Raw genomic sequence first — 72089 nt, 5'->3', positions numbered from 1 at the left:
TAAATATTAAAAATCGAATTTTTCTGAGCATAATATATCATTATATTGTGATCTTGTATGAATAATTTGTTATTGTGTGTTAAATTTAGCTAAATTTTATAAAATAAAAAAAAAATATTGCTAAAGTCTGTTCCAGTGTGCCCCTATCTTGAGGCAGGCTGGAGCAAGGCTTGAGATACTGGTACCAATTAAATTAATTTACTTTTAAAATTATCTTATATAAACACATTGTCTTCAACTATGTCAGTCTAAAACTGTTCTATATAAACAAAGTAAACATAGTGGGTGGTATGTATAAAAATGTAGTAATTGTACTGTAGACAAAATCTTGCTAATTACTGAAATGTATGCATAAAGTTGCTTAGTAAATGCTATTACTCTTAGAAAAAGTACAATGACAACACAGAGCTTAACATTTACTAAGATGCGTAATAGCTAAGAAATGTATGCATAAACCTTAGTAATTACTTTTTCTCCATAGTGTTTACTAAGAAAAATTGTAGCATGCCTCATGTGTGGATTCTTTATGTTTGTAAAAGGTTTGCTGCAAGTAGATATGGCTGCATCTGCATTCATGCACGTTTACAAAAAAAGAAAAGACATAAAGCAAGAATGCAATGATCAGAAAGCGATTTAAAAGACTATAGGTTTCGTACAGGAAAAAATTAGCGTATTTTTAAGATAATTCTCAGATCCTGGTTTTCAGATAGGCATTGATAAAGATGTTGGTGTGCATCAGAGCGGTTTCCAAAACTGTGAAATTTGTAAAGGATAAGGTAACAGACAAAGCTCATCCCTGAATAAAATTTGCAACAAATCATGACTCGAGTGCACCCATGCCAGGATTTGAAAACTGTCAGTTGAAGATTATATGTTAATCAAAAGGGATTTCTCTCCATAAATATTAAAATGCAGTGTAGTACAAACGATGTTGTACTTGCTGATAAAGGTTATGGACTAGCCCCATGGTTAATGACTCCATACAGAAATCCTCCAACACCACAAGAACGAGCTTACAACAAACTTTTGACTTCAGAATGGTGTACCATAGAGCACTGTTTTGGACAGTTGAAGATATGGTTCATTAGCTTTAACTGTGGTGTCCTAGTGAGACTTTCGGATGTTCCTTCTGTTATATTAAGTTGCTTTATTTTATGTAATGCAAGAAAATATCTGGCTGGTGATTATCATGTTGATGAAGTGTTGTAGAGGATTATTGTGATGATGACAATGACTAGGGTGACCAGATTCACATCGATAAAATAGAGGACACAAAGCTTCAAAATGGAAGACATTGTTCGAAAAAAGAGGACAGAAAATATGTAATTAGATTTAGGCTTAGGCCTATATTATACTTTAATTTACGTCAATATCTATTTTATTACAAAATATTTACAGTAGCCTACTATAGCATTATCATTTTTATTTCAATACAACCAGATAGGAGGCATCAGACAGCATTAATGACGTTGAATGTAGGTTGGACAGGGTCTTGAAAAATGAATAAGGAATTTTAAAAGTAATTTTATAGAAATGAGCAAAAACTGTATTTTTCCAAATTGTTTACATTCTGGGACAAATATAACTCAATCCAGAACAGGGGACACACCATTAAAATCCAGAGCAATCCTGGGAAATCCAGAACGTCTGGCAACCCTGTCCACAACTAAAATTGCACTTACTACAATACTATAAGTTACTACACTATTAGAATATAATGGCAGAATGTTAAATTAAAGCCAGACACTTGTTTGATAAATTCTACTAAGCTATTGTCATTAATTATACCCTAGATCATATATGTAACATAAGTTGGCCTTATAGGCTTTGACGTTAACAACTTTTATCAGGTTTACTACGCTGTCATCTAGTTGTTACATAAGGAGTCACGTCATAATTCCCATTTGAATTGCATTAGCGACTGTACTGCCATCTCATGTTCGTTTACGGCGGACGGGTGGCGATCCTGGCAGTTGTTCTCTTCAAAGTGCTGCCGATTTTAACATAGCAATGAGTTATCTGTTACATATATGATCTAGGATTATACGCAGTATCAAAGCAGAAACATGAATACCGGTACATTGAATAATTAATAAATACATGACTTAGAAACTAATAAATAATAGGCTACTGTTAGTACTTTCTGCAAGATTTATTAAATTTGAAATGTATTAATTATTCTATTCGGGTGGACGAAAGAGTGGGCAGGAAAACTTTTTGTTGGGCAGGCACTCTCCCTCACCCCCCCCCCCCCCAGCACCGTCACTGCACATGCTATTAGAATGTTGTAAATGTTCAAATTGCAAAAACATTTGGAAAATGGGACAAAAAGGGAAACTGACGTGATGGGCGGGACAATGTATAAAAAAGAGACTGTCCCAGTGAAAACGATATGTATGGTCACTCTGCTACTAAACGATGAACAGTTGAATGAATTTGAACATCAACAACAAGGAATTGTGGCTCAAATTGCCTTTGTACTTCTGGAGAAGATAGCAAAAAGAAAAGGCACAAAACTGCATAGACAAAACAAAGTTTTGAGTACACACACATTAGGCATCAAAATTAAAACCAAATCAGAAGCAGAAATACTCCATAAAATTGATCAACAATCACAAGGGAAAAAATGGGCAGATATCAACAAACTTTAGAAAACATATAGCTTAAAACCAAGACAAGAAGCTATTGCCACCTTCAGATTAAACACCGGTCATGAGTGCCTTGCAGCACATCTCTGCAAAATTGGAATCCTTAATACTGAAGAATCCTCCTCATGCAACTTACCAGGTTCATCTATGGGAAGAGAACACCTATTCACATGCACTGCACTGAGCAAGGAAACACAGCAAAATAAAGACTTTTCTGAACTTTACTGGGAAGCAAGAAGCAAAATGGGTTAAATCAGCGTTTCTCAAACACAGAAGAAAAAATAAAATGTAAACGAATTGCGTATCACATTATATCTGACAATCTCAGACTTTGGAAATTACATATGGCAATCGCCTTTCACTTTTTCTCCCAGTACTAATATTTTATAAATTTCTTACCCTACCTATCTACCCACTTCCCACTCTACTCTCAACAACAAAAGAGGGATTTACAGCACTATGAACGTGGCGTTTCCCTGCATATCTGATGCCGCGCCTGTAACCCAGTCAGGGACCACCCGAATTCATAACAGAGGATCAACGTACCGAACCTTTTCGTGTATTGATGACTTTCTTAATAGTTTTGCCGACACCCAGGCTGCACATTGAAATGGGCACGTACTGTACATCGTACACCAATAATAGAACTTACTAAATTGCTTCTTTACTTGAAAATCGGGCATGTTTCTGCATTTACGTATGTTTTTATTTGTTTTTCCAGATGACAATATGAGAAATTTTAGACTTCGTCTATTTTAAAAATGACAGGTTTACTTTTTACACTTGCATGTTTCGTCTCTAAGTGCCGTTTCCATTTTGCGGGTTTCATACACTAGTTTGAAAGCTCTTTGTAACAAACAACGCACCGAGGTTTTGGTTCATTCTCATTGCCACACCAAGTAAATCCAAGTTCCAAATAACTCTTGTCATATTTACAAAAGTATTTTTTCTTTGAATAGCTACTAGTAGGACTAGGTTTTTCTTTAATGGCACTATATTTAATATATTTCTTCACACACACAGCTTCTGAACTATTAGCACTGCCTAAATGAAGCGTATCATCATGTTCCTTTCTTTTCAAAGATCGGATCGAAGCCAGTTTTCCATTATTTATAATGGGCACTATTTAACAGAGACATGGACAACTACTAGCTTGTACCACATAAGAAGGATTTCAAACAACTAACTGCTAGCAGTCAAGCGATAAATCAACAATGCACAGTATTTGTTATAAGTTGCTTGTGATTGGCTACAAAAAATATAATTACAAAAGTATTATAATCAATTAATTCCATTTTAAAATATCAGTATACTGGTATTAAAATAAACTACAAAAATGATAAATTTACTTTCGAAAGGTACAAGAGTAAGGTGGTCAGGGGAACTGTTCTGACTTAAAAGAGTGGTCCTCACTTCACAAAAGTTTGAGAAACACTGGGTTAAATGATTCCAAATTGCGGCCATTAGAGAATAACAACTTCTGGAGTATATTCTGTCAGCACGTAAGACAATATAAACACTTTTTTTAAAAGAAAGAGCAATTCAGCCTTCTTAACTTGCATCAAAGGAAGAGAAACGCACACTTCGTTGAAATGATCTTACTCGACATGCTGATTATTATTATAAGGTGATTGGCGCTGGTGAAACGAAGACTATTTGCCGCATACAACTATTGCTTAGAATCTCAATATTCTATCTGATGTCTTTCAGTGCTTGAAAAAGATAGCATGCATGCCGAGAGTAAAAATGCTGTACTGCAGACCCTGCCTTGTCCGATTGCCCTGTACAAAAGGAATATGATGTTTCAAAGTGTCTCTTTGCTTTTGTTCCAAGAAGCCAGATTGTTTCTCACGAAACTAGGAAATTAAGCATTTAAACATGATCTTTTTAGAAATAAAAGTTCATTCTTTAAAGTAAATCGAAACAAAATTACGTATTCGTGCTGTACAAATTTCACGAAAGAATCCCTGCGCGGGGAGTATGGTCCTTGCAGAATAAGTGGAGAGAGTAAGCTAGTAATTCAGCACCTCTAAAGGAGCACGTAGATGGGGATGGATGGTGTCATTGCCGACTGGGACAAATGAGGTGCCAGTTCTGTGTTGAGCATTGGTTATAAGAGTAGAGGAAAAACTCGCATTCCTTCCTCAGATCTTCTCCTGAAATGCGAGCAGTATTTAGTTCTCAATTTGGTATTGAGTCTTACAAATTTTACCATTTAAAACTTCTTTTTGAGTAACAAAAAAAAGGCCACCGGCTTGGCTCAGTTGGCAGTCTGTTAAGGCGCTTGCCTGCCGGTCTGAAGTTGCGCTCGGGCGCGGGTTCAATCCCCGCTTGGCTGATTACCTGGTTGGGTTTTTACCTAGGTTTTCCCCAACCTTAAGGTGAATGCCAGGTAGTCTATGGCGAATTCTCGGCCTCAGCTCAACAAATACAATCTCGTTATCACCAATCTCATCGATGCTAAATAACCTCGTAGTTTATACAGCATCTTTAAATAATGAACTAAAAAAAATGAAAAAAAAAAAAAAAACAAACAAACTTACCTTAATAATCAAGCACTTCACGCACAAATGGAGGGAAATCTCTGTCAATTCTTGAACGTGATAAAAGAAACAAGTTACGGGTTGCTGGAAATCACATGATCACAGTGGAAGAAAATATGAATTGTTTCAAGGTGTCCCTTGCTTCAATGGTCTCCCATCTTATTACATTATTTATCAGCTGAACTGACAAGGAATCACTTCATGTTGTTAATTTAAAATTGCTGTGGTATCTTTTCTAGGAATTTATCATAAGAGAGTGTTGGTGAAAGTTGTAGACCAGAATTTGACTATGTTTCTCATTTTTATGTTTAAATTCTCTTATTTAACTTTACTTTCGGTCAATGGAAATCCTTGCAGTGCAAAGGTTTTTGTGTGTGTTTTTATGGTTTGTAGTGGCTAACATTGGACACACATCGCTGTCTTGCTTCTCAATATAAACTGGTAATATGCCTATTTTTTCTTGTATCTTGCTTTAGTCACTTGCATTGGACATATTTCGCTATGTTGCTTCTCAATGTAAACTGATAATATTTTTTTTACTGTATCTTGATTTAGATTGGTTTTATCCATTTTATAATTAAACTCATTGCATATGGTACAATGGACATTATCTCGGAGTCCTATTTTCCTTAGATGAGGTGGAAGGAATTATATCCTATAAATAATCTTGAGTGCTGCTACTCTTTCTTTTCTATGTATGTGCAGAGTAGTTTTTGTAGATCTTCAATATCTTTCCACTATTTTCCGTTTTCTCTTTGACTTGTTTCTTCCAGGAATTGTGCATTTTTTCGGTGTATTTTTACTATGTGACACAGTATGTTTGTGGTAGACTTTTACAGTATGGTTGTGCCATTTTTTTTGCTAGTTGATCAGCAGTTTCACTTCCCATCTCGTCTAATATGACGGGGATCAACTGGAATACTATTTCTTTTGTTTTGAAATTTAACAAATGTTTTTTCTGCATTCTGTTACTGTATTACTTTTGAAGCTTGTTTGGGATGCGATAGCTTCAATGCATGCTTTAAAGCAGCGGTCATCAGCCCAGTGCACCCTCGGGCTAGCATCTCTTACCTGTGGATAAGAGGACTGTGCTATAGTGCATCCATGGCTGCTAGCGGGTATGCTCTCTCCTTCTTCATGCTGCACGATGGGGCATATTACGATGCACCGCTTAGCTGTTACCCATTTCAGCGAGTGCTGATGACCACTGCTTTAGAGTCTACAATGAATACTATTTTTTTTTTATATTGTAGCGTTCTGCTAATAAGATTTAGCAATTGCTTTTACTTCTGCATCAAAAGCCTTGCTGTTTCTCTCCACTGGTTTGCAATGGGAAATTTGTTTGAATATCTAGTCGTCTCCACAAGGTACTCCCATGAATTACTCAAAATTACAAGATAAATAAGGCAATAGTTTTTTCTTTTTTATTAATTTTTTACTCGTCTGTACAAATTATTCTATGATTAATACTGGAATTGCTCCAAGATGGCTATGAATAGCTAAATTTATGACACTGATATAACTCGAAGTAAATCACCAAGTTTGTTCTAATATACTACCTGTTACGTTGCATCCTGATTGTAACGGTATATTTGCATACTTATGTTGGCGATATCATTTTGGTAGGCCCAATGTTGCATAAGCGTGTATTAATTATGAAGCCAGCTGTGTGGAGTTCGTATCATACACAGAGCTAGTTGAAGAATAGATCTGCACTCGCAAGGTAGCCTTGCCCAGGCTAGTTGCTCAGTTATGGGAAATCAGGTGACATTATGTTTCCTGTATCCTGATTTAGTTTGGTTCTATGGGGTATAATAATACGGAAGATTTGCTTGTAACTGATCATTTAAATTGTCAAAGAGTCTAAATTGTATCAAGCTTGTTTCACTTCATTCTTTGTTTTGGCATGCATTTGATACAGTGAAGTTAAATTGGTCCGATCAGATTGAATTCATTGAGGATCTTGGCTTTCCTCAATGTTGTCCGATTTACTATTAGGTTTCATTATATGTATTGAACTTACGTAAATACTGTTTCATGTACTATCAGATTGGATCATATGTTATTAAGTACTATCATACTAGAAAGAGTGAAACTGACTAAGCATTACCGTGATATTCTCCGCGACCTAATACATTCAGTTCTTGCCATGGAATCAATCTTTCTTCTTGTTAATAAACTTTATCTTAGAGGAAGCTGACTCTGTTTTATCGGACCTCTTGGGGGGGGGGGGGTTATTCCAGCAGCTTCTACATTGCATCTGATCCCTTTGACATTACTTTTAAAGTCGTGTGTGACGGCTTGGGGGAGGGGGACTGATGAAGGGTAAACTGGTGCATGGTTTTCTCTCACCCATTTCTGCTAGCCCCTCTGTAAAGGCTAGTGGCTGGGCTGTTAGGCTCTTTCCTGAAAATATTTGCTGTTCGGAATTGAAAATCTACGTAATATTATATAACTGTTTAAAATAATTTAAAGAAAAGAGCACCACTAAATAAGCTGATTTCCTCCATTTCGACGACTCTGCGACATAACCACTCGGACTTACAGTATCAGCAATGAATGATTTCAACTCACCAGATTCTGAAGGCATGATAACATAAAAAAAAATTTCCATTATTATAGTATTGTAACTGCTTCATGCTGTGATTAATATTGGTGGAACAATGAGAAATGCAACAACAGTTACAGAAATCAAACGTTACATTTATTTTTCATAATGTTATACCATATAATATAGAATTACATAACAAACTTTAAAAAAGGGAAGGTGACTTTTTTGAAAATACACTAAATATTGTATTATTGAAACACTGGAATAAATTTCAATGTAATTATTATCGATCAGCGAAGTGCACAAGCGGACATAATGTAATAAATGTATTGAAGAACAATAGAAGAATATTATGTCCGAAGAACAAAACTTTTTAACATATAAAACACACAAGGTTGCAGAAACTAAATGTAATACTTATTAGCATTCACTTGATGAGCAATGATGCACGTGATAGCACTGAAGTTACAGATGATTGTGAAGTGACTTCTTTGGTCAGCGGTTTGAGATTTGTTAGTAGCTGTTAATACAAGAATACAATGAAAACGTTTTAAACACTCATAACATATTACAATTTCGATGAAAGTGAATTTTGTATTTATCTGAAGTTGCCTTGAAAGTTTTTCGTGTTGTTTTCAGAGATATTACAACCTAAATATCAACTTCGAACTTCACTGCATGATTTGTCATTAGAGAGTTTATATGAATTCTACACATGGATACACACTATGTACATTTACAGATAGGATTTCATCAGTTTTTTATACTGTAAATTTTAAACTACAGTATACAGGCTGAACCGTAAGTAATGTTATTAATTTCAGGGGCTATTCTTTGAGATATTGCAAAAAAAACAGTTTAATACAATTTTGCTAGTCTTTGCTTCCTTTACAAGAAAAAAATTAATTTTTTGTGAAACATTTCATAGTGTATTTTGGAAAAGCTACTGAATTAATTTCCAATGTAGTCAGTCAATTTAAGAGAACAATGTATTATGATAATGATTGAAAGAATTTTAGTTTTGTCCTTTAAATGTGAAGAAATTTGATCTGAAAAAATTTAACTTTTCGCCCAGTTCACTTATTAACAGATTGATCAGCCTTATGGGCTTTGAAAGCAACAACTTTAATCAATTTCACTATGCTGCTATCTAGTGACTGCAGAAGAAATTACGTTATAATTCTCATTTGAATTGCATGGACAACCTGTACTTCCATCTAGCAGTTGTTACCAATAGACAGTGGCGATTCTAGTGATTGTTCTCTTCTACATATTAATGTTTTTAACATGGGGATGGCCAATCTGTTATATTTTGTGATCAGGGTTTTTCGTTTTGCAAAGAAAATTTAAAATGTAATTCACTCTGACAATGCTGTAAAGGTTAATGCCTGGAGAGAGACAGATATGTAAACCTTAGTACCCAGAACAGCTCGTGTGTGCATTTGTGAGATGGATGGATGGACGAGAAATGTAAACATAAGACACACTTGCTTTCAAAGATGGCTCGGGAAATTTGATTTCTTGGATAAAAGTTTATTGGTTACTACTTTAAAATTAAAGTGGAAGGGAACTATTTCTAATTGACTAAAGAAAATGCTTTTAGCATGACAAACGGAGTTTAAGTGTATTTGTATAATGTAAAATAAAGTTTTCTTATTGCCTGTGTTTACTGAACATTAAATTGAAATTAAATCGAAGTTTAAAAATAATGTTTTTAATTTTGTTCATTTAATGTAAAAGAAGCATGTCATATTTTTAATTTTTTCTTGTAGAGTTTTAAAATTTTGTTTTATAACATGAAATAAGCATAATTATTGTTTACGTTCTCTAGAATATTCAATTGAAATGGAAGTGTAGAAATATTTCTTAATCTTATAAATTTAGTTTGAAATAAGTGTATCTTATGGTCTGTGTTCTCTGAACATTTAAATTAAGTTGTATAGTTTATTTTAAATTTTCCAAGATTTTGTTTAATGTGGCATGAGCATTGTTCATTCTCCTTTCCCTAACACAGTTTAAACACAATAATTAAACGGTATATCATCTGTAATTTAAAAACAATGTACAGTAGTGGCAAGAAAAACCAGACCGACCCTTGTAGCTGATTTCAGAGCCTTGTTCACTCCAGAGCACGATAGACTGGTAACCAAGACTTTCGTGGTTCGAATCCTGCCCAGGAAGGAAACTTTTTTTTTGTTCCTTATTCAAATTTATTCCCAATACTTTTCGATTGCTGTTAAAATTCATGTTCTGGGAATAATAAGTTAATTAAGTAGTAAAATATCGCTGCAATCAAAAAGTATTGGGAATAAATTTGAATAAGAAACAAAAGTTTTCTTCCTAGGCAGGATTCGAACCACGAAAGTCTTAGTTACCAATCTATCGTGCTCTGGAGTGAACAAGGCTCTGAAATCAGCTACAAGGATCAATCCGGTTTTTTTTGCCACTACTGTACATTGCAATGACCTCCCACTCACCTATTCAAAACAAGCCATGTGAAGGAACTGTTCACAGCAACACAAACTAATGTACACACACTATTTTTTTTAGTAGGTTATTTTACGATGCTTTATCAACATCTTAGGTTATTTAGCATCTGAATGAGGTGAAGATGATAATGCCGGTGAAATGAGTCCGCGGTCCAGCACCGAAAGTTACTCAGCATTTACTCATATTGGGTTGAGGGAAAACCCCAGAAAAAACCTCAACCAGGTAACTTACCCCGACTGGGAATCGAACCCGGGCCACCTGGTTTCGCGGCCAGATGCGCTAACCGTTACTCCATAGGTGTGGACCATACACTACTGATTACAGCGTTACACAATAACACAATTAATGTATTTTAAAATGCACGTTTTTGTGGAAAACTATTCAAAATATAGCAAAATGATACTTACTTACTGGCTTTTAAGGAACCCGTAGATTCATTGCCGCCCTCACATAAGCCCGCCATTGGTCCCTATCCTGAGCAAGATCAATCCAGTCTCTACCATCATATCCCACCTCCCTCAAATCTATTTTAATATTATCTTCCAATCTTCGTCTCGGCCTCCCCAAAGGTCTTTTTCCCCTCCGGCCTCCCAACTAACACTCTATATGCATTTCTGGATTCGCCCATACGTGCTACATGTCCTGCCCATCTCAAACGTCTGGATGTTATGTTCCTAATTAACCAAAATGCGTACTCAGGTTGCGGATAGAGGAGACGGCCTCCAGATATGGAGGGTAGCTGCGAATATATTGAATAAGCAGTCGTGGACAGCCTATAAGGGGTGGTCCTCCAGCTTGGGGGTTGGGCGAAGGGCTAACAACCCATCACTGTAAAAAACAGCTTGTTACGAAACCTAACAGTAAGCCTCAGAATGGGACTGATTCTCCGGCACGACCACAAAATGGTATTTGACTTTTTTAATGCTCTTTACCAAAGGAATCATCCATCAGAATAAATTACAATACTTATGGTTCATCCTGTATAGGCTATTCAGAGTTTATTAGATAATGCAGCAATTCCAGAATGAAATCAGTAGGGAAAATACAGTAGAAATACTCACAGAAAATCTGCTGTGATAGCCTCTTTATTATAATAAAGGTGAATCTGAGTGAAAGCTGAAATTATTTTGTTGTAACCACAGTCTTGTTTGCAGTTTAAATTGACGCATTTCGCCAGCAGGGTTATAAGCATCTAATTAGATGAACAAGTGACTGTTGCAAAGGTGTGCCTAGTGCCTGTGCATATTCCTGCTAATGAGGTATTTAGCACATCATTGACAACTACGAAAAATCTATCAGAAAACGAATCTCCTGAATATAAAATCACTATGACCAGTTTAATTTTCACAGCTCTGTTCTGAATTGATATTTTTCTGCAGATTTTTTTTATTTTGTATGTCTCTCTGCACTTACCTTCGATTCCAATTAGGGGGCGGATGTTGATGACCTAAAAATCTACTTAAAATGATCTTAAACTAATGGAAAAATGACATTTACATATTATTCACGTACTTGCACCATAACTTCTAAAAAAAATAATCACCGTTTCAATGACTGCCCTGCAAATCTCGGAGGAGACGACTTCCTGGAATTTGACTAAGATAAAGGAAAAGAGCATGCAACAAAATGAAGGTTTCAAGGGAAAACTATAGATTTTAATGAGGGTTTACTATGTGTCAGTGCCCTTCATTTTCCATCTCCTCCTCCTTCCGCACTTCACTTTTGTTACCAGATATTCCAGATGAGGCAGTGTGAATGACAAAACAAATTGTGGGCACAGCGTGCATTCTTGCAATCTTTGTGTTAAAAATACTGTCTACAACAGTACACATCCCTTCCGAACCATGTTGAGAACACAACGTCCTGTCCAGGACATGGTGAAAGTTTCCCCCTCCCAAACATAAATTCTAAAGACACCCTCGTACCGACAAAAGTCCTCACTTAAACTAAGCTGCTGTCAAGCATTTTATATTATTTCCGTTGTGTGAAGTGAAGCCTTCAGTGGAATGAGGGATGGACTTTAGTCTGTTCCAAACTATAAAACTCAAATTTCACTGTTATTCACTTATTCAGTAGGTAATTATTACTGACCTATTTGCTTAGAAAATGATTTAACAGACCTATCAGCAAAGAAGAAAGTAAAATGCATTCCAAATGATCTAAAAGTTCTTCAAAGTATTAAAAAAGACCAAAAATGCCGAAAAAAATATAAAAATGACCTATTAGTTGAAAAAGTAAAAAAATGCAATATAAGAAATTAACTTTTTTACATTGATATTAACATAGGATTTCTATATTAATAGGCATCGTCCCAATGTGAAAAATAACATCCGCCTCCTAATTATAATAAATTCATTTTTTTTTACAACTTTCTTCCCTTTACATGTTAATTGTCTTTAGGTATAAATTGTGTTTGTCTTTCCAGTCACTCTGTTTAAGATCTCAGTGTCTTCCATTATACTGTATTAAAAATATGTGCCTTCCATTTAAAATCTGGTCTACTACATTTTCTTTTTTCTGTTAGAATGCAAATAATACCCTACTGTATTTGTTTAGACTATTTCCATCCATGCATTCTATTTAGCCTATCATTCAAGGGCTATATTCTCCAAATTTTTATTAATAATTGAGAACTGAACAACCATGGTTTTCCATATCTTTTCTTCTAACTCTTTGATGTTGTATCAATTTTAATTTTCTTCTCACGAAATCAAATTCCACTGTTTTTATTTTAGTTCTTACCTGCTCTGTCTAAGGTCTCTCTCTCCACCATACAATACGATAGTTTGTGTAATGCTGCTGAATATAATAATTTCAAAAATAAGTACCAATTTTTAGGGATGATTGATTAGGTCTAGGCAATCATTTTAAGTATGTGAACATAGGGTCTAATGTTAGTTAGGAATCCGGATCAGAGAAACTGGTATGGGGTGGGAGAGGACTTGCTGTTTCGGTTTCGCAGAAGGTTGTTGTTATGCTGGTGACCTGACAACAACAAATGGACCCCTTCAAATGTTCTTTGCATAACTGGTACCATTTTCAAAATTTACACCTGGTACTAGTTTTGTCAGTGTGTTGGCTATGCATAAATGGCTTAATATCACTGAGATAACTAGCAGCTATTCTCCTCTTTTCAGATCTGCCATATTACAGCTATTCTCCCATCCTCTTACGGATTTTTATTGGGTTCTTCCTTTTGACAGTCCCATTTCTCCTTTCCTCCACCTCAATAAACAATACTACCAGAACGTCTCGTTGCTGCATCCAGCTCCAGCCTCCTTTGTCCATATTCCATTTCCCCCTTTCATAATTATTTAAGAAAGAAACAAGTGAGTATACAACAATTGCTTATCCCTCTCGGAATAAGTGTCTAACTCAGGTGTACCATACTCTGGGAGGGTATTCAATTGTTTCGTAATACACTACTTTACTTACCAGTAGCACCATGATATGTACATCTACAATATTCAATATTGAAAATTACAGTTTGATACTGTGACTGTTTACTGATTTCAAGTATAACAGCAAAAGGCTTGGAATCGATGTACACCCTGCTACATACATTAGTTAAGACTTAGAATTGGAATATATCAGTCCCCTAACTGCCCATTGTGCAACTCAAACCAAGAAATGGATTCGGAACACCTCAAAATCTGTGCTTCAGTGGCTAGTCATGATAATATCTTTGAAAAATATTGGAGTGCAAGAGGTCAAATGACTTTATTGTCAAACGCCTGGCATTAGAAAACAACAACAACATTAGTTAAGACTAACTACTCTTCCAAAACTTTCATCGGTCCCAGTGTGAATTTACTGCCTGCAAGTGCTTCCATAGGTTAATTTATAGTTCAGTGGTATTTAACTTCTTTATGAAAATTAATTATCAGATTTAAAGATGTTAATTTCTTGACAAGAGTTAACTAATGTTCCAGATCACAAAATATTAAAAGATAGAGTTTTAAAATGGGATTTAAACAAATGGAATGGTTCTTAAGGTACATATTCATCATTCATATACAGATAAACAAATTGTAATTCTCTGTTCACATTTCATATTGGTATAAATTCTTGTTTCAATAGTTATGTAGTTTATTATTATTATTATTATTATTATTATTATTATTATTACTGGTGTTATTATTATTTTGTAGAAACTCCTTAGCAATCAAAATAAGGTCTTGAGAATATTGTTATTGAAGAAAACAGACTATGATTAAATTTCTTATGGGTGCAGTAGCAATGTTTATACAGTAAAATCTCTGTTAACCGAAATTCTGACAACTGAAAATTAGTTTAAGCAAAACATGTTAGTCGTGTACTGTTGTCACACCACAAGATGGCAAAGAAGTATTCCAAATGGGGTGGGAGGAAGCTGTATAGATTACTTCGATTACCAATACTATGTGCATACACCATGGCTTCCACCCCCTCCTCAACTAGAACATTTCTCTGCCATCTCCTGATGCGAAAACTGTAACTGAATTATTATAAATAAATTTAAATGTAGACCTTCTGCATTTTATGAAATACAATATTTACGTACGATGTACAATACACTAATATTAAATTTATTTTAAATTTCAAACTTTTATGGCTTTGTATAATTAATAAACATATCGACAATATTTTAAATTATTCAACAGATGTACAATATTCAAAATATGAAGTGAAATAAAATTACAGAAATCAGTTAAGGATACGTTTAAAGACTGAATCATATTACTGGTTTGAAAGGAAGAAAAATTTGATAACCAAGTAGTACAAGCACACAGTGAAAGAAGGAAAAACAAAGGACTGCAAGTCAGCATTCAGATTAACAACTTTTAATAACTGTATTAAAGACAACCTAGATAAAGAATAGGATTGAAGTATAGACATATAGACAACACTGCATATATATGACACAAAAATATCATATACATGGTAGATTAGTGTGACAAGTGGCGTCAAAATTGAATATCAATGGCTTAGATCCAGTGACATGAACACCACAGCAGCTTGTAATAGAACTGGAATATTATAGGAGAAAAATATGGAAGAGGTTTTCTTAAGACCTAACTTTCATAAAAAGGAACACAATCATATCTATGGGATAAATATGTGGGTGTACATTTTTTTATATAAATTAAAAGAAAATACACACTATATGTAACAAGTCTTATTTGTCCTCATTTATTTTCATTTATGGCTGTGTCAAATCTATTGCATTTTCACTTTATGATGCCCTTAACCATATGATTCCACAACAAATATGAAACCACTGCTTTCAATGAATCCAAAACTGTTTTCAAGGCAAGAGAAGTCAGTTAAGAGTCACAAGAACACTTCAGTGTCGTGCTTGAATATACGGTAGCACAGTTCATGTGCTTTTTTCACATTCAACTGTTCATTCATACCTGTTCTCGTATCACCACACTAAAAAAGCCTTCAAAAAGCTGAACTTCTATGGACAGATTGCAAAACGTTTTACAACAAAAAAGCCAGCTATTAAGGCATGTCCTGAGAATTGAAGTAGGCATCTCATTATTACAAACGAACTGTAATTTAAGAGTAACATGAGCTTTTTATATCAAAAAAGGCGAAAGTTTATAAAAAAAAAAAAAAAAAAACTTTTAATGTTGCAAAAAATACGGAGTTTTCTCAAATGTTCAGAATGTAAAGAATTTGACTGTTGTTCAAAAAGGGTTCATCTTATTTGCAAATACACATAAAACCATCACATAAAAATACTAAGTGATGAGAACAGAGTGGAATGCAGTTAGCATTATAGCTGCCTGCTTCTCCGATATATAAGTTTACAAATTTCAGATTTGATGGCTCAAGACGTTAGAAATATGAAATAACATTTACCAAACCGTATCAGATTTCTAAAACCGTACCATAAAAAGAAACTAAGGACGTCCAAAAATATTACTGGTAATGTAATCATATCACGAATAATGATAAAACATTTTAGGAGACTATTGAGAAATATGTAATAAGGCAGGAAATTCAGTAATGGTAAAAAGTGAAATTACTAAATGTGAACTGTTGCAGCTATCATTCGGATTTACATAAAAATATAATTTATATAAATTATTCCCAAAATGAAAATGAAACAATCATTAACTACTGAAACTCAGTAGGCAAGTAACAAGGGCATTTTTTTACAAACAGTACCAAAAAGTTTTCTGTTAATTTAAATCTATTACTCTGAAGAAAAAAAAAAAAAGGTATAAAATTGATTTTAAATTTAGTTTTGGTTATGAAGACTCTAAGTACTGTACTGTATACACGTTAGGTTATCTTCAATTCTCAGGTAGCAACCGGGCTATACTTTCGTTACCTAGCCAGAGCACCTGTGCCATTAGTACCAAGATGAAAACTGGAATTGCAAATACACTCGTAGCAATACTGAAAACATTATGCAATATCTTTGATCACCTCTTCAACCTCATCCTTTGTGAACATATGAAACAGCTGTCCTGGTGTCATAGTCATCACTTCCACATTGGTAGAACTCAATTTCTCTTCCATTACTTGTTTTAGAATTGTTAGAACTGCATTCAAAGCCTCCTTTAGTGTCATAGACTAAAACAGAAATTGAAATTATAACTTTTTACTCAGATACAATACAAAAAACTTCTGTAACATCGATACTAAGATAATTCTTTATAATCTTATGAACTCTTACTTTAGACACAATTTAACAATGACAAAGACTTATGGTTTCTAGCATCAAGTTCAATGATCCTGCAGGCCCATTATGTGATGAATCAATACTTCAACAATGAGTAACATATTAGAGAATGTATCAGAAGAGAATTACTTATAAGCTGTTGTAAGTACATGTGAGTATATACTTACGACTTTTAAGGAACCCGGAAGTTCATTGCCACCCTCACATAAGCCCGCCATCTATCCCTATCCTGAGCAAGATTAATCCAGTCTCTACCATCATATTCCACAGCCCTCAAATCCATTTTAATATTATCCTTCCATTTACATCTCGGTCTCCCCAAAGATCTTTTTCCTTCTGGCCTGCCAACTAACAATTCACATGCATTTTTGGATTCGCCCATACATGCTACATGCCCTGTCCATCTCAAACGTCTGGATTTAATGTTCCTAATTATGTCAGGTGAAAAATAAAATACATGCAGTTCTATGTTGTGTAACTTTCTCCATTCTCCTGTAACTTCATCCCTTTTAGTCCCAAACATTTTTCTAAGCACCTTATTCTCAAACATCCTTAACCTCTGTTCCTCTCTCAAAGTGAGAGTCCAAGTTTCCCAACCATAGAGAAGAACCGGTAATATAATTCTTTTATAAATTTTAACTTTCAGCTTTTCTGAGAGCAGACTGGATGATAAAAGCTTCTCAACCTAATAATATTACGTATTTCCCATATTTATTCTGTGTTTAATTTCCTCCAGAGTATCATTTATTGTACATATATAATAAATATTCAGTAGGCTATGTCTCACCTTGTGGTAAACTTCCTGCAGACTTTGTTGAGCGCCTTCACTACCAGAACCAATTGCTTTTGCTTCGAACTGAACAAATGTTCCTGATGGATCCATATGGTAGAGTTGTGGACCCTTTGCATCACATCCAGCAAATAATATAGCTACTCCAAATGGACGACTCTGAAATTACACAATAAAGTCTGTCCAGTTGCAGTGCAAAGTCAGTATACAAACTACTGACATACAATGAAGACCACCAGTAACTACCAATTGTAATATGTGGAGTTAGCTGTTTCTGGAGATACTTTCACTGTTTAGAACCACGCAGGTTACTCCAACCTCAAGAAGAGCCGAAAACTTGCGAATGGTTACAGAAAGGGTTTCACTTGCATTCAATGACACATTTATGTATATTATGTCAATCTTATTGTAACACAATATGGCTAAACTAGTGGTCCCTTTGTACTCCGCTTATGCATCTTTAACTGTCTTAAGGCACGGTCACACGTCGCTACTTTTGCAGTGCTACTTTTATACTGCAGCTGCAAAAGTTGCGTGTCGTGTTCACACGTAAGCCAAAAGTAGCGCGCTGCACGCTACTTTTCGTGCTGCGCAACCCGAGTGCTGCAAAAGTTGCAACTGGAGGTTGCGAGTCTGTTCACATGCAAGGCGCTACTTTTGCAGCCGCAGTCATGCTGCAGGTTCCCATCTCCGTGTTGACTTCTCAATATACATTTTGTGGTTATGTTCGCATTATTAAGAAACTCATGCGAAAGCTTCCTTATCTATTATTTGCTTTTCTGTCGTATCTAGTATTCAGAAATTGATATTATTTTTACTATGAAGCTTTTAAAAATGCCTATATACTTAAATGATAACCAACAGTATATTCACGTACATTTGGGTGGTAACACTGGTTGCAACCGCAGCAAAAGTTTCAACAAAACCGATATCAAAAATGCTGCGGCTGCAACCCTGAGAACCCTGTTCACACGTCGCTACTTTTAAGTTACGTGCAGCATGGAAAAGTAGCGGGCAGCAGGTTCGGCAGCCGCTACTTTTCGGGTTGCACCGTTGTTCACACGTCGCAGTACAAGAGTTGCGCATTTTTTTGTACTGCTGCGCTGCAAAAGTAGCGACGTGTGATCATACCTTTACAGCTCTTTCCTCAGTCATACCAACATAACTTAGGTGACATTACAAAAGTTTCACGTTAGTGTACACTCATGCTATGCCTTGCACATACGAATCTGTGACAGGTTACATTAATTTAGGCTTTTGTTATGTTTTGGATATATGAATCTGTGCAGGATTTTCAAGCACTAGGCAAAGCTTAGTGATGATGTCAGTAGTGGCCAGCATAATGGAAGACATACAAAAGAAATTACATTATGGGAACAATATATTTAATTATTATTTTTTTTTAGTTATTTAACGACGCTGTATCAACTACTAGGTTATTTAGCGTCGATGAGATTGGTGATGGCGAGAGATGGTATTTGGCGAGATGAGGCCAAGGATTCGCCATAGATTACCTGGCATTCACCTTACAGTTGGGGAAAACCCAACCAGGTAATCAGCCCAAGCAGGGATCGAACCCGCGCCCGAGTGCAACTTCAGACTGGCAGGCAAGCACTTTAACCGACTGAGCCATGCCAGTGGCTATATATTTCATTATTAGGCCTATTTGTTGTGCTTCACTATTTTCTAGCGGTTACTGAATTAATACAAGTTTTATGTTCTTCACATTACATCGTATCATGTGTTTTATATCCCTACATTTCTTTCCTTCACTAGAAACCACGTTTGCACTTTCATTACCACGCACCTCTCATTTCAGACGTAATTTACTACATTTTCATACATTTCCTTTTCTTCAAATAAATCCATATAAAATCCTTAAGTTTGTAAATTCATCTCCACAAAAAATCCCTTACAAATTCAATCATTTTCACTTCCAAAATCACCGGAACTAACTCAGCGCTAGTTTCACCCACAATATAGTATTCTCAGAGGAAGATTGAAGATTTTTGTTTTGAAATAAACTAGTATGCTAAAATTAATCATATTATTAATATTACCATTGCCCCTCCGTCATCATCTGAGTCTCCAAACTGAATGGCGAGATTAGAAACAGCCTGAGCCACAGACTCCACACTCATCTTTTCATCGTAAATGAACCAGTGATTCTGGCACTCTATTCTTGCTCGGTCAATCATGGTTCTTGAGTCAGCCATTAGTCCACTTACTGCACAACCTAAAGAAAAGAAAAAATATGTAATATAATACATACTTATACAGAGTTCCTATAAAGGCCAGTCCCACTCAAAACTCTACCTAAGAATATATGTTGGTGTGCAGCAAGTGGTCATATGCTGGTGTACAAACAGATCTGTGCACAGCTTCCTATGCAGACCGATCCCACTCCACCCCTTATCACTTACCTTCCTCGGGACAGGCACTCCATACTATGGTCATTAAGCTGACGGAATATTAACTTACTATGTAAAGATTATTAAGTTTTTGGTTCTACAGAATTCTCTGTTATTGTTATTCTTTTTGTTAAATGAAGGAGAAAAATTCGCTCCGACACCGGGGATCGAACCCAGGACCCCCAGTTCTATTCACTGGGTGCTCTACCACTGAGCTACACCAGGGCTCAATCCACAGCACCAGATCGAATCTCCTTTCGAAGGAGCGAATTTTTCTCTGTCAGGAACATTACTACCTGGGACCACCTGCGTAGGAACTTGCTGTATATATATATATATATATATATATATGTATAAGTTATATATAGTCGCTGTGCTTCCAAAATCTGTTATGTTTTTTTTAAAAAGATTTTGCAGAAGGAAGAAAAAGCGCTGTCACTTTTAATTCCCATGATTTTCAAAGATACTTATGGTATAATTTCAATTACAAGAAAAATTATGAAATTATACCGAAAGTAGCTTTGAAAATCAAGGGGATTAAAAGTGACAATGATTTTTTCCTTCTCCTGCAAAGAAAAAAAAAAAACATACAGATTTTGGAGGTGTAGCGGCAATATATTACAATATTACATTTATTTATGAATGTTATGAAATATACCCAGATTATTTTTATAATACTGATATGAAGCTAGATTTAACTAATTTGTTATGGTCCTGGAAATTGTTTTAGCTCTATAATACTCAACATCCATTGCTATCAAACTAAACTTTAACAGAATCGAGCTCACAAACTCACTTATCAAGAAGAACTATTGAAAATCAGTTAAGTTGTTATCCCTATCATAGTATCTGGAAAAACAAGTTTGTATTGTTACAGTTAACAAATCCAAGACATTCTTACCAATATGTTTATCTACTTCCACAATTTTTTCAATTGTTGTTGGTTCCATGAGTGGGGAAGTAATCCTCTTCTCAACAGCAAGGACGACGCCTTCAGAAGTACATATTCCAATCGCTGTCGAGCCCAGCTTGATAGCTTCAATTGCATATTCTACCTAAAATTATACTTAGGTGAAGTACTGTAAAGAAGTGCCTTTATAGTTATAATTTTTTTTTAAATTAACGTTATGAATCATGATGGTGGTGATTACAATAGTAACTACTAAGGTACACATTTATACGTAAAAACTAATCTCGGACAAGGAATAGGTAAGAGTCTTAGCTTCCAAAACAGTGCCAGAATGTTTGGTGTTATGAACTAACAATGCAAGACATGCCGGTATTAATTGTTACACAAATTGGTAAAAGTACCTATAGGCCTACGAATATTTTCTCTCACACGTTTGTCGTCATGGAATTTAGAAATATTCTCACCTTTCGTGAGCTGCCGCAAGGGACAAAGAGTACTTAAGCATGTAAATGTTTACAAGTTTATTGAACCACTAATTTTGTTTTGACAAATGGAACTCCTACAAGTACAGAGCTGCAAATACATTTGTTAGATTAGTGGAAATATACCTAGTTTTAGAGACAGAGAGAAGTATTACGAAAAAGTAAAGAGTGCTAATGAACTTAGTTTCATTCTGAATATAGGTGATGTTTTAGCTGCGCAATTGATCCTTTCAATGCAGTTAAGGTTACAATCGGAATAATAGATATAGATATTCCAAGCCTATTAAACACATCTTTCATGAAGAGAGTAGTGGTATCTCTTGCTCCAACTAGAAGTCCGATTACTTCAAGTTCTTTTAGCCGGTATTTTTGGAGGTAATAGGGAATGGTGGTTCTTTTCCTGTTTTTTTTTAAGTGTTCTAATTTTGCAAGATTAAATTAGGTTCCATTTCGCTATACTAGATTTGGTTAATTAATCCTTATCGTATGTTTATAGACCCTACACACCACATATAAACACAAAAATTCTCACAATTGCGTTTTAACGTTTCATGTTATTTATTTGCGCTTCTTAGATACATTCCATGGAATACACTATAAATATGTCATATAGGCTAATGTAGCTATTTGATTCCATGTAAAGACTGAACTGACAAGGAAGTCTATCCTGTCTCTTTTATTAGGCTACATATTTTGAGTTCCATGACATTTTCAATTATTAAGTTTATAATTTTTGAGTTGTGCCAACATCAAATCCAGTTCCTAAATTTAAAAGCAAATCGTGTCAGTTACACAGACCTATTATTCAAAGAATGGAAGGGAAATTTTGGAAAGTTACAGAGAGTGAAGTGTTAAGACTTAAAAATAAGATACCGGTACGTAGTGTGTACTTGTGCCTTCTAAATTGAATTAATTCTTTACAAAAATACATACAATGCACATCCATTTACTAACCACAAAAACTGTATGCATACCGGTCACTGTGAAACTGACATCAATTCTACTTACCTGGAATAATCTGCCTTCAGGAGAAAAGGTGTTGACGCCTCTGTCATATTCAGATCGTGTAAGAAACATCTGTGAATTGAAATATAAATTAATTTATATTTATTTTGCGTAATGTCAATTCAAATATGCACCCGCTCAATGACTGTACACTTTCTGAACTTAACCTATTTCTTTTATTCTTACAGCCTTGTAATAAGGAATGCAAATGTATGAGACGCTATTATATGCTGCGCAATTTTCTGTTCCTTCACCTGCTGTATACAAAATAGTAAATAGTAATTGTAAACATGATACCTTTAATTTTGATAAGAAAATTCTCTTCCTCAACAAGCCAGTCACTGCTTGAAGTCCTCAACAATGATTATGCAGTGTGTAGACAACACTATGTTCAAATATTTCCTAAAACTTTCTAGAATTTCCCCGTCTATGATGTTATAGTATTGTCATTGCCAGCGTTTTCATGAGGATAATGTCTATCTTCTTACAAGGTAAAGAAATATATATTAACTGTAATATCCTTAGTTTATTTATCGTAAGTAATAATATGGTAATCATTTCACATTATTATTAGTTGTGAATGGTATTGGTAGAATTTGCAAGGAACATACACAGAGACATCTTGAGAGAAGATGTAAAATTACACTACGGCGGTTGATCTATAACCATGTTCTATTCAATGTAAAAATAAGTGTGCGATGACATGCGTAGTGCGTGATGGCGGTGATGGTAATTTGAAAATGGACGTCGAGGATAATATGTCAAGTAATTCAAATGTTATGGTAGGATATGATGTCGAAACTAACAATGACGGAGAGAACGTAACAAAAGATAATGTATTCTGGAACTGTGAACATTTGACAACACTTTCAAAAAATAAGGAATGGCAAAAACTTCTCATCACATTGACAAGTGTTTCAGAAGCTTTATTGAAACCTGACAACAGGTGAAGGAAATATTTAATAGTAAATTTGCATAATAGTGAAAAGTTTTTGTACTTTGAGTCGCTGTAGGAAACACTGACTTAATTTATTAGCTTGGGTTAATGTAGAGTATCCACCGCTCACTGAACGAAAACGAGCGTTGAGCGACTTCCGCCGATTTTGGAATAGACACCGACGCACTTAGGTTAGGTTAGTTTAGTTTAGGCTTTTATTATCCCGTCAAGATGAAGGTGAAAGCGATTGAGTGTGATTTTTTGTTTTCTATGTTAGCAGTTCAAGTGCGTCGGTGTCTATTCCAAAATCGGCGGAAGTCGCTCAACGCTCGTTTCATCATTTGAGCTAAGAAACGTTCATCAGTAACAATGTAAAAGTAGCATTTGTGTAATTGTCACAATTGTATCAGATAAGCACAACTATGGCCTTTTTAAAATAAAATTATATAGGCTATCGCGGTTTCGGCTTATCGGAAATAAAAAATAGTTTTAAAATTCACTAACTCAGGAAACTTTCAAATTCACTAATTTAGCAACGCATAATTTTGCAGCTGCCCATGATATTCACCGTGCACAAGTAATTTAACTTAAATGTAGAAAGTCCACACCTGTGGAGTAATGGTTAGCACATTTGGTCGCGAAACCAGGTGGCCCGGGTTCGATTCCCGGTCGGGACAAGTTACCTGGTTGAGGTTTTTTCCGGGGTTTTCCCTCAACCCATATGACCAAATGCTGGGTAACTTTCGGTGTTGGACCCCGGACTCATTTCACCGGCATTATCACCTTCATCTCATTCAGACGCTAAATAACCTCAGATGTTGATAAAGCGTCGTAAAATAACCTAATAAAATAAATACATGTAGAAAGGACATTGGCAGTGACATGTAGTTGAAGTGTGTTGTAGCTCTATAGTATTATGTTTGACTACGTATGTATGTATGTGTGTATGTATGTATATATGTATATGTAGTATACCGTATAACTAAATTAAAATCCTGGCATACCGCTTGGTAAATTGGGGTTCTCTTGAGCGGATATTTAATAATAATACCATATTTAGTCCTGCTTATTGCTTGATTAATTTTTTTATTATAAGTTTGGATAATTAGGCCTATACAAAAGAACTAGACCAAAGGAAACACCATACATTTGTTACATTCATGCATTACAACGTACAACAGGTGAACAGCCTAGTTCTGTATTATTCTGTGGAAAGTATTGGGTGCCGGAAAGTAAAACCACGTGCTTAGTACTCTATACTATTCAAAGTACGCAAATGTTAAAGAAAAATGGTTCTTTCTTTGAAGTAGTTCGTTTGAAGAATTAGCCTACCTAAATTTTTATTTACTTTCAATGTAATTTTATTCCACTATTGCTGTCGTAATATTTTACCCATATTGTGTCTTACTAATATAGCGATTTACGTTTCTAACAACTATTAGATATATGCTACTTTGACCCACGTATCCAAAACTAAAAACACTCATGATGTAAGCCTATTATAAATAATCTCCCATTTGACTGACACTGCAGCAGTGTGCTTCTGAATGACCTATTTTGTTTTATGGTGCATTTGTTGTTAGCAATCAGCTTTGGACTGGTTACAGCCAGAACACTCATTTTGGCCTATATCGCGATTTATTATATAGCCATGCTTCACAACGACTAGTCCATTCATGAACTGGAGATTACTTTGGTCGAGAATGAAAATATTTCAAGTTCAGTTGCTATGAAATTTCAGCTTGCACTGGTCAACATTGGGTACAGGGTCTCAGCTCTATTTGTCAGCTCTACTACGTCCATCAGCACAGCATCTTGAGCTTGGGTTGAAACATGCTCTAACTTTCAGAACATCCTCAAGATTCACTCAGCCTCCTATCAAATTGAGAACTAGGTTATTCCTGAAAGTAAGGCGATTGAGCATGGTGCTGATCACACCACTTCATTCTAGTGATGGGGCCAAGAAAGCATGGAATTATATTGCTCCATATTTGAATCAATTAAGGTTTACAAAATTAATGTTAGTAAATTCGAGGTACAGCTGCAAGGAGCACAAATAACGGAACACAACAGTTTGAAAGAAACTGTAGTCATTTGACATTTGAACAATTTTCAGCAGCCTTTATATCATATGACTCGCTGGGCTGCTGATCCGGAGCTGCGTTCAGGCTTGGGTTGGATCCTGACGTGGGACTGAAGCCGGATGGTGTATGGCGAGTCCTCGGCATCAACCCCTTTGATTTGATTACCTGGTTGAGTTTTTCCGAGGTTTTCCCCAACCAAAAGGCAAATGCCGGGTAATATTTTGGCGAATCCTCGGACCTCACCTCATCTCACTACATTTCGCCAAAATATTGTAAAAAATTGCACAAAATTCTAAAAATTGTAGCAAATTACTAAATTCTAAAACTGTAAAAATTTGTAAAAATTGTAATTGTAATATTGTAAAATTTTGACTTGTTCCACATCTTAAAGCTTCATTGCTCATTTAAGATCTATGGAATAAAATGAATGAATGAATGAATGAAATGACTGTTGGCTAACTTCCGTGACCTCTCATATCTATAAGTAAAAATAATCTTACAAAATAATTCTCTTACTTTCTGATCATCAAGGATGGTGAATTCTTGAATTCTTTCTTACTAGTGTGCATACCTCAGAAAAGGAATTTAACAGCAGAATTTCAGAACTATCTTACTAGTCCATATCTTGAGGCATTAAAAACCAATAAAACATCCATATTCATAGCATACAAAATAAAAGATAATTGAAATTGAAAATATGTTATGTTCTTTTTCTGTTTCAGGAAAAGAGTGACAGTTGAAGTGTTGGGGATTTTAAGTCAAGTTCTCCAAGCATCAGCTGTTGAACTTAATTTTGATACTGCAGCTGAAACTGTTACAAACCTTGAGAATGTTTCTGTGGATGCAACTGGAAATCAGTTGCCATTCAGGCCTATTGTGTTTGGAAATTGTGAGACTGATGCTGTAGCTGCTATTACAGAAACTTTTCGAGCCTTGAGAAATAGCTGTGTAGGTGAACCTAAGAATCAGAGGGCTATAACTGAGGAAACTGTAGCCGTTGAAGAAACTTGCAATATATTGAATATATTAACATCACAGCAAAGCAATCAAAACCATGTTACTTGCTTACGAGTTGGAACACAATTCTTAGGAAATCTCGTTGTGAACAACAAAGAAACACAACCTATAATATGGAACAAGTGTTCTTCAGTCTTGTTGTAAGTAGTATTAACAGGGATGTGGCGTCCTTATAAGCACTGTAAGCAATACTTACAGTTAAAAATGGCTAAAATAACGAAACTTACTCCAAAAGAAATGCACAACATTTTTTTAAATACAATTTTTATTCTACATGTTTGCGATTTGTGGAGTTCATAGAAGCATGCTTTCCGCTTGTATTCAAATTTAATTCAACTCATTTCCATGAGTGGTGCCATCATAACACTCCTTCAGAATGGCTGCTACACTTGACTTTGTCAAAAGCAACTTGAGGTTATAGGATTCCTGTGTTGTGAGAGCAAGGCATTGGGAAATATTCATAAGAGGTTGAAAACGGTGTATGAAGATGCCACTGTTGATTGCAGTACAGTTAGTCGATGGGAAAGCAGATTATCTGGTGAAAGAGGGCATGTCACTATTCGAATTTCTCCTCGCAATGACTAACAGCACACTGCACAAACTCCTGACAATGTGCAGACCATTAACAACAATTGCACGACAATTCCTGGCCGCATATCAGTCACAAAACCATAGATAAGATAAAAAACTTGGATAAAACATCCGACTTACAGCCCTGATCTGGTACCATGCAATTACCATCTTTTTGGTAAACTGAAGGAATCCCTTCGCATAACGAGATTTGAAGATGATGACTCCCTCCTGAACACTGCTAAACAGTGCCTCAGACATGCTGGTCCAGACATTTACTGTGTGGGTATACAGGCTCTAGTTCCTCGGTGGTGTAAGGCAATTGAAAGGGACTAGGATTATACCAAAAAGTGACATTTTTTCTTTAAGACTGTATCTACATTGTGTAAAAACAGCGAAGCTGTAGGATAAAAATTGGAGTTAAAAAAAAAGATGTTATGCATTTCTTTTGGAGAGACCCTCGTAACTCTTTTATTTTTTGTCAAGTAGAGTAGTAACTGTACCTTAGTTTAATGTGCTTTAATATAGCTAAGATGTTGGAGATTTTTAAGATCGCATTAGTGTTGTAAGTAGACTTCAAGTGTGTTTACCAGGAGCCAATGTTCTTCCAATGGGCATGTGAAAGAGGGTAGTTTGCTGGGAATTGAACAAAACATGTGCTTCCTCATCACTGTGCATATAAGCATATAACGATAATGCTTAAGTGAATTATGCAAGGCTTGTCAAACTCATTGCGCCATAGGGTAAGTGGAGAACACTCTGTGGTGGGAAGAAGTGTAATCAACGATTGCTGTTGATGGGAGATTAAGAACAGTGGTGCGTCATTATGATGTGAAAAATGTGTAATAACAAGGAATGAACAAAATTAAATTACATTTTATTACAATTTCCTTTATTTGTGAAGAATTTAACATATTAGTGCATATATGGTGACCAGACGTTGGTTTAGTCTGGACATGCCCTCTTTTTTCATGGATTTGTCCGGGATCCAGGCATATTTTTAGGAAATTGACAAATGTCCTTTATAAGTACTGGTTCTGTCTTTTCAACAAAAAAAACATTCCGAAAACCCCCGATCTTTGCCCCAAAAATTAAAACACTTAGAAAAAATGAGCGGAAAGCATTGAAATGTCTAAAAAGTTCTGAAAACTCCTAATTTTTCGGATGTAAACTCAAAATACACAAATGTCACAAAAACAGAAAAGAAAAAAAACTTTAAATATAGACAACTTCAATTTATAACAACGATTAACTTAACATTCCCAAGCTAATATAAACTAATCTAACCTAAATCAATGACTAAAGAGAAAATAACTATGATCACTTTACTCTACAGCAGTAAGTCTACCTTTTCTGGGGGTCATCTTTTCATTCTTTTATGCTCGACCATGCCGAAATGTAGTAATTATACACCTGGTAGCAGTCCTTTAATGCATGTCATTAAAGTACACCTACTCATTAAAGTACAGGTGTTTTCAGCCAATGACAACTCAGCTTACAGGTGTTCAGCCAATGACAAGTCAGCTTTTTACCGTTATAAAACCGCAAGTATCGATTATTCTCGGATATGCAATCAAAAGAGAATTAGCGAAAAGTCACGGAGGCTGGAAATCCAATACTGTCGCAGAAGGTTATGTTCTGTTACTATAATAATTAGCGTTAATTGTAAATAATATTCAAATAAATTCAATTTATCATCTCGTTTTTCAATGTCGAATTCAATAATCAAGGTTATACCAAGTTTAATGGGATTACATCAAGGTCAATGACATTATTGTTCCTCGGAAAAAATCAATACTTTTGCGTCTGCGCACATCTCACAATTCACGACCTAGAACAAGGTCACTTCCGATCTTGTCAGATACAAATAAAATGTACACATCTGAATAATTTCAAGTTAGAAAAATGGTCGAGCATAAAAAGTCGTATGAAACTCGCCTATAATGGTAATTAAGAAGCTTGTATGAAAATTATGAAACTCGCTTGCGCTCGTTTCATAAACATCCATACTCGCTTCTTAATTACTATCTTTATAGGCTCGTTGCATAATGTACTATTATGAGGACAACTGTATTCATAATGTGAGCGATCAATCCCTCGTATTTACTTTTTTTTTTTTTTTTTTTTTTTTTTTTTTTTTTTTTTTTTTTTTTGTGCACTTCGCCTTTCAACCATCCCCACAGACAAAATTCGACAGGAGTAAAGTCTGGGATCTTAGTTGCCAATGCACGTGACCACCGTGGCTGATGAATCGTTTGGGAAATGTGACATTTAGATGATGTGTCACCTGACAGCTAAAATGTACAGGGGCTCCATCATGCTGAAAGAACATGCCTATCTTTGCATCAAAGGGAACCTCCTGCAAACTCCAGCATCTCAGAAGAGTGACATGTACTATTTCTTTGTATGTAGTCAACAGTACATAGTCATTTGTTATTCCTTCATACCATTATAAGGCTTGTTACAAACATTCAAACAGCTGGATCTCAACACCCATTGGAATTGAACACACATTTATATGAACTTCTTTATTCAGAATAGTCCATATTTGTACCCCCTAAAACATTTACTATTACTTGTGAATCACTTTGTATAATAGAATTTTCGTATTGATACATTTACATGATTTCTGTTTTTATTTCAGATCTTTACTAAAGCATGAAGATGAAAAAGTGGCAAATTATTCTTCAATGGTAATATATAACATTTTATTGGGATGTCCTAATATAAGTAAAGCTGTAGAAGATTATAAAGAAATGTTAGAAACCTTAATTGACCATGCCATGAAGGACTCTGAATTTGCGTAAGATTTATTTTTTGCTTTTGATATTTTGTCATGCCTGTTTACCATTATACTGTACATATATCAATTTGAGACACTGAGATAAATATTTTTAAAAGAAATTTGTTTCGGCCACTATACTTCATTATAATTATTTATCATTCATTGAGGCTTAAAGTATGTATACTGTAGTATATTCATAAAAAAGTTTAGTCTTTAAACGTATTGCTTTAATTTCGTAGTGATGATTGTAAACTATTACAATCATCACTACGAAATTAAAGAGTATTTCATCACGTAATCATCGCCATTACATAATGATCGCACCCTTATTCATAGACAAACTAATAGGATTTTAAAATTTCACTGCATAATCATTGCATGGATATTTTTGTTTGTTATGATCAATAATTATTTAAACATAACGTGCCGCCACTGCAACATAATAGTTATTTACATTACAAGGCCATTATTATTATTGAATTTCCAAGTTTATAGAACCCTATTTTACCCGAAGGTATATTAGGGCTGTAATTAAATCATACATATTATAGCTCTGTACAAATAGTTACATATAATGTATACGTAATTATGACATAAAATACACGTATTACATTAAATGTGTATGACAATAAAAATCATATTTATATTATACAAAGACAAAGATATAAGATAAAATAGATATAATATATAGAAATAGATACACAATATATGAAATGCTGACAAGGCCATTATGTAGAACTTAACATGCGAGCATGTTGAGTTCTTATAATGGTTGTATATTATACAATGTTTTATGGTATTTTGAATTGTATATCTTAAGAGAAAATAAATTAATAATTGTATTTTCCATGTTGTTGAAACAGAAATTATTGAGAATTTGTAGATAAAATAATTCAGAAACATCTTAATCAGTTACTATATGATTGAGAAAACATCATAATCGGTTACTATGGTAGGAAAATAAAACAGGTGTTTACTACAAATGGTTTTGTCTGAGATTAATTTATAGAAACGGATTGCATTGAAATTTCTAACGAAATATTGGTAGAAGCAGAACAAGCAAGCCAAAGAGCTATACCAGGAAAATCGTGAGATCGATATTATAAGGAGCTGTCACTATTTAATGAATGGTGAAAAAAGAAGGCGGTGAGTGAGATGTTAAATGAAATTGTTGTGTAGCCCGTTAAGTGTAAAATAAAAGATGCTAGCTCATTAAGTCATACTTTACTTACATAGGTGCACTTTTGTTAAACAGTCTTTACGATTCAAAATACCATAAAGTATCTTTACGCTCAAGGTTGAATGTGCGAGAAACAGTAATGGCAGCTGACGAAAGTGAATGGAGTGGGGTGCGAGATGTTAGCATCATGCCAAATAGCCAGAAATGCCTTCAGTTCAGTACAATTGTTGGTTATGAGTGGTGGCTGTTTACTAGTGTTCAAATACTATTTTTAGACCTAGACCAGTTATCTTTCTGTGGTCTGGTCCTGTGGATATCACTTCAGTGTATCAGATGTTTCAATATATGTGATTCAACAATACTGTGAATGTTTTCAGTCAATAAAAAAGCGTTTTTAAAGCCAGCTATGACAGCTGGGAAGATCATCATGCTAATCACACGACACCTCCATTCTGGTTGGATGATCGTCTACCTCTGCTTCGGCATATAGGCGTGAGGCCAGCAGCCGGCTGGTCAGTCTAGGCCCTTCACGGGTTGTAGTGCCACGGATTATTATTATAAAAAAGCGTTTTTAATTCAATAACACGTAATTTTTATTTTTTAAGGCATTATTCATGTAACAGTTCCAGCATCGCACCCTAGTACCAGTTTCTCTCTCCTTCCACTTCTGCTACAAATCTCGCAACTTGACCCTGCTTGCTCTCACACTCCCCTGTTACATGGAAGTTGGTCACTGAAAGTTGATGCAACCAATTCTTACCATTTTAAATTATTCTTCACATGATGGTCGCACCATATATTTTCACGCCAAAAAAAAAAAAAAAAGTAATAAGAATGCGACGATTATGCGATGAAATATGGTATAGACTAAGAAAAGTTGAAGTTTGTGTAAAAGTACTGAAGTGTATTGAGGCAGGCGTATAGTGCCCACGCTTTCTGCCCTTGGAAAAGACTCAGTTTTAGTAGACTCTAGTCTCATTCTAGAAGTTAATTAAAAATGAAGAGTCCTGCCTCAGCATGGAATTTAACTAATTACAAATAATACTGTATTTATTTTATTCCATTTCAGGATGTTCACTATTGAACTTTTATTGTCTAAAGAAGGATATTTACCAATGATGTATGGAAAACTTGATAATACACATCAGCTCTTTTTGCTGGAAGCTTTGCATTCCATAATTTCTACTGACTCTACTACCCAGATTCCTGTTAGCTCTGTTAAATTCCTGTCAGAACAGTTCAAAGTTCGCTCTGACTGTATTCTCAAGACTTGCAAGACTGATGTAGAGAGTCTGGAACCAGCGGAAGTATCGAAACAGCTTCAGCTCTTGGCAACTGCCTCTGCTTGCAGTGACTATCGATCTGAGCTACAGAGTGATAAATCTCTTCTGATCACCTGTGCAAGTAAGTACAATAGAACCCCTTTTTTTAAGGAATCTCTGAGGGATTACCTTTTTTTTTTTTTTCCTGAATAGGGGTTTCCCTTAAAAGAGGGTTTACATAAAATGGAAAGGAAAGGCTAAAACAACTACTTTGACATGTTTGTTATATACTAAACATTATAATTACTTAATTAGCCCACAATTATTATTTACAATAAATTTCATTATAATATTTTATAACTCTTCAAACTGTGAGGCACGAATGTTTTTCCGTATGGTTGAACCTGAACCGCCTGAAACTGGGCATTGAAGATTTGAAAATTTCTTCATTATTCCATACTTCAAAACAGGGGGGAAAATAAATAAATAAATATATATATATATATATATATATATATATATATATGTATCAGATGATCAATGCTAATAAGTTCTTGCTGTCTTCAATTAAGGAACAATTTAATAATTGTAGTCTAACCTAGAACAAGAACAGAAATTTTAATCTTATAGTGTAGGCTTTCACGGCCGGAGTCTATAGATCTAGATTCATTTTCCGGGCTGAGAGGCCATGGTCTGTTGGTTGGTTCTCTACCAGACGTTTTGTCTGCAACTGCGGCAGACATCTTCAGTGGAGTGGTATCCGAGGTCGCAAAACTCTTCTCGGCGTACCTGAGGCAACTGATTCTGTGGCTGGTTGTGCGGGAGTATTTATAGTGCAACTAGCGGGCCGAGGCCTGTCGTCGCTGCGGTCTGCACCGCTTTGTTCGCTGCTCCTGTTCTGGGTTCCGTCCTTTTGTTGTAGTGGCTTCTTATCTGTTCTGTTTAGGACCGGGTACCAACACTTGTTTAGCTTTACGCCTTTTTCCTTGCGATTAAAGTTGTTGTCATGTTTATAGATTTCGATCGCTTCTCTATGTAGACGGGGGAAGAAGTGCGTCGTCGTGCTCAAGATGTCCGTGTCCTTGAATCGTATGTTGTGATCGCCCTCTTGATAGGCATGTGCTGCCACTGCCCATTTGTCGATCTGTCCTAGGCGGCAATTCCTATTATGTTCTGTCAGTCTCGTCCTGACGCTCCGCTGTGTAGTACCAATGTAGACCTTCCCACACAAACACGGAATCCTGTAAACTCCGGCGGACAGCAGCTTATCTCGTTTGTCCTTGGATGACCTCAGCAAATCCGGAGCATGCGACCTCGGATACCACTCCACTGAAGATGTCTGCCGCAGTTGCAGACGAAACGTCTGGTAGAAAACCAACCAACAGACCATGGCTTCTCAGCCCGGAAAATGAATCTAGATCTATAGAAATTTTAATATTATAGGTATACATTTGATCGTATTTATGTTTACTTTTTACTTAAAAAAGTCATTTTAACGTCCATTTGTTCAATTTTAATGTAGCCTATGTTCTGGTTATGAAGGCTAAATATGCGAACTTTGGCAGATATTGGTCAAAGCGTGTAAATTTTATGTCAGCTTCCTTATACAGATGCAGCATCTGGTGGAGATTCAGATATTAGACTCTGTTTCGTGACATGCACACTCAGAACTCGTTCCCACGAATTGGGCTAGTTGTCCCTACTGTTTCTTTTTTTATATTGTGGCCGATGTTGTATATAACAGAAATAAACAATTCATTATAGAACTTCAATTAATTTTCCCTAGGTATAACTCTCAAATTCAACTCAAAATAGTCAAATACCAAACACAAAAATACAAATATTTAATGAAAAGTTACAGATAAAATTAATGTGGCTTAAACATAATGCAAGTAAAAATTACGAGTACTTAATAGTAGACCTTACACAGAGATACCAAAAATGTAGAAATTGAAAATATAAATAAAAGACACTATAATAATTTGCCAGCTACATGATAGTAAGTTAACCAGGTTCTGAATTTAGGAATAAGGGCTGAATCAGGATAGCTGAAAAATATTAATGCTGCATATCTACTGCTCTACCTAGGTAGTGCTGGAATAGGTCAGGGATTGGTGAAAGCTAATGGTACAGTCACACATTGCTACTTTTGCAGCACAACTTTTGTACTGCAGCTGCAAAAGCTGCGTGTCGTGTTCACACGTAAGCCAAAAACAGCGTGCTGCACACTACTTTTCGTGCTGCGCAACCTGAGTGCTGCAAAAGTTGCAACTGGAGGTTGCAAGTCTGTTCACACACAAGGCGCTACTTTTTCAGCCGCAGTCATGCTGCAGGTTTCCATCTCCGTATTGACTTCTCAATATACATTTTGTGGTTATGTTCGCATTATTAAGAAACTCATGTGAAAGCTCCCTTATCTACTATTTGCTTTTCTGTCGTATCTAGTATTCAGAAATTGACATTATTTTTACTATAAAGCTTTAAAATTTTCCTATATACTTAAGTGATAACCAACAGTATATTCACGTAATCAATGTTGGCAACCCTTCTGTTTGGAACTACGCTACGGAAAATTTAAAAAATGAAATATATCATCAGCAATTATGCTCAGACTGTGTTGTGTATTTAATACCTGTTACAAATAATTTATTTTCATCACATTTAACATCAAAATATATCCAAACAATAAAAGTATCATTGGCACATTTGGGTGGTAACACTGGTTGCAACCGCAGCAAAAGTTTCAACAAAACCGATATCAAAAATGCTGCGGCTGCAACCCTGAGAACCCTATTCACACATCGCTACTTTTAAGCTGCGCGCAACATGGAAAAGTAGTGGGCAGCAGGTTCGGCAGCCGCTACTTTTCGGGTTGCACCGTTGTTCACACATCGCAGTACAAGAGTTGCGCAGTTTTTTGTACTGCAGTGCTGCAAAAGTAGCGACATGTGACCGTACCTTAAGAAGGATGGGAAAATGATCTCTATATTTTGAAAGTATAATCGACTGATAATGCTATGGGAGATTGATTAATTATTGATGCACACTAAAGTTGCATACTCAGTATAGATGACTTAATAGAACGTTTTCTTTTAAAATAGCCCTATAAGTAAATAACTTCTGGGTTGATATCTGGTGAATATGCTGGTCAGAGATCAGGAAAATGTTGTTTATGGCCCAGTTGCTAAACATGGTAATTAATATTTCTTTACTGGAGTATAAATTAATATAGGCAGTTGCGTGACTCACTTGAAAATGTATTCAGTGTCATGTCATGAATAAAAGCTATATGAACTTGCAAAATCAAAACCATTTTTGGTACAGAAATTGACAAGTAAAATTCAATAAGCAAGGAATTAACTTCTAAATGATATCAACAATTTGTAAGGAAATGAAATGTATAACATTTAAGTAACAAGCAAATTAATTTTTTACGAATGTAAAAGTGTTTTTATTTTGAATAAATTTAAAATTTAAAAAACGAAAATTATTTTTCGAAGTGTTACATAGTATTGAATAAGTCTTTGATTTAAATTATGTTTTACTAGTGGCTTGTGCAGCGAATGCTGCAAACTAAGTTCATTACAATTCAAATTAAAATTTTTCAAATTTATTTCCAATGAACAATACCAGACATTTTGGAAGTTATTTGCTTCCATAATAAAGAAACATATGCCTCTGAATGGTTTTCTTTATGCTAAATACTTTTTATTGAACCTGTACTATTAGGCCTACTATTACATCTTCAGATCTTGAGTTTCAATGCGAAAACGCAAGTAACACTGTCAGGATGATCAGTCGGTTTTTCATGTGGGAGTGAAGCAGTAGCTATTTCAGGTCATTGTGGATTGTGATAATTAAGAAAATATCAGGTTTGCCATGCTTTCCAACAATAGACATAGGCCTAATGTCTTAGTATATTTGCTGCATGTTTCGTGAACTACCTTGAAATGTAGAGGGTAGAATCATTTTATCCTGCCAAGAGATCTTGCTAAAGTGATCGGGACACTACAACATTTTGTAGATCTCTTACTTTATCAGAATGTAGTACCTTTTGGTCTTTCCTTAGGTATTATAATTTTTGCACTTCCTCTAGACAATACAAAAGAGAATCGCGCATATAAATATCTATATCACTTACTTACAAATGGCTTTTAAGGCACCCGGCAGTTCATTGCCGCCCTCACATAAGCCCACTATCGGTCCCTATCCTAAGCAAGATTAATCTAGTCTCTACCTTCATATCCCACCTCTCTCAAATCGATTTTAATATTATCCTCCCATCTACGTCTGTCTCCCTCAAGGTCTTTTCCCTTCAGGTCTTCCAACTAACACTCTATACCATTTCTAGATTAACCTATACGTGCTACATGTGCTGCCATCTCAAATGTCTGGATTTAATGTTCCTAGTTATGTTAGGTGAAGAATACAATGCGTGTAGTTCTGCGTTATGTAACTTTCTCCATTCTCCTATAACTTCATCCCTCTTAGCCCCAAATATTTTCCTAAGTATCTTATTTTCGAACACCCTTAATCTCTGTTTCTCTCTCAAAGTGAAAATCCAAGTTTCACAACCATAAAGAACAACCAGTAGCATAACTGTTTTATAAATTCTAAGTTTCAGCTTTAAATATCTATACCACACCGCCATTAAATATATGGAAAAGACCCATACCACTTGATTAATAACTATACAAAGATTTCACTTTAATAACAATATTGTTATCTTACGTAAGTTTTGTATAGACTGCTATATAGCCGTCACTCAGTAAATATTATAGAAATGAAGATCTAACTTCAGATATTCCCTACGCCTACTTATATAACCCCAAAAGGTTTCACTTTTATATCATCAATAAAGCATTAATCTGTATAATTGGTGACAAATACATCATGACATTCACTAAAATATTATTTCATTTTTAATGATAATGTCATCAAACATTCTTAAGTTTTGTAGTTTTTAATATCCAATACGCAGACAGCTGTATTCACAAAATTACACACCATAAAATCTTTTTAGTAAGTCTTAAGTTTTTAATAACCAATATTACAGAAACGTTCAGAAAAAGTTACACAAATGAAGATCGACATATTGGCATTCATCTGAACTCTAAATATGGCAGCAATCCTGCAGGTCATAGCCTTCGTGTGATATTGTTTATTGTAATGTATTTGTGTTTTGTTTTGTTTTATTCTGAAAGGGCCATTACCTATTTCTCAAAACTGACAACAGATGGATTTTAGAAAATAGGAAAATGATGTAGGAAAATTTACATTTCACTAAAAATTACAATTTTTCCAAAAAACTTTGGGTTCCAAGCTTCAAAGTGAGGGGTCATTTATTAAAATCCGTTCAGCCGTTTTCCCGTAATATCCATTACCAGTTCAAATTATATATATATAGATTTATGCTATATACTGCCTTCTTCAGAATATTTCTTTGTACTTATAATATTAATGGAGTTCTGAAATTTTTCTTAGCTTTTTCCAAGATTTATAAAGTTGTTTTCATCTCAAACTTGCTATCGTACTCCAACATGAATGATGCAAATCACGTTATTTTGTTTTATTTTAGTGCTGTTAAGAAGTATACATAGTCTCGGAAAGTTGGATGAGAATCATTTCTCAGCTATACAGAAATTGGCTTCCCTGTCAATTTCCGATCAGAACTTGGATATATTGGAGCATCCTGCTTTTGGTTTCAAGAGCAGTTTAGTGCAGATACTCGGTAACCTCTGCTGGAAACATCTTGGCAACCAGAATGAGGTTAGTTGTGTCAGCAGTTATAATTCTAGTATCGAAAATAATTATGTTGCTTGTGCAATTAGAAGTACTTGTAAAAGAGAGTTACATTAATTTGCTACTTTACTTAATATCCTATGTGTTTCTAGCATAAGCCAACTATGTATATGAATTCGTGGTGTCTGGACACCCACAGGACCATGAAACTACAGTATCTGCAATACTGATTAGCACATCGTGACTTTTCACTTCATTCCTGTACATACGAGACTGAAACATCTGTTTAATTAGTCAGTTGGTCATGCGAGACCTATTGAAAGATATTTAGTCATTTATTTATGACATTATTGAAACACGATTAATCGAGTCATTTGACCCCATATTGAAATATAGGTTATGTTTAATTTAGGTATTTGCGTAATTTGGTCATTAACTTGAGCTATATTGAAATATACGATTAAATTAGTCAGTCATTCAAAACATTATTAAAATATTACTTATTCAATCAAGCAACTGGAGACATTATTGTAACATTATTTGAGTTATTCGAGATCGTAATAGAACATGTCATCATCATCATCATCATCATCATCATCATCATCATGTGCACTACAGCCCTGTTCGGGTCTCGGCCTCCTTAATGATTTTCCTCCACGACTCCCTCTTTCTTGCCACCATCCACCAGCTCTTAACTCTAAGCTTCCTCAAGTCTTCAATTATTCCATCCATCCAACACTTCTTCTTTCTTCCAGTTTATACTCCATGACTCTCTTAGGGATTTCACTATTATCCATTCTGTATACATGTCCAGCCCAACGCAATCTTGCGATTTTTATGGCTGTAACAATGTCTGGATACCCATAAAGTTGGTACAGCTCATGATTGTGTTTACTTCTCCATTCTCCCCCTTTATTTATGAGTCCGTATATTTTGCGCAATATCTTTTTTTCAAACGAGCCCAATTTATTGATGTCAGATTGAGACAGGATCCAAGTTTCACAACCATATATTAACACTGGCCTTACCAATGTTTTGTATAATTTACATTTATATTTAAAGGTAAGTAATTTGGATTTAAAATGTCTTAGCAATCCATAGTAGCATTTATTCGCGATCAGTATTCTTAATAGAACATCTAATAAATGTAATCTAATCATCAGATAACTTATTTAAAAAGAATGTTATGAATTTATTAGAGGAACTGTTCACATTATTGAAATATTGAGCCATTCATTATCTTAATGGAATGTATGAGTTATGTAATCGAATCATTGGAGATCTTATTGAAACATAATCGAGAAATTGGAGGCATTATTGAAATATTAATTTGAGATCTTAACTATTAATTTGAGTCATTCAAGATGATAATAGAACGTATGATAAATTAAATTTAATAATTGAACATCTTACTGAAACATAAGACTAATTTAACAAAGTAACTGGTGACAGAAATTGAAATATTCATTTGAGTCATTCGAGATCTTAATGGAATGTATGATTACTTTCATCCCAGATCACATATGTAACAAATTGCTCATCCCTATGTTAAAATTGGTTTGAAGAGAACAACTGCCAGGATCGCCACCCGTCTGCCATAAACTGACACGAGATGTCAGTACAGTCACTAATGCAATTCAAATGGGATTTATGACGTAGCTCCTTATGTAACAACTAGATGGCAGCATAGTAAACCTGACAAAAATTATCGTCAAAGCCTCTAAGACCGAGCAATCTGGGTATATGATCTAGGCTTTCAGTCACTGCAAATCTTATTGAAGCTTATGATTAATTTAATCGAATTGGACATCTAATTGAATCATATGATTAATTTACCGAATATTAATGTTGCAGTGAGTATTTTATTGAAGCAAGATATTTTATACAAGAACTAAAAATATTCTTTGCTCTGCAACTTTCGTCATGAGTCAGCAAAGCCTGGTATCCTAGTAAAGCTTGTATAAGGTCAGTACCGTACTGGAGTCTCCTTCATATTTATGTTAAGTAGGAAACTTCTAGTTCCATGCATGTCACGTATTTTGAGCATATATTACGAGAAATAATCCTCTGATTTATGGTTTGCTTTATTTGTGTGTAACAAGTTTGCCACAGAACAAGGAAGAGCAGAGATAATTGGAATGTGTGACTGCTTTGCAATAAATCACACTACTTTGTCGCACCCAACTCTGGTATTATTCTCGTCAATGAATATTTGGGCTGTAGCTGTCAAGAAAATATGACTGATATTCCGTCTTTACATATAGGTCAGTGCAGAGCTTTTTAAATAACGGAATCCTTAGCAAGAATGTCGCCAGAGAAGTAAAACATGTTCATCAACATGCACCATATTAACATGTAGCAGACAATCGTAAATCACGCCTCCAAACTGCAAAGGTTTCAATGGATTTTTTTGTAAGTGTCATACACATGGTAAAAAAAAAAGAAGAAGAACTACCTTTTAAAATCGATTACGGGATTTTGACATACTGTAGGATGTAAAATGACTTTGTTCCCAGATGCTTTGTTTTCAGTTTGCTCTTCTTTTAATATAAACACTACATATATTTTTTTGTATTTGTTAGAAAAAATATTAATAGCCATGTAGCCTATTTTGACCCAGCTAGAAAAGATCTTTGGGGAGGCTGGGACATAGATAGGAGGATAATATTAAAATGGATGGATTTGAGGGACTTTGGATATGATGCTAGGGACTGGATTAATATTGCTTAGGATAGGGACTCATGGCTGGTTTATATGAAAGCCACATTGAACCTCCAGGTTATCATTTGTGAGTGTGACTCTTCATAGTATACAAATTTCGGTCAATAAGATTTGTAATTCTTAAAAGTATTGAGTGAACACTTTCAGGCATGAAATCGTTCTTGAACTTGTTACTGATATTATCACAGAATAAGTTGAATTTTAGATTGTCATGTATGTAACTTAAGATTTAAGATAACAGGATACTAATAGAAAGCCTGCCACACAAGCCAACAAGAAATCTAATTCAACTGAAAAAGCGTTGTTTCGTGGAATTTATACACATAAGCTTACATAAAGATTGAAGATGATAAATAATATTTCATAAATACATAGGTTGTTCAGTATTCATTCATTCATAGTGTTCTGTCCAAGGACAGGTCCTTCACTGCAAACTCGGCTTTCTCAAATCTTTCCTATGTTGTGCCTTTCTCTCCGCATATGATCCATGTATCTTAATGTCGTTGTTCAATAATGAATGATAAGTATTGTTTACTTGCACGATTTTTAATTTAAAGTTTATGTTTGGTGTTATATAATTAATAGAACTCCAACTCTGTTATGTAAGAATAATATCGTTCAGTTTATTTGTGGGAAATCTGTTCTGTCATATTGCTCCTAAGTGGTACTAACTGTTCATTGATGGAAGGAAACCATGATCAAAAAACACTAGTTCTGAGGCTTCAGCCATAGCTTTTACAAATGTAAACATTAACTCTGCTGCTGAAATTGTGATGGAAGAGACGAATAACATCAAGAAAACAGTCAGAGATTCTGATCATTTCATTAAGTGCCATTCTTCATACATCAGTAATGGATGGAGGAGGAGAAACAGCACTTGACACGTGTAAGTGCACTGTGAGTTTCAGGACTGTTTATTCTTGAACAATTCGAGTTTCGCATACAGATTTGTATGGAGCTGAAAAGGATGTTAATGGAGGAAAGTGAGGGGAGCTAAGACTTGACTGCATTATTTTGGTCCTGTGTGGAAATTTCCATCATCACTAACACCTAAGGTCATAGAAGGGAAGGTCATGATTTTCTTACTTTTTACATTCATGGAATGGTTTCTCAGTATGTTGTACCAGCACACACAACTATGGCAGGACAATACTGCAAAAGTATACTGAAGATCTTCTCGTGAAAAACAACAACTGAATAGACTACAGTGGACTATAGTGGACTTTATGTCGTGATAATGCACTGTCCTACATTCCAAATGTTGCTATGACATATCTCATTCTCCATAAGTCCAGACTTGAAACAATTTTTTTTTTCTGTTCCTAAATTTGAAGGAATACTTCTTGGGAGACACTTCCAGTCTTCAAAACAAGGTGTGAAAGCTGTTAGGCGATACTGAAGGACCTATCCAAAAATGGTTTATCTTTGAAGACTAGAAAAAAGGCTGGATAAGTGCACTGCAAGTATTGGGAATTACTTTGAGAAAGACCAACATTTGAAGGATAAATGGAAGTATGATGTCATAAAAAATATCATGATCATTCATTATTGAACAGCTCTCTTGTTTGAACTGAGAAGTATTAACTGTTAGTGTGCGCTTTATACATTGAAGATTTTGGTTGAAATTCTGACGAATTGGTGGACGAACAATATTGCAGCAAAGTTTTCATGGAACACTTACGATTCTCTCACTATCATTCCACCACATCATCAATGTCGTTGTCACCACCACCACCATCACCACCCCCATCACCACCACCATCATCCCCACCACCACTACCACCATCACCATCTTTGATGTGATGTAGATTCACCTCTATACGATGAGTATTGGGCAGTGTCTTGAGTTGACAGAATGGTCTAGAGCAGTGGTTGTCAGCACTCGCTGAAATGTGCAAAGGGTACGCGGTGCTGTTCCGTGTGCACTGTCGTGCAACAGGGAGAGATAGAGAGCACACCTGCTAGCAGCTACGGAGTGCACCGTAGTGCATTGCGTTTTCCGCGGATAAGAGAGACTAGCCCCAGCGTGCTCTGTGCTGACGACCCCTGGTCTAGAGCTTTAGGGTGTTGATTCTAGAAGGATATGCACAGTGCATTGTTGATCATATTATAAGTGAACCTGTTATTAAGGAAATATTAAAATGATGGACTTGTGTATAAAAAATATCTCAGCATAAGCGCAACTCTTTGGAGTTTGAATATTTATTTGCAAATTATTTCCTCAGTTTTGTAATTCTTAAAAATATTCCGGCTATTCTAATGCAACAGTTGTAGTCCGAAGATGCAGGTGATTGTTTTCCTTAATGTGTTACCTTCAATGAAGACAGTGTCACTTGTTTTAATTTTTAATGAGAACTTCGTTTCATTTTATTTAGAGGAAACTAATTTAATTCATATGATTTGGCATGGCATCTGTCTTTACATCTAATGTAGAACTATTCCATAACTTTATTGTTACGGCTACGATTATATGATATGAATAATATAGTAGAATTAAAATTTGACTGTTTTAAGACGTCTTATTCTCAGTAAAAAAAAAAAAAAGAATTCAATATTTTGAAACATGGTAGTTCATGAAAACAAGACAAAACAATCTAATAAACATGGATTCTAAAATTAATATCATCTTGATATCAGTACTTGTTCATCAACATCATAGGAAAGGAAATCAATGTGATTTCCAGTTATTATAATTCATCCTTCTGCCCTACGTCTTGGGGAATCACATATCATTACCTTTTGTTTACTGCATTTCTGATATAGTACTGTACATCCAATAAGAAACAAGCAAAGAACTCACATTAGACGATATTGTGCTCTTTTTACAATACCAATTTCGAAGTCCTTTCTTGTTTCGTACAACATTTAATTTAAGGACCCATGTTTGTTAAACTTTTTTCTTGTTTTGATGAAGAATACCATCTCTCAGAATATTGAACGTTTTTTTCTTTTAGAAATGACATTGATCACCTCCTCTGATGTTGATGAACAAGTACACATATTTCGGAAGATGTTAATTGTAGGACCCATATTGTTACACCTTTGTTTACTGCATTTCCGATATGATACTGTATACCCAATAAGAAGCAAGCGAAAAGCTTACATAATAAGATATGCTGTTCTTACAATAGCAATTTTCGAAGACCTTGTTTCGTAACAAAATTTAATTTAAGGACCCATGTTTATTACACTTTTTTTTTGTTTATTTTTTTTTATTTAAATTTAAATATACAGAATAAAGAATATAATTACAAAACAAACAAGAGAAATAGAAATAAAATAATACAAGCAATATAAAAAGAAGATACAGTAGTATTAACAAAATTTGAGACCGAATGAGCAGCGCTCGTGCTCGGTCGCTGTTCAGATATAATATTAAAATAAAAAAAATAATAGTAATAATAAAAATAAATAAGTAAAATAAAATAGGAACTAAAATATAATTACAGCGGCAATGGAATTATATAGGCCTAATATAATATTAACACTGGAGAAGAATAATATCACATGTGAAAAGTAGGACTAATATATATTTCAAAATTATAAAATACAAATATAATATAGGTTGATTAATTTATACACATAGGCTATAAATTTATTTAATCAACTTGAAGATATTAACACGTTTCTAATTTTCTTGTTATATGTTAGTGGGTTACATGTTAGAAGTTCTGGGTGTAATTTAGTTAAAGCATTGTACAACCGAGGACCAAAATTAATGCTATGCTTTAGACCAGCAGATGTGAGACATTTAGGTTCTACTAATGTTGAATTAATATTTCGTCTTGTGTCATAATTGTGTGTCTGTAATACAAACTTATTACGATTTTTATGATAAAATTTTAACAGCGTATACTTATAAATTTGTTCAATATTAAATACATTAAATTCAGAATAAATTAATTTAGTTGGATAATCGAAATGTTTCTTCAAACAAATTTTAATTATTCGTTTTTGTAGTAAATTTAACGGACTAAGATTAATTTTTGTACTTCTACCCCAAACAATTATACCATATTGAATGATAGACTGAATAATGGCCGAATAAACATTTCGTAGAACTCTAGTGGATAAGTAGCATCGAAGATTAACGAATTTATAAATTGTTTTACGAAGCCTCTTACAAAGATAAGTAATGTGATGAGCCCATTTTAAATTCTGATCAATAATGATACCCAGATATTTGACATACGTGGCTTCTTTCAGTGGGGGACATTTACAACTTTTGGGATCTAAACAATTTTCACTGTATATTATTAGTCTATATTCATCGCTAAATTTTAAATTTTGAACACTGGCAGCTGTTAACGAAAAAGGAACTAAAGTTGATTTAGATATATTTAAAGAAAGGAAGTTGGAATTAAGCCATTTTTTAACAATGTTAGCACCTATATTAGCATTTCTATATGCTTCCTGCCAAGAAAAACCACTGAAAATAACTACTGTATCATCCACATATGAATATATAGATCCATTAAATTTTTCTAAATTTATATTTAGCAGATCATTAACATATATTAGAAATAAAATAGGTCCCAAAATTGTTCCTTGCGTTACACCTATATCAATATATTTGTATTCACTAAATTGATCTTCAATTTTGGTCATTTGGTCATTTGCCTTCTGTTACTAAAATATGATTGGAATAATTTTAAAACTATACCTCTAACTTCAATAGTATGTAGTTTGTCCAAAAGTAAATTATGATTGATAGTGTCAAAAGCTTTCCGTAGATCCAAGAAAATACCCAAACATTTGTTTCCGATATCTAGTTCATTGATAATTTTTCCAGTAACATTAATAAGAGCATCATCAGTAGAAATATTATTGCGGAAACCAAACTGATTTTTAGAGAGGATTTTATGTTTTTCTAAATAATTTATTAATCTATTCTTTAAACATTTTTCAAGCAATTTGGAAAATGTTGGAAGTAAAGATATAGGTCTATAGTTATTTAAATTATTTTTATCTCCAGATTTGTATATTGGAATTACTATGGCACATTTCAAAACATCTGGGAATATACCTTGCACAAAACATAAGTTAAAAATATGAACCATGGGTTTTAATATATATTTGATAATAATTTTGAAAGTATTATTCTTAATTCCATCTATACCAGGAGCAACATTATTTTTTAATTTCTTAACCAAGATAATAATTTCATCTTCAGTTACAGCGAAAAGAAACATGGAGGAAGCTAAATATTCATCTTGTGTCTCATTTTGTAGAGAAGAGTTAAAATTTGACTTATTAATGTTAGAAGTAATTTTGTGTCCTATCTCTGAAAAATAATTATTAAATTCGTTTGCAATCTCTTTTCTGCAATTTAATATTTCACCCTTATCGTTTTTTAACTCCTTGGTTGGCTGTTTATTTTGTACATTTACATCTGTAGCTTCATTTATAACTTGCCAGAATTTTTTAGGTTCATTTTTGTATCTATCAAATTTGGATTCATAATATTTAATTTTCGTTTTTCGAATGATAAGAGTTAACATATTTCTATATGCTCTGTAGTAAATTTTTAGTTGTACGTTACTTGGATTCTTTTTAACTTTTAAAGCAAGTTTGTCTCTTGTACGAATAGAATTAATAATGCCGGCCGTGATCCAGGATTTTATTTTCTTGGATTTATTAGAAATTTTCTGATTACTGTTTATAATAGTATTTTTATCTATATACTTTATGATTAAATTGTAGAAAATTTGAAAACAGGCATTGGCATCATTACAATTATAGACCGATTCCCAGGTTTCTTTTAGAAAATCTGTAATCAAATCAGGATAATTAATTTGTTGCATATTTTGTGATGAGAGAGTAACATACGGCCTGGAATTGTATTCATTGTTAGACATTTTTAATAAACTAAAAACAATATAATGATTGGTAATAGCACTAGATAGAACGCCAGGAATGAAGCTATAATTATTTTGAGTTTTTAGAAATATATGGTCGATGCATGTGCCAGAAATTATTGAAGGCCTAGTGATGGCATTTAAATAATTTACAAAACCATATTCTTGGAGAACATTCATATATTTACTGCCAATTAAATCTATACTATTTTCTAATATGTCTATGTTTATGTCTCCAACAATAATATGGTTGTGACAACCTTCTAAATTGGATAAATACTGCTCTAAATTGTCTATGAAATCATTTTTATTGTTTTTAGGGGATCTATAAATGGCGGTGAAAAAAATTTCACTCTTATCAAGCTTAATCTTAAAATGAAATGAATTACAGTGCTCAATTTCAGCTTCTATTACACTAATATCAATGCTATTTTTAAAGTATAATACTATTCCATCGCATCGAAATCATGAGTGAAGCTTTGTAATAATGCACATAATTCCAGGAAATTTCTGTTTATGCTACGTATGTTTAAATGAATAAATTTGAAATCATGAAACGAGTTACAAATGTAATTGTTGCAAGAGGTGGTATCGTTAAAGACAGCTGTTTTTAAATCATTATTGTCACAGTATATCTTGTTTTGATAAACACTACCACTTCTCAGAATAGTGAATTTTTTGTTATATGGAAATAACATTGAGCATCTCGGATGATGATGATGATGATGATGATGATGATGATGATGATGAAGAACAACAAGTATCGTTTCGGAAGATATTAATTTTAGGACACATTGTTAATAGACTTTTTATTGTTTTGATGAATATTACTACCTATCACAATTTTGAATGCTCTTTTTTTAATGGATATCATATTGAACATCTCTCGGGGGAGCCTGTAACCCCTAGAGGGCGCGTCCCCAGGTGGCGGATAGGGGAATGCCCCTCACTTGTGAGAGGTAGGAGGGAAATTAAATACCTCCCGTGGACCAAACAGGCCGGACAGAACATGCCCGTAAGCTGCGATTAAAGTAATTGTTTTAGGGGAAGGTAACCCCAAAATGTAATTCCTGGTCCTCTCCAGTTTCCTATTCGTTGAAAAAAAGTTGACTGCTAAAAAGTCCAAATATTTAAAGCTTGATGGAAATTTAGACAACTATAATTGTATGGACATGTTAGAAGAATGCCAGAACAGAGATTACCTAGGAAAGTGTTAGGCTGGATTCCCCCTGGAAGAAAGAAAGAAAAGGTTAGCCGAAAACCACATGGATAGAATATGTTAGGAGAAGGAGATCAATGAGGGAAAATGGATTGGAAGGAGAGTGGAAAGATAAAGAGGAGTGGAGAAGAAAAATTAAAGTAACATAGTGTTTACAGGGTGAGAATTAACGGCGGGGATAGGGGGATTTCCACCCTGTTGGAAGTTATCCCCCTCTCATAAATTCATATTAACATCCCTGTCAAGGATAACACATCTTATCTTAAGCCTGCTCATGGATATAATTATTATTATGATCAAGGTGAAGATGAGCAACTCAGTACGACCAAGCTTTGAGCCATATCGAATGAGGTTAATAATAATTTTGTGTATGTTATTCTCTATCTAGGGTTTTATCCCCCCCCCCCCATCAGAAAAATCTTAATTCGCACCCTGCCTGTTATATATATATATATGTATTGAACATCATCTGAGATGTTGATGAACAAATACTCATATCTCGGAAGATATCAGTTTTAGGACCCATATTTTTAGACTTTTTTTCCTTGTTTTGATGACTACCGGTACTACCATCTCTCAAAATCTTGATAGCTCTTTGTCTTATGATGTTGTGAACTAGTTCTCATATCTCGGAAGATATTAATTTTAGGACCCATATTTATTATACTTTTTTTTTTTTGCTTGTTTTGATTAATACTACCACCTCTCAAAATAATGGATTTTTTTTTTTTAACACGTATATGTGAATATTTTAACTTATGTAATATAAACTATTCTTCAGGTTCGAGAATTGGACTGTATACCTGTTCTACTGGATTGCTGCAACATTGATGCAAGAAATCCTTGTATCCTTTTCGTGACAAGGCATCGGATGGTATGACCTCTACAGGTTTTTCATCTGTTTCTCTTCCTTTTGCTCTGCTTTTTAAGCTTCTTTTCATAATTTCTTTTCTATTAAAGGCCTTAAAATAACGGGTGTCTATACGCAAAGCATACAGGTGTGAGTTAATTGCTTTTTTGTGCCTTTCTCTAACAGTAAGGCTATTTAGCTTTCAGTTTGCCTAACATCTGAATTAACACACTTGGTGTATTGTTGTGGTCTGTTTCACAGACTGGCTTCTTTCTTTATTTTACTCTAAACCCTTTAGTTAGGTTTCAGTCTTAATGAAGTAATATAATTGTGTTACAGTGGTAGCAAAGTTAAGAATTAAAGTTGCATTGGAATTTGTAATGAGGCATGCTGAATGAGTCTTTTAATGTGGAAATGATGGAGCACTTAATGTCATTACTATTTCTTTGTGGCATCAGTTCGTCTCTCGCCTTCATGTCTTTCAGTTAGTTCCAACAGTCTTTGTAATGCACCTTCTATCCTGATTTGTGTTATTGTTGTACTTGCATTTTGTACTCGTCATTCTTTATGTTTACCTTCATGTTTATCATTCAAAGTGCAGTCTTCCATATGCACTATTACTGCATGGATCTTTCGGTGTTACGTAACATCCTTTCTGTGTAGTCAGTCCTTGGACAGAGCTTCTTTTATTGCATGTGTCTTTCGGTTTAAATGTCATTCCTTTATAGTCCATATTGGAAAATTCAGGGTTCTTGACTCATTAACAAGTAGACACATTAAAGTCAACTCTTTCTTTTGTTACACAAACTAATATTAGTTTCAGGATATAAAAAAGAATGAGAAATATAAAAATTCTGAATTAATAAATGTCTGAAATTTAAATTCCATATCTAATAGGGCTGTCTGCTTTGCAGATCAATTACTTTGTCACTAAGTCGAATAATTTCAGAGAATAGGGCAATTTCTATCCTTCCTTTTTTCACATTTCTAATCAATTACTTTGTCACTAAGTCGAATAATATCAGAGAATAGGGCAATTTCTATCCTTCCTTTTTTCACATTTACCTAAATTAAAACTTGTAATGGTCTTTAATAACGTGCAAGTTTATTTTGCCTTGCTTTTATTGGTTTTTGAAATGTCACTGTTAAATACTGTTCTGTTCAAAATTTTCTAGAGCTCCTTCAATGTGACAGCGTAACCTGGAGTGAGACAAGTGGCCAACAGGCTTGGAGCTCACATATTCAGTTTCTTTCAGCCCCGAACCCCTTGCAAGGACGCGTTTTGCATACCTTTTAAATTTCTCCTCCCACTTCTCCTCTTTCAATTCAATTCAGTACTGTTCTGCAACCTGCCCATTAAAATCGTTGTTGTTGTTGTTTTCTAATGCCAGGCGTTTGACAATAAAGTCATTTGACCTCTTGCACTCCAATATTTTTCAAAGATATTATCATGACCAGCCACTGAAGCACAGATTTTGAGGCACACATTAAAATCGTAAGATACATTTTGAAGGTCATCATTGAATTCATCTGACATGTTATAGTTTCTTCAGAGCATTCCTTAAGCAGTCCATTTGAGAACATCACATTTTTTTTAGTGCATCAGTGAATTGTTCTAAAATATTTACTTATGAGAGTCATTTCATAAATAACGCACACGTTGGTAGAACTATGAAGTGGATGAAGCAACACCAATGAAAATTACGTCAGTTGCAGTTGAAGGCTTACAGAAGAAGGACGTGTATTCGTTTTGTCCATAGCTTACTCTGTGTTCAGATAACTAGACTAGAAATGGAGCCTACACAGGTCTTGGGCACTGTGACGATTCAAGAGCAAAGATTGTACATTAAGATCAAATCTTTGTGGCAAAAACTCATTTGGCTGTGATTTCAACTACAGCTCGAAGCATCTAATTCACGTTTCATCAATAGCGACAATAAAAAAAATGCTTGACCTTCAGCGTCGAATCTGTTTCTGCAAGTTTGCAATGTTTAGGCATTTCTGCTTCTGTTCAGCTGTCAAACAGTGAGGGACCATTCGCACAGAAATTTCTCTCTTCTTCAAATCATTTGTCAAAATACTGTATTCTGAAGTTGGTGGAACCCCTGTAGCTTCTGAAAGTTCTTCACACGTTTCTCGACGATCTTCTTCAAGATCATTCACCACAAGTGGTGTTCATCTGTTGATGTTTTCGGCCTTCCTGGTCTATGCTGACACGACCATCATGAAAACTAGTAGCCCAGCTAGAAACTGTACTACGATCCTCTGTAATTCACCACAAACTGCACTCAAAGCACTGTGTGTTTCTGTGGGGTTTTTGCCGTTTAAAGATTCAATCTTTAATCTTCAATTGTGACAATACCCAAGACATGACGTGTAGGCTCCATTTCTAGCTCTCGTTGCCTAAACACAGCATATGCTATGGACGAAACGAACACACGTGCTTGTTCTTCAAGCCTTCAACTACAACTGACGTGATTTGCACTGGTGTTGCTTCATCCACTTCATAGTTCTACCAACATGTGCATTATTTATGAAATGACCCTTGTACATTAGAGTACTGGTAATCACTTTACATGTGAAGACGTGATAGTTTGAAAGTGTGGTAGAAATAGTAAAAACAAAATCAGCACTGATTTTAGAGAAGGTATTTAACAGGGCTGTGTAAATGTGCACATATGTAAAGTCGGAGACATCATAAAAGGATGATAGAATGACCCTCTTAAGACATCACTAAGGATATCTGGTTTTGAAAAGGATCGACTTGAAGATTCTGATGAGCTTAGTGATGGAACACAATACTCTTAGAATACACAAAGCCTAATTTCACTAAGGGTGGTTGTCGTCCACTGCTATGGCCTCGTGGTAGTGTCTTTGCTCCCAAACTCAGCGGGCCGGGGTTCGATTCGCTACTTGGGATGAGATGCCTGGGTGAGGTTTTTTCGGGGTTTTTCCTCACTCCTATGGATGAATATCAGGTAAATTTAACAGGCATATGGAACCCCACTCATTCTCGCCATTTCCTTTCCTCTCTCATCATCCTTTCCTCATCATTCTGGTTGTTTTACTTGGTTTTCAGATCGCGCCTGCAACGGCCCTCTGAAGCCACTGACTCTCGGCTGGCCTCTGAGGATATGTCATGCTATGGTAGCTGGTGGCCAGCAGTGGAACCCACTCCCCTCCCAATGGGAGAGGAGGCTTACACCTCAGACCGTTGAGGAGACGGGAGAGGGGGCTTACACCTCAGACCATTTGAGAGGGGAATGTGGGAGGGCTGTTGGTGTGGAATGGTATATGGATTTGACAGGATGACAGGACTGGTCGTCAAGGTGTTGGCAGTTAGGTCGGTTTGGTGTAGGTGAGGTTGGTGGGCTTGCAACTCATCCCAGGGGTGCACAATAGACCTCAGGTCGCGGTGCACAGGAATGTTTTTTCCTCCCACACTCATAGAGAGAGAAAAAAAGCTGGTTGTAACAATTAAGAGGTTTTCAGGAGAGGTAAAAAAAAAAACGAAATGAAATTGATTGTGGACTCAGTCTTATGAACATGACTCTATAGGTGGTTGTCCATGTTATCTAGACAACTGTCCATGAAAATAACATTATTGTGAATTCTGAAGTTGGAAGTCCACATTCACCCTTAGCGCCCAATAATGACATTGATTTCCGATCTTGTACAAACAAATTCTCGTAAACTACAGGGATTTGGACTACCAGCTTGTGTGATATGATAGAGAAGCCTTTTCTTATTAAGAATCCGAAAATAGCAAAAATGGACACCTGCCCTATTGCCCTAATGAAATAATGTACGGATTAGGTGAATTGGGTTCAAGTGCTGAAGACTGTCCAAGCTGCCCTGCAGTATTGTTTTTATAATCTATTCCTTTTTGTTTTCTCCTGTCCTGTTCTGTTCTATTGCATTCTTTTCCATTGCACTCTGTTACATTATTTATTTATTTATTTATTTATTTATTTATTTATTTATTTATTTATTTATTTCATTGATAAATTCTGTTTCAATTCAGTTAAACCAGTGACTTCCATAACTATGATCTGTATATTTATTAATTAATTTAAAATTATATCCCCATTGTTTGTTGAGAACTGCATGAGGAAGAATATTTTTTGCTCTTGGGAAGGTGAACACAACATAGTTTTCCTTGACAGAGACATTAGTGATCATCCAGTGGGTCATCTTGGCAATCAGGAATCTTTGCGAGAACAACTTGGAAAATCAAGCTGTGATTGCAAGCATGACACGAAAAGGAGTAGTCGACACTTCCGTCCTCCGAGAGTTGGGCCTCACTCTTCACGCAGATGATGAGAATAAAATAATTATTGTACCACTTGAAACCAAAACGTTACCATGAATACGATAACATTTGCTGTTTCTGTTAATGTCCCTAAGTACGTGCTTTAGGTTTTCAGAGATAACCTAGAACTCAAGGCATTCTGAATCCATTGGAAGACAAATATAAATATGATGCCTCAAAACACAATGTAATCAATCACTGCTCTTTTATTCCAGTGTGAAATATTTCATACAATATTTGCCAAAATTTGTTTTCTATTTTATCTTGACAAACATAATCTGCATAATCTGTTTACAACTTACTCTAGTATGCACTCTGCATCTTTTATACTGTTCCAGTACGTTTTCTTGACAAGATTTCGCTGAGGCGAAAGTAAACGAGACAACAGCACTTCCAAATGTTGTTAATTGCGATATTGTTATAATCACATACACTGGCATAGGAAAGCTGACGACATAATGTACAATTTATAAAACTGTTAGCAACTGTCAGAAATAGCTCTTTACTTCACATGTGAAATAATTTGTTTCATGGTATTTCGTTCTTCATTGCTGCACAAAAGTTAATGTTGATTTCACCAAGACTTTTTATAGTTTTGACTACTTCTGGCACAGAGAAACTTAAGTACTGTTCTTAGGTCTGCTTTCTTGGGTGGATTTTTCACTACGAATGATGCCTTAAAAGACGGTTCCACATACATTCTTTTACATCATCCACTAAGGTTTGTTCTGATGTAAATGGAAGTGCTTAAAAATATCTGCAGCTCAACAGCTTAAGCACATTACTACATGCTTATAACACATTACAGTTTCCAAAAGTTTATGCTAGAATGACAGCTATGATAGTAAATTTATACATTTTTCATGATAGAGGTTGTTTCTAATTTAATTTTATCCGTCCATTTTTTTTTTTTGTATCGACCTACATTGCTAAGGTAATAACTTATAATACTTCCTTGTATTCCAAAATTTAATAATGAAATATTTTTTGAAGCTTTAACTTTTACAGGAATGAAGCAGTTTCTGAAATAACTGTATTTATATTAATTTATAACAGTATTAAACATGGAGATTTTGAAAAATGCTTTAATGTTTTCGTTATTTTTATTTCAGTTTTTCTTGCTAACAGAAATGTGCAGCTTTTAAATATAGAAAATTAAAATAAATTTTAAGAGCTCTTTTGGTTGGACAATGTTACAGAACTTCTAATTTATAACAATAGAAATAAATAAGGAATTTGTGATTATTCTTTTATCATGCCATAAAAATGACGTATAAATCATGCTTGCAAAGCAGTAGCTCAGCTGTGAGAGCATATGCTAACGTATCAACAGATAAATTTTCTTGAGAACATATTGTAAGAGTTTACATGTATTAGTTGTCTTTCATTGGGCCCTTGAAAAGTGTTGCTGCTCATTTGTTGTTCGTAGAATGTGAATAGATTTTTTTTTTTTTTTAAGAAAATGGTGAACATTCTAAGTACAACTTACTGTATTATACTGATAGTTTGGTTTCACACACACTGAAGGGAATGTGTTACAACAAGTTATGTTGATACTGTATTTTATGTACATTGAAAACTTTTTTTTCTTACAATAAAACACTTATTTATTGAACAGTTTTTTTATATAGTGAAATTTTCAAGCTAGCTAAGCAAATGAAAAAAATGAAGACTAGTTAAAGGAAGAAGGAAACACTCAAACTGGTTTTTAGGTCCTCGGAATTGTATTTTCTGCATTTGAATCAACATTTTAAGGATTGTGATTTTTAATTTTACATTTACAGGATGGAATGATTTAAATGAAAGTTATCCTAATTAAAAATCTTGATTAAACTCGTCATATTTTATAAAGTTTTGAATAAAAAAATAGTGATTTCAGTTTTTTGCTCCCTAAGAATGAATATTTACATTATTTATCTTCAAATTTGTTCTACTCTCAGAGAATTGGCCCAATTGGCTCTTCAGTTTTCTTTCATCCGAGCTCAATATTTGTCCATATAGGTACTCACCTTTCTTGGTGAATCCATGTTGACACTTCATCTGACACAAGTTACTGTCCATATGGGTGAACAATCATTTACATGGTCTTTATGTTCAGTGGCTTCTTATATGATGAGCACTATCACATAAATGTTGTAGTACTATGTTTGTGCTGTCGACGTAAAACTGAAAATAAGTTGGTATGGATGGATTTCTTTCCACAAAGAAAGGTGGCACTCTTCATATAGGTATTGCTACAATGGCCATTCAAAAAGTAAAGCCCCACATTTTTTCTCAACCACTAACAAATATAGAAAAGTACACTTTTGAGGACTTGAAATCTGATGTTTCTTCCGTGTATGTACTAAGTTGCAAGTCATTCCGACGGATGGCGGAGCTGTAGTGAATTGTTGCAGACTCCTGTTACAAGCAGTGAGCAGTAATTGAAATTTTTGTTCTCGAAAAAGAACATTTATGTCCAGTATATGATAGTGCAGTTGACAGGCGCACTGTTTGGCAGTGAGCTCAGAGAGTTCAGGCATCAGGTGAGTCACGCAAATGTCATTATTCATGCAGATCGGCACATAACAACACAGCAAATAGCCCTACAGCTGTCGGTAAGCATTGGAAATATTTGTTCAGTTATTGAGGCTCTCAGATATTCAAAAGTCTGCTCAAAATGGGTTCCATGAAGTCTCACTGTAGACCACAAACTGTAGAGGAAAGCCATTTCTTATGAATAGCTAGAGCACTTGGAAGCTTAAGGGGAGGTATTTTTGTCCCAGATTGTTACAGGTGACAGAACTTGGGTGCGTCATCTTCAAACCCAAGAAAGAAGAAATTCAAGACAGCACCCTTTGCAGGAAAAGTATGGTTATTATCTTTTGGGATTGTGAAGGAGTCATTCTTGTGGATGTGATGCTGAGAGGAGCAACCATTAACTCAGGCATACATCAACACCCTGAACAAATTCAAGAAACGTTCTGGGAAGTTTGGCCAGACAAAAATCCAGCAGAAATGTTGCTCCAACATGACAGTGCATGCCCTCACACAAGTCTGTAAACCTGGAAACACTAAAATGAGTTGTACCATGCTGAGCCAATCACCCTACAGCCCAGATCTGTCACTCTCAGACTTCCACCTTCTCGGCTCTCTTAACCCCTCAGGCCAGTTTACCATACATGTGTAAGCAGCTTTCTAGGTTAGTTTTGTAACAGTTTAACATACACGTGTATGCATCATGCACAATTGCACAAAACTGGCCACAGTTCTTAATCTGAGATATTTTCATGTGGTTTTTTCAAGTGTATTGCAGAGAGTCTTTTTTTTTACTGCCATATGGTTGTATTATGTTTAACCATTTCGAAAAAATAAATAAAAGAGTGATGTCATGTTAATTTCATTCTACTAGAGAGCGCTGGTACTTTTAAATATCAGGTTGAAGGGTTAAAGATGTTTTGTGTGGAACTCATTTTGAAAATGCCAAGAGCGTAATTGATGCATTGAGAAAGTGACTTTGCATGCAGGACAAGAGTTGGTACCAACATAGAATACATGCACTCATCCCACGCTGGCATAAGGCTGTACAACGTGATGGAAACATTGTAGAAAAATACTATGTGGAGAAGAAACATTCATTTACATTGTCACCAAACTGCAACAATTTTCATTAAAGGTATTCTAAGAAAAAAAATTTGAGGCATTACTTTTTATTTTTATAAAGACCCTCATATATTCGAACAACTAAGAGACGATGGTATTAAATTCAGTTATTTTGTATTATTGAGTGTATTGCTTTTAATTGCATCACTACTTGAACCGTTTATGATAAGGTTGCCAGATTTTTTTTCCACAATTTCTGGGGGCGGGTACCATATTAACATTATGAAATTACTATTTTTGACATTTCTGTTAGTTTACTATTCACTTATATTGCTTTTACACACTTTAAGAATACTCACTCCATTTACACTAAAATATTTATACAGCTTAACCCTACTTAAACTATTGGTATTTTTAAGAAGTGTGAATTTTTTTAAGCAGCTCTTCTCTGGATCCCAATTTTGCAACAAATTCCTAACAGGTCATGTTAAAGTTGGTTAAGATAGCAGGCATGGCTCGGACAGTTTTTAAACTTATTCTGAACTTTTTGGATGTTCACATCATGTTCATTGAAGCAAAAATAAACTCTATACACTGAAGCATTGCTCTCAGTGAGATACATGAATAGTTCAATTAACTTCTGGACCTGTACACAAGGAATCATTTTCTCAGAGATAAATAAAAAAATATCGCTCCATTTTGAGCAAAGAATAACATTTTCTTCATTCCACTTTACTATTTTCTCTGAAGTCACATAGGCTATTTAGTCAGGCAAGAAATCCTGTCAAGTAAATCGTCTTCATTAGGTCAAACCCATCTACATTTGAACGAAAATAATTGACAGTCTCGTCAAATTTTTCTCTTTCTAGAAGAGATCTCAGCAATATACATTCCATAGTTCTCTTATGTTGTGAATGAATTCACCAGACGCTGAGATATTCAACAGCACTTTAATAAAATTGTAATAATCAACATTGAAAATCCGGGGATATTTGGGGGCAAATTATTAAATCCGGGAACATTCCAGGGACGACTTTTGTCTGGGAACAAAAAGCAAAATTCGGGGACTGTCCCGGGAGATGGGGATGTCTGGTAACCTTAGTTTACGATTAATGACAAAACATAAAATAAGGAACTAATGTGATCCATAAAAATGAAATTGTTATTCACACAAAAGTTTCCTAAAACATCTCTACAGTATAGATGAACTTACAGACAAGGTACAGTAGGAAGAGAAATATTGTAGGTATTACGGAATTAAAACTTTTGCGAATGAATAACAGTGTCATAAAAATATGTCAACATCGTGAGAATGTAGGTGGACACCACTTCGAACACACTCTGCAACACAAGTTAGTACTCGTTATGAAGTAAATATTTTGTGCATGCTGTTATTCGAGTAAAGATATCCGGGAGGTTATGGAATGATATTGACGCAGTGTTCTGCGGCCTATGCAAGAATGTCTGCTGCTGGGAGTCAAGCTGTATGTATTGAGACTTTCGGGGCATTCTTTATTTTTGTCAAATACTGACATTGCAGGTGCGGTAGCGTCGCGGTTAAGGTGTTGCTCTGTGTAGTCAAGATCACTGATTCACGAGTTCTATCCTCGATAGGGTCGTGAATTTTCTCCATTGAAATATTCCTTTCAGTCGCACTATGATGGGGTTTACTCAGTGTCTAACAGAAATTAGTACCACGGTATTTACTAAAGGGTAAACGCGGCAAGTACGTAGAATTTACATCCCGACATCCTTACTACTGCTCCTTACTGCTGCTGCTGCTACTGCTACTGCTACTGCTGCCGCCGCCGCCGCCGCCGCCGCCGCTAGGGTAGAAAAGGTGGGAGCCTACGGGCCTCCACGGCCTACGATGTTTACGTTTACCTTCATCGGCAATGCAGTTATCCGGTATAGTGGCCCCCATCTGTGACTTTTCTGTTCCAAGAACCAAATCATCCTTTGATATCTCCGAGCACGCTTTTAGAAGGTAATCCTAATCTTGTCAGTTCTAATAGTTGTAATATTAAATTTAAAAAGCTATGTATGGATTTTATAAAAATTAAAAAAATCGTAAATTTAAATTTATTTACTGTATTCTTATTGTGTAGTAGACATATGAAAAATTGTATTATATACCTACTTCTTAATTTCAATTCAGGAATCCGTCCCTGAGCACGAGTTCTCCTCTTTCAGGGGCGAGCTAAAGTTTTTCTGTTTATTTATATTTTATTAGCTAAATAAATAAATTGTCGCAAAATGAATAAGGACATGAAATTAAGTAAACTATTTCATACTTATTAATGGAGAAAAAATTCGTTCCGGCACCGGGAATCGAACCCAGGACCCTCAGCTTGATGCGCTGAGTGCTCTTACTGTCTGAACTATGCCGGGATCCGATGCATAGTGTCGGCCGAATTCTCCTCCTCTGTATCGTGTATGGTCTACTACCTGCATTTTAGGCAAATATATCGTATTACAGGAGCGCATATTTTAATGACTTTAAGGTCATTTCAACACCACATGTATATTCATATTTGAGGACGTCGCAGTCCTCTATTGAATATTGTGTAATCAATGACTTTATGTAGGCCCTTGACGATACAAAGGAGAAGAGTTCGACTGGCACTGTGGATCGGATCCCGGTATAGCTCAGATGGTAAGAGCACTCAGCGCGCCAAGCTGAGGGTCCTGGGTTCGATTCTCGGTGCCGGAACGAATTTTTATCTATTAATAAGTATCTACGTGATGACAGCATAAAGTCATTGATTACGCAATATTCAGTAGAGGACGGCGAGATCCTCAAATATGAATATTCATATATATGAACTATGTCACTAATTTCTGCCTATGAAATTAATAAATGAACCACAAATATCCTGCTTATGTTAGTTACGAGACCGGGCCTAAAATTAGGAAACTATTTTTTGGGTATAGCAGTTTCGAAGGAAAGATCTCGGATCATCGTTCCCGGTTGGAAAATGGTGCCAAAATAAATAATTATTCATTAGTGTGGCCGTACACGTTGTTTCTGTCTTGTACCTATAACATCCACCGGTACTCCCAACCATTCATTCATTTTGCCGGACTCATTCACGTTGATGGTGCTGCATGAGTTCACTTCCTGCTTAAAGAAATAGTATGTGTGGGAAATAAATTCTGTTTGTTAATATTCAATTGTGCTTTATTCCCGGATGTTTGTGTAACTTTGTAACGTGTAATCTCTTGTTACATCATGCTACGGTTGCAGAACGCTCAGGGACAAGCCCGGTAATATAGGTTGATGATTTCATACGAGTCGCTCCCAAGATCGCTCTGATATAAGAACGATATGGTGACGTCATGCACCTGAAGGAAAACAGCAAGACTTAACTTTATCCTAGACGTAGCATCCTTATAATGGGCCACCGCAGAGCACTTGAAAGATGTGTATTCGTAGACAATTTTTCACATGTGAAGAGAGTGAAATCAGATACAGGCAGGATGTCGCTGTCGTGTCTTACGATGTGGTATATGGACTTTCGGTGAAGCAGAATCACGCGCATGTTAGTTCGTGCCATTTAGAATTTAAACTTCCATTTGTAAGATTTGTTACTTAGAATGACACTGCCTAAATTTTAGCTCACGTTTTACTAAGACTTTTAGAATATTATTTGCTATTATATATATCATCTACTGCTAAATGAAGTAGGTCTAACAACATTGACACAAAATTGAGAGTGGTAGCATTTATAGCTATGCAGGGTGAACCGGAAGTAATGCCATTAATTTTAGGGGGTTATTCTTTGAGATATTTCAAACAAAAGTGTTTAATACAAATTTGATCGTTTTTGCTTCCTTTTCGAGATAAAAATTGTTTTATATGAAACATTTCATAGCGTATTTTCGGAAAGCCATTGATTTAAATCCCAGTATGTTCATTCAATTTAAGAGAGCAGTGTCTTATGATAATAAGTGATTGGAAGAATTTTAGTTTTGTCCTTTAAATGTGCAGAAATTTAATCCGAACGAAATTCCTTTGCAGAACAAAAGGCTATTCTATTTTGTCATTTAAATTGAAAATATGGTAGGCTACTCCTTTCTTTTTATTTCTATCGTATTACTACTACCGGTAGTTCTGAGTTAATTTCAGCTTCTTGTTTTTGGAGGGCTTTGCTTCTTCAAAAGTACAGTATTCCTAGTCTTATAAACGCTGACATTGATATTATTTTATTGCATTTTAGCTTTGAATATGTATGTATGTATGTATGTATGTATGTATGTATGTATGTATGTATGTATGTATGTATGTATGTATGTATGTATGTATGTATGTATGTATGTATGTATGTATGTATGTATGTATGTATGTATGTATGTATGTATGTATTTTATTGTATTGTATTGTATTAGGCCTATGCGTGTGTATTTATTTATTTTAGTAGGTTATTTTACGAAGCTTTATCAACATCTTAGATTATTTAGCGTCTGAATGAGATGAAGGTGATAATGCCGGTGAAATGTGTCCGGGGTCCAACACCGAAAGTTACCCAGCATTTGCTCATATTGGGTTGAGGGAAAACCCCGGAAAAAAACCTCAACCAGGTAACTTGCCCCGACCGGGAATCGAACCCGGGCCACCTGGTTTCGCGGCTAGACGCGCTAACCGTTACTCCACAGGTGTGGACATGCGTGTGTATGTTCACGTTTTCTTGAAATGTTTTAATTATTATATCACACACTGCTTACATTTCTTACAGTCTTGCTATTTTTGCATGAAGATATTCAGCAAAATTGTTGCGAATTGTGAGCAAATAAAACTGTTCTTCAAAACTGTTCATCTGAAACATATGTGACCAAAAATTGCTACTATAAAGCATTTTCATAACATAGTATTGAAGAAGTATTTCTTGTGCAATCGAGTAAGGTTACAGCATAAAGAATAGGATAATATCAACTAACTTTATTAGAGATGAGATGGTTATGATTAATGGAGCTGAATATAATATTAGAAATATTTTCTGTGAACAAAATTTGGATTCATTAGATATAAATAACATGGTCTGCATTCGCTCATAAACTACATATAAGTATATATTTGTAGGAGATTTCAATGCACAAATAAGGATAAATCATATGGCAGGAACATCAGACTGAGACCTCTTCACTTTCATTCTTTATTTTTTCTCCTTTATCTGTCCTTTTCTTCCCTTTCCCCTCATTCTTTTTCTCTTTTCAATTGTCTCTCTTCTATTTATATTTCAAAAGAATCAGCGTCAGATCCTTATCTTCACGTCTTTTATTCATCTCATCTCATTATATTTAGAAAAAAATATGAATATTCATAAGTACACATATGTTCGGTAGTAAACCTTATTAATGAATTCCGTTAGAATTTTAGGTTCATTAGTAACATGGAATGACAGTCAAAAACATTAAAGTCACTACTTAAACTGCATACCTCTTTTTATATCTTTAGGTCTGCTTTACTCTCTAAAAACTGTTTTATGGGTCTTTTTCTAATAACTATTAAGCTCCGAAAGAAGGCATGGATTCCCCCCCCCCCCATTCTTGGCTTTGAAACATGAACTGTGACGAAGACTATTTAAGACAGCGTTAAAGGATATCTGAAGATTTCGGGGTTTTGTATTGTAAATTGATAGGAGCTTCTCTTTTATTGAGCCAGCAAAACTATGGAATAGATAATATAGGCCTATTATTTATTAACATCGTTATCATAATGATGGTCGACGAAACAATTCATTAAAATCTCTGGTCTTTCACAGAGGTTGCTGCAATCAGCTGTGTTTGTTTGAAATTTTCTTCTGTCCACGAATCAAGTGAATTAGTCATTTGTGACTTCAAAATTTTCTTTTAGCCTCATTTTATTCTGAGGATGAAGGTAGATATAGGGCTAAGCTTCGATGGTGTGATTTCTTATACTTTTTAATGACGAAAAAGATCCAAAGTTAACTTCTCATTTATACTGTTTATGTACCATGTAAATAGTAATATGCGTTACAAAAGCGGTATGTTGAAGTTTTCATGTTCGAGGAAAAGTTTGAAAAAGCGAAACGTAGTTGAGCTTTTTTAATTTCCGAGAATTGAAAGAAAACATACCGCTCGTGTATCGTACATTATTTTGTGCGAAGATCGTTTATTACATACCTGAAAGAGGAATTTCTAATTAGTTACAATGAAATCTCCATCTTGGTTTCTGTTCAATGACGGCAAATTTGCAAAACAAAAATATCTATCTTCAACATTGTTGCTTTAAAATGTTTTCTGTGTTTACTATACTCCAGCAGGCCGTGATATACGTCTGTCTTTTTTCCCCCCCCCAGTCTATGATGAGTCTGGAACCTTGTTGATTTTTTCACGGCTTCCTTAATGTTACTTGCATCACGAATGCAGTAACTTTAGTGGAGTTGTAGAGTTTACTTAATTTTTGCAAATATTTAAAAACAATAATTAACAGTGCAATTTATTGCTATATTGAACGTCTCTAAAAATAACATGTTAAAAGCCTAAAGCAGTAAAATCAATATGTCACTTAAGCGGTAAGAAGAGGGAAGTTGTTATGTGTGTTAGGGTGGGAATACTGAATGTGGAATTTTAGACTTTCATCGGATTGGTTTTGTGCGGAAACCAAGCAAATACGCACGATCTCGCACAAACGTCATTTATGCCTTTGTCAGCAATGAAGTTGGTGATTTACTTGTCATTTGTATTTTGTTTCGATGTACATTTTATTCTCTGTTACTGCTTTTAATAGAAGACGTTAATATAGAATATTGTAGCCTATTAGTTTTGTCTTCTTAGTTTACATTGATGTACTGTATAGGCCTATTGCAGGGGCCAGCAGAACGTCATATAAGATTACGTCACAGGCAACGCAACCCGTAATACATAAAGAGATTCGGTAGCTGCCTCTGCAGAGATATGACGTAATTGCCGCAAGCCGCGCGATTTGCCGACCGCTGCTATTGCAACTGCAGTCTTATTCAAGCCAAGGAGTTACAGATTCTCTGGGAAACGATCTGTACTAACTATAGTCCTTATGGTGTTTCATTGCATTAAATAAGATATTGCAACACCTGCTCTCTTAAATTGTCACATTATTGAAATAATTTGTAGGTGTGCAGCCAGTAAACATATTTAAGGATTTAAGCCTATTACTGCGATCATTCATTATACAGTGCGTTCGTAGTAGCTCGGAAGGCGACAACAGAATTTTACTCACAACACGCGCACAGACGTCTTTCCCTCACGACAGATCAACTCGACTGACTGGCGCGTCAGCGGTAGCTACAGCTCTACTCTGGCGGCAGGCGCGCCAATCTTCACCCAGTCCAAGGCCGCAGCGGAACGGTCCGGCCGAGCTACGAACGCACTGCGTTCAAAAGAAAATTTCATCATCATAATCATCATCATGGATTATGAACCGTTTTGGTTTATTCCGATTTCAAGTTTTTGAAAACTTGTCAATCCATCGCATCTTCGGGTGTCCCACATTTCTCAGTCCCGATATCTGGTAGAAGAGTATCTTTTTCGGGATAAGGTAGTCCGTCCATTCTATTTAAATGTTCTAGCCACTTTGCTCTATATTTACTTATCTGGTCTAATATGCTAGTTATTTTTAGCTCTTTCCGTATATACTCCTTTTTCCATCATAAAGGCGTAGCCCGCCACACTTCGGAAAAGCTTCATCTCAGCATTTTCGATTCGTTTGGATTGGTCTTTCATTAAGGTCCAGTTTTCAGATCCGTAGAGAGGTGTGGGAATGGATTTTGATTTCAAATTTAAAATTTCGCTTAATAGTTCCACAGATATGGTTGAACATATTTTATTTGACACGTCATCATTCTTATTATAAGAGACTTCATAGTCCAAATAGTTGAATATGCTAACTTGCTCTAGAATTCTATTGTTTATGACTATTTTGCCTCTTATATGCTTACTTCCTTTGAATGCACACAGTGTGGCCTGAACGATTAGATCAATGAAAAAAAATCATGAACTCATCGGGGATCGAACCCGCGACCTTCCTGCTTATATCGCAAGATTCTAACCGCAATGCTATCCCATGACCTCACGCACATCACTAGAATTGAAAATGTTATCATTTATAAAGCACCTGTTGTTAAAAGCATAAACATTATTAGGTCTAAATTATAATATGATTTGAGTTGAATTGTGCTGCATAGCATTGTTTTATGCCATACAGTAGCTTAAATCTGGAAGAGTATTCATCTAAGATGTATTTTACATTTTCGTAGTGATAGGATAAACCGTTATTATGCTTCCAGTTCTTGTTTCTCTTCCTTGGTGGTCTCATTTTTACGGCTGTTGGTCCAACTTCATAAATTGACAATTCAGGAAGGCCTGTAGAGTCTGATGCTTTTTAAGTGATGCTTCTATCGTTTTGTTGTTTCAACGAGTTGCCTCGGGCTTGTTTAAGGCTGCTGGCAATGGAATTTGACGATTATCTCAGAAACAAAAGACACACATATGGACGACTTTTTTTAGTCAGAAACCTGAAAAGAATCACTTGACGATGCCACGATAATTGTCCACAAATTTATACCAGTTCACCAGTGTAATTTGTATGAATTGCTTTTATGCCTTGTGTCATGTAACATGTGTTGGAATTGTGTAGTAAAAACATATTCGTTCAACATTTCACCCTCCTCCCTAGCAACAATATAATTATACAGTATACTTACTTACAAATGGCTTTTAAGGAACCCGAAGGTTCATTGCCGCTCTCACATAAGCCCGCCCTCGGTCCCTAGCCTGTGCAAGATTAATCCACTCTCATCATATTCTACCTCCCTCAAATTCATTTTAATATTATCCTCCCATCTACGTCTCGGCCTCACCAAAGGTATTTTTCCCTCCGGTCTCCCAACTAACACTCTATAGGCTCATGCATTTCAGGATTCTCCCATACGTGGTACATGCCCTGTCCATCTCAAACGTCTGGATTTAATATTCCTATTTATGTCAGGTGAAGAACACAGTGCGTGCAGTTCTGCGTTGTGTAACTTTCTCCATTCTCCTGTAACTTCATCTTAGCCCCAAATATGTTCCTAAGAACCTTATTCTCAAACACTCTTAATCTCTGTTCCTCTCTCAAAGTGAGAGTCCAAATTTCACAACCATAAAGAACAACCGATAATATAACTGTTTTATAAATTCTAACTTTCAGATTTTTTGACAGTAGACTAGATGACAAAAGCTTCTCAACCGAATAATAACAGGCATTTCCAATATTTATTCTGCATTTAATTTCCTCCCGAGTGTCATTTTTTTTCCACCCCTTTGAAGGATAAATCTCCAATTTTTATACTTCCATTTCGTACAATATTTTTGTCACGAGACATAATCATATACTTTGTCCTTTGGGATTTACTTCCAAACCTATCTCTTTACTTGCTTCAAGTAAAATTTCCGTGTTTTCCCTAATCGTTTGTGGATTTTCTCCTAACATATTCACGTCATCCGCATAGACAAGAAGCTGATGTAACCAGTTCAATTCCAGACCTTGTCTGTTATCCTGAATAGTATATATGTGAATAAGAAGTGATACCTCTTTATCTGCAGATTTCCGGGTAAATAAAAAAATGTTTCGAAAATTAATTTTTCTCAAACTACAGAAGCTTTTTATATGCATGGTGGATGGTAATCTCTGCACCAAAATTTAAGAGGTGATTCTACATGTTAAATATAACGTAACTTTTATTATACTTTTTCTTTGGTGAAGTACCGTTAAGCAGGAAAAAAGTAGTCTTTATCCAATGTTGCAAACATTGCCCTCTATTGGGTTATTGGCCCGAGAGAAATGGCTGATTGCTATATACAAGCAGATACGTAAAAATTATCTGGACAATTAATGTCTTGAATCGTTTTTTTTTTTTTTTTTGCAAATTAAACCGTTTAGTCATTAATTTAAATTGTATAATAGCGAAAATCGTTGAAGTAAATCTTGCAACGCAGCGCACGTCGTGTGTTACCGACTGAGTACAACAGAGGGAGAGGGTAAGGTAAGGAGTTAAGGCCGCGCTTGGTAGAGTTATTGCAGTACCCGTGATGTTGCCAAATGCTTAATAGAAACTTAACAATTTCCTTTAAAACGGTGAATTTTAGAGAAAAAACTTAGTTAGATTTTTCAAATCTCTCCTCATGTTGTATTACCAGTTTCATTTTGGTGTAGAGGCTACCATCCACTCTGTATGTTCCTGCTTTGCAAAATTTCTACTCGAGGCCAAAATATTAGTTAACTGTCCTAGTCCAATTTTGTGAACATAAAAATAATGTAGTTAATCTAAATAATAATGTAGTTAAAATAAATTACCATTTTCTCAGACACAAAGTAGGCCGTATCACTTCTTAGCCATCGATATAATACATAGTAAGTAACATGAACTGCTTCCAGGAAGTCAAAAGGAGGATAGCAATGTCAAAGAAAGCTTTTAATAGAAAAAGAAGCATCTTCTGCGGATCTCTGGAAAAATAGCTGAGGAACAGACTAATGAAGTACTTTCTGTAGAGTGATATTATATAGGAGAGAAACATGGACATTACAACGAAGAGAATAAAAACGACTGGAAGCATTTGATATAATAATAATAATAATAATAATAATAATAATAATAATAATAATAATAATAATAATAATTTATTTATTTAATCTGGCAGAGCTAAGGCCAGTAAGCTTCTCTTCCGCCCAGCCAGACTCTAATTCTAATTAAATACATTTGCTTACATAGTTATTACATTAATATCTAGATCATAAAACAACATGAAAGTAAATAATGAAAATTGGATAACTAATGTTAGTGTGACAATAATAAACACTGGTAAGAAATAGTTATAATAATAATGATAATAATAATAATAACAATAATAATAATTATAGTAGGGTAATAATAATAATAATAATAATAGTAGTAATAATAATAATAATAATAATAATAATAATAATAATAATAATAATAATAATAATAACGAGATAATTTAGATATTTATCTGCGATATATATAACCATTAAACATTGAGAAACCTGAAACAGCTAATATTGTTGACAATAATTGTTAGAAAAATATCTCGTTAGCCTATTCTTAAATTGATTTGATGTCTGACAGTCCCTGACATTACTCAGTAGGGAATTCCAAAGTCGAGGAACAGCCACAGTGAAAGAAGATGAATATGAGGATGTTCGGTGGGAGGGAATGGGATATATGGATATGGAAAAGAATGGAGCGTGTGAATTGGACGGGCTAGATAAGAAATGAAGCTGTGTTAGAAAGAGTGGTTGAAGAAATAATAATGTTGAAGCCGATCAGGATAAGATAAAGAAATTGGCTGGATCACTGGTAAGAAACTGCTACTGAAGGATGCATTAGAAGGAATGGTGAACGGGAGAAAAGTACGGGACAGAAAAAGATATCAGACGATAGACAACATTAAAATTTACTGTATATGGGTTGTACGCGAGACGAAGAGGAAGGTGGAAAAGATGGAGGATTGGAGAATGCTGGGTTTGCAGTGAAAGATCTGCCCTTGAGCAGAAAACTATGAATGAATACATAGTACAAGAATTTTATATGAACTTTCCAATTTCATAGCCATAGCCTAGACATGCTAATATGTATTATGATATACAGAGCGCCCGTTTTACTTAAATGGCGTACAAAAGAGTCGCGAAAGAATCTCTTGGATACTTACTCATTAGCACGACTAATTGTTATTTCATTAAATTTTAAAATAAAATTTACAGCTTTTTTTTTAAATCGAGGTTCGAGTTCGTTGTTCAGAATAAATAAAAATAGCTGAAAGTTGTACACATGATGTTTAATAAAGATTATTATTATTAGTATTATTATTATTATTATTATTATTATTATTATTATTATTATTATTATTATTATTATTTCCTCGGCAGTCGCGTTCAATCTATAATAGTAGAAGTACGACGACATTTACCTGTTTCCTGGCGAACACTCTGTACTTCTGGGTAACTACCAATAGGCTACTACTACTGCTACTACTAATACAGAGCATTCGCTTACATAATGTAGATCAACCGGGCGGCACGCGATCGGCACGAAGGCCATGCAACAGGCTGCAAACCGTCTCCCGCACGCTTGGCATTCCAGTTCAGGCTCTCTGTAGGAGTGTTTGTGTTGATATGAGATCCCGTGTTATTCTTCTGATTATGTTAGTGAAATGTTTAGATTTAGGTGTTGTTCTATTGACGTTAGATCTGATTGTGTTAGTGAAGAGTTTAGATTAGCTTCTCACATGACACCACAGAAATTTACATTAGAGCAAAGGATTTTCATAGTAGAGACTGTTCACACCTGTGGAGTAACTGTTAATGCTTCTGACAGCGAAACTAGGTGGTCCGGGTTCAAATCCCGGTTGGGAAATTTACCTGTTTGAGGTTTTTTCCAGGGTTTTCCCTCAACCCAATACGAGCAAATGCTGGGTAACTATTGGTGCTGGACCCCGGACTCATTTCACCTTCATTTCATTCAGACGCTAAATAACCTGCGATATTGATACAGTGTTGTAAAATAACTCACTAAAAATCGTAAAGACGATTTGCAAGAAGATTTCCTAATGTTATCGTTCCACATAGCAACACAATACGCAACCTCTTTAAAGAGAAACGGAGTATTGAATAAAAGCAACAAAAGACCACGGCGTGTACTGAGGAAAAACGGGATGAAATAGGAGAAAGGCTGGAATACCCTTCATAGAAATCAAATCTCTCCATCGTCTCGCGCAAGAACCTGATCTCTCTAAAACTAAAACATATCGTCGTTGTTCCTGCAATAACTCCTATGTGCAAAATATAAAATTGTTCAGTAGGAAGAAAAACACATTTATTCATTCTATGGCAGTGGTACATAGGAGAGTGTTAATCCTTACATTTTCGAACGAAAAAAATTTAATTACATATATAGGAGATGCTATTATTTGCTGTATCACTATTTATAATATTTAATAGAGCAAAAATCTGAAAATCGATAAATATGTCACATAGGAACATCGACGAGTCCACACCTGTGGAGTAACGGTTAGCATACCTAGCCGCGAAACCAGGTGACCCGGGTTCGATTCCCGGTCGGGGCAAGTTACATGGTTGAGGTTTTTTCCGGGGTTTTTCCTTAACCCAATATAAGCAAATGCTGGGCTACTTTCGGTATTGGACCCCGGACTCATTTCACCGGCATTATCACCTTCATCTCATTCAGACGCCAAATAACCTAAGCTGTTGATAAAGCGTCGTAAAATAACCTACTAAAATAAAAAAAATCGACGATAAGAAGCTACTAAATTCCTAAATCCTTAAGAGATGTCAGAGATGTGTTGGTCAGAAAAAAGAAATTATTTCCAACGTTTATTATAATCAAGGCAAGTAAAGTAAAAATGAACCTGTTGAACGTTCTGAAGACGGTTTGCCTCGTATTGCATGGTCTTGTGCCGGTCGCGCGCCACTCGATCGACCTGTATTATGTAAGCGAATGCTCTTTATTATCACCAGGCTTCGAGACTTGGGACCCGATAAAATAAGTTTAATATGCATGTACTATAGATTTTTGACTCGCTGCAGGTACTGAAAGGTAGAGATATGTTGAGGTAACAACGTTGCTATTTAGAATAGAGTACGGTAGTATGGGGAAACACACGTATGTACATTCTGAAAGTAAATATACATTACACAATGACAATGTCAAAAGAATGTGAAAAGCATTTATTCTCCTGCCTTTTATAAGCATTTGTGTTTAATTATACAGAGTGTTAATGGTGGAAATACACATGTAGCAATTTTAATTTCTTCATTTATCCTATTGATCGTCTTTAGGAAGTGCAGTTACAGTACTGAATTGCAATGTACTACAAGATACATTTTCAGTGTCTCAAACGTAAATCTTTTTCGGTTATCTGCCAAACACAGTTTGTACTGTGAAAAGCTGCGCTCTACGTCGCATGGCGTGATAGGAGTAACACGAAAAAACCTAACATCATTGCAGTTTCTAAGAGACAGTCCTTTATTCTCGGGTGACTCTATGTCCACTAATTTGCTGTTTATATTACACAATGTTCCATATCCATTATTTTTACATAAAATTGATTTCCACTTCTGTTTTACACGTTCAGTAACCGGTGTACCTGGTGTCTCATTAATTCACTGTGTCATTTCCTCAACTAATTTGAGGGCTTCTGGCATCTCTTGCTCTGACTTTCCTAACCTGTAATAGTTTGAGATACATTAAAAAATATATTTGTATGAAAACCAAATTATTCGTCAGAACCTTCAAATCCAGAGCGTTTTCCATTGCGTATTTGTTGGCATTCATTCTACAGTACCCCCACCCACTGTACGCTTTACCACTATACTCAGGTCGCCGTTATGCAGATTTCCCACTGAAGTGCTCTATCGGGTCTGAAGTCTCGAAGCCTGATTATCACTGTCACTACTACTACCATCACTGACTTTTCTTTTTTATTTTAATCTTCTCTTCTTGTGTTCCTTTTCTGTGTGTAACTCGCAAAAGTTGATAAGCTTGCTTTTTTACATTTAAATTACACAGCCTTTCTTGTTGGAAATTGTAATTTTCTTAATAATATAAAGAATCAGTAAATTGTGTACATAGGAATTTCTTGTTATTTAATTGTATTAGAATTATTGCAATGCACATGGAATTGCTTCATTTGTAGTGAAGAGGCCTGTATAATTACGAAAGGTTGACACATACTTTTTGGTCATCTTGCAACATATCAAGCAATCCGTCGAGCGAGACGGAACTATGCATTTACGTACTCAGAAGAATATTAATATTGTATCAAATGGAAGTTGTGACACTGCTCATACATTACAAACGAGTGTGAAGAGAGGGCGTGGTAGGAAGTGCTCAATAATCTACAGAATAACCTGTACCTCCTTGTCCGAGATATAAATTATTACAAGTATCATTGCTTCAACTGTAACTAAAGATCTTTTTAACGCACCTGCATTGAGGCCCAACCCAAAAGATGCTGTAAAGATGCCAAACTGGCTTACCAATATATAACTACCTATTTGACTCTGAAGCTTATGTATTAATTTCATTTCGTTTAATGGCTATTTTATTGTTTCTGCTATAAGCACATGGCATTTCAACTAACTATACCGGTCTACCTACAGCGTTTTGATTAATTGCCGCAATAAAGTCTTTGTAGAGTCACAGAGTTGCAAACTATTACCCGGGTGGCAGGTCGAGGACGTGTTGTGGTCGTGGGGATTGAGAAAGGTCACGGAAACAATGGGGCGTCTTGTGGTCCGTCTGGCTGCATGGTTAATCGAAAATCCTGGGTCGAATTCAGTAGTACTATTATTTAGTTCATATCAGCGGGGGAGGGGCGCTACTTTCGTGAATTCCATTCCGAGGCCATAAAATTTCATGCTGTTTAAAAATATCTTTGGCTCCTTC

At 35.1% G+C, this 72089-nt stretch overlaps 2 protein-coding genes across 3 annotated transcripts; one reads left to right on the top strand and one right to left on the bottom strand.

Moving 5' to 3' along the window:
• Nucleotides 1-15381: 15381 nt before the first annotated feature.
• Prosalpha5 (proteasome alpha5 subunit) lies at nucleotides 15382-22956 on the bottom strand. Its single transcript, XM_069826008.1, has 6 exons — nucleotides 22807-22956; nucleotides 22513-22581; nucleotides 21014-21167; nucleotides 19762-19937; nucleotides 17699-17860; nucleotides 15382-16802 (listed from the first exon to the last, which is right to left on the bottom strand). The coding sequence occupies exons 2-6, from the start codon at nucleotides 22579-22581 to the stop codon at nucleotides 16635-16637; spliced, it is 729 nt and encodes a 242-aa protein (XP_069682109.1). The 5' UTR covers nucleotides 22807-22956; the 3' UTR covers nucleotides 15382-16634.
• Nucleotides 22957-23208: 252 nt separating this feature from the next.
• LOC138699822 (ataxin-10) lies at nucleotides 23209-54661 on the top strand. 2 transcript variants are annotated; one of them, XM_069826006.1, is made up of 7 exons: nucleotides 23209-23455; nucleotides 26253-26687; nucleotides 29762-29920; nucleotides 32152-32486; nucleotides 37923-38113; nucleotides 48666-48729; nucleotides 52910-54661. In XM_069826006.1, exons 1-7 carry the CDS (start codon nucleotides 23250-23252, stop codon nucleotides 53101-53103), a joined length of 1584 nt encoding a protein of 527 aa, XP_069682107.1. In that variant the 5' UTR covers nucleotides 23209-23249; the 3' UTR covers nucleotides 53104-54661. The 2 variants fall into 2 exon arrangements, with proteins under 2 accessions (XP_069682107.1, XP_069682108.1); XM_069826007.1 differs by lacking the exon at nucleotides 52910-54661 and adding an exon at nucleotides 51814-51939 and having other exon boundaries at nucleotides 48666-48758.
• The last annotated feature ends 17428 nt before the right edge of the window (nucleotides 54662-72089 follow it).

Source organism: Periplaneta americana, chromosome 5 (genome assembly GCF_040183065.1).
Source record: "Periplaneta americana isolate PAMFEO1 chromosome 5, P.americana_PAMFEO1_priV1, whole genome shotgun sequence".
Lineage (NCBI taxonomy): Eukaryota > Metazoa > Arthropoda > Insecta > Blattodea > Blattidae > Periplaneta > Periplaneta americana.
Note: the sequence above shows the minus strand (reverse complement) of the source record. Positions and strands in the feature narration are given on the sequence as shown.

Coding starts and splice junctions, on each gene's coding strand:
- LOC138699822 (XM_069826006.1), top strand. CDS start 23,250: ATGGACGTCGAGGATAATATGTCAAGTAATTCAAATGTTATGGTAGGA. Junction 23,456..26,252: donor TTATTGAAACCTGACAACAG/GTGAAGGAAATA, acceptor TTTCTGTTTCAG/GAAAAGAGTGACAGTTGAAG. Junction 38,114..48,665: donor ATCTTGGCAACCAGAATGAG/GTTAGTTGTGTC, acceptor ACTATTCTTCAG/GTTCGAGAATTGGACTGTAT.
- Prosalpha5 (XM_069826008.1), bottom strand. CDS start 22,581: ATGTTTCTTACACGATCTGAATATGACAGAGGCGTCAACACCTTTTCT. Junction 21,168..22,512: donor CTGAAGGCAGATTATTCCAG/GTAAGTAGAATT, acceptor GTATAATTTTAG/GTAGAATATGCAATTGAAGC. Junction 17,861..19,761: donor ATGATGACGGAGGGGCAATG/GTAATATTAATA, acceptor GTGTAATTTCAG/AGTCGTCCATTTGGAGTAGC.